General features: G+C 38.3%; 1 non-coding gene across 1 annotated transcript; it reads right to left on the bottom strand.

Annotated features, from left to right (window-relative positions):
• Positions 1-35,277: 35,277 nt before the first annotated feature.
• On the bottom strand, positions 35,278-35,384 carry LOC126023519 (U6 spliceosomal RNA). The gene has a single exon (XR_007500636.1). It is a non-coding gene; the product is annotated as a U6 spliceosomal RNA (small nuclear RNA).
• Positions 35,385-72,089: the final 36,705 nt, after the last annotated feature.

Genomic DNA, 72,089 nt, shown 5'->3' with positions numbered 1-72,089 from the left:
GATTGGCCAGATGTCTGGTCCTCTGATGCTAACTTCTATATATAGAAGTTAAATAGAAGATGTACCTAGAAGATAAATCTAGAAACATTTTCCTCTAGTATCTTCTTGTCCTAAACACTTCCTGCATTTCCCAATTCCAAAAGTATCGGTGATAAGTGGGAATTTAACTTTTGATTTTGTCAGTTCTTTTTTGACAAAACGATTGGCATTTCCTTTTGGAGGAAAAGGTTCTCTTTCTATCAAGTTCTGTGGGACTGTTAGCTAAGATAACTTGCTCATTCTTGAGCGAGAGGGGAAAGGGGATGATTCAAATGGACCTAGTCTCATTCAAGCTTTTTTCCTTGGATTTGAGTTTTGATCAGAGTGACTGCCAGAGACGGGAAACAATTGGAATTTATTTATGTTAGTGACAACCCTGATGATGGCCAACTTCTTGCTATATAAATGCTAATTGGTGTGACTTTTTGCCTCTGCTGGGCATGATTCTCTAACTTTCTGTTTGGTTTTGTGAATTCTCTCATATCTGAATATCTTCTTTGGGAAAGGTTATGACAAGAAGGTGTTCAGGGACCACCCCTGCTATATTATTTGAGGGCTACTTCTGGCACTACTTGGAGGGGGAGGTGGTTATGCAAATCCATACCTTCTATTTAAAAAGCAGGTGCACAAGAACTTTGAGCTAGCTCTCCAGCTCCCAAATAGGTTTCTGATGCTAACAACTGAGAATTTTCATGAGCACAATGGACAGTCTTTTTTAGTCTAATCACCTCTTCCCACCAAAACTAATCTCAAGGGCACGTCAGTAGACATTCATTATTCATAATGTGCCAAGCAGTACACCAGGCCTTTCTTCTAAACGCTCTAATATGACATTTAGAGCAGTATCATAAGACATGGATAATTATTTAGGGTAGTAAAATGTGTTATGTAAAATTTACTGTTCTAGCCATTTTTACTGTTTTGCACTATGGGGTTAATTTTGCTTTGCCACCATCTCTAGAACTATTTTCCACATTTCAAAACTGACCCCAAGAAGCAAGAACTTTTTATTCCTTCATAGCCTAGCTCCTTAAAACTGCTATTTTACTTTCTGTCGGTATGACTTCAAAGAATCTAAGCATCCCATTTAAGGGTGATCATTCACCATTTTTCTTTTTTTGTGACTGTTTTATTTCACTTAACATTATGTTTTCAAGCTTCATTGATGTCATCGCAACTGTCAGAATGTCTTAACTTTTTAAGGTTGCATAAACCTTAAAACCTTTTGTTGTTGGTAGTGTGTGTGTGTGCGTATGTGTGTGTAAATTTTCAGCTTATTTACTCACCCATAAAAGGATGCTTATATATTTTTCACTTAGTCACTGTGAACAATAATATCTCTTAAAGATCCTTATTTTGATTATGTTTTGCTTTGCGGTGCTTTTGGGGTTCTGTTACAACTGTTCTCAGAAGTTACTCCTAGTTCTATGCTTGGAAGTAGCTTTTAGTGTTGCCAGAGGACCTTGAGTGCCAAGATTGAATCTACAAAGCATGCACTCAGCCTATGAGCTATCTTCTCTGCCCATGCTTTTGTGAATATATATTTGAAAATAGAATCGATGGGTTATATAATAATCTTTAAATTTTCTTTTAAAGGAGTTTAGGGGCTGGAGAGATAGTAGAAAGGGTAGGGTGCTTGCCTTGCCCATGTATAATCCCCAGTATATAATCTCTGGTGAATTAGTAAAAGTAATTCTTGAGTGTAGAGCCAGAGTAATCTCTGAGCATAGTGAGGTTGGCCTAAAAAAAAAAAAAAACGCTCACAATTTTAAGAAGCTTTTATACTGTTTATAAAACACTTGTACCATTTTACATTTATGCCAGTCATATACAAAGTTCTAATTTTGTTTTTTTTTTGAGGGGGGTTTGGGATGTGGGGTGCCACACCTCGTGATGCTCAGGGATTACTCCTGGCTATGTGTTCAGAAATTGCTCCTGGCTCAGGGGTACCACACGGGACACTGGGGATCGAACCAAGGTCTGTCCTAGATTACCATGTGCAAGGGAAATGCCCTACCATTGTGCTATGGCTCTGCCCCACAATGTTCTAATTTTTTATTTACAAATAAACACATTACTGTCTTTGTGATAGTGATCATTGTATGAATAGGAATAAATGTTAGGTGTTATTTTAATTTAGGTGCAATTGCTAAATTTTCCAAGACATATATATTGTAAGTAATAGAGCTTGAATTTGAACTCTTGTCCATGTTTTTTTAGCCTGTCTCTTTTTCTTTTATTAAGCTACAATATAGATATAAGGGATCTAAAGGTATTAGATAAGGCTAAATTCATTTTTTTTAGAAAAATCTATGGCTGGAGATCTAGTACAAGGTGCTTGTACTTGCAAGTGATCAACTTGGGTTTGATCCCTGGTATCTGATGGTTCTCTGAGCACTGCCAAAAATGATTCCTGAGTGCCAGGCCAGGAGAAACTCACTGCCAAAAAACAAAAGGGGAAGAAAGAAAGAAAGAAAGAAAGAAAGAAAGAAAGAAAGAAAGAAAGAAAGAAAGAAAGAAAGAAAGAAAGAAAGAAAGAAAGAAAGAAAGAAAAAGAAAGAAAGAAAGAAAGAAAGAAAGAAAAAAGAAAGAAAGAAAGGAAGGAAGGAAGGAAGGAAGAAAGAGAGAGAAAGAAAGAGAGAGAGAAAGAAAGAGAGAGAGAAAGAGAGGGGGAGAAAGGAAGTAAAGAAGGAAGAAAGGAAAAAAGGAAGAAATGAAGGAAGACAGGTCTATTAATCATAAAAAAGAGTTGGAACCAAAAATTATGCTGTTAATAAAAAGGAAATATGCACCAGAACCATAGTAGACTCCCCGAAGATATATAGCATTATAGTGCTTCGTGACACTAGAGGTTAATCAATCAGCGTTTTCATTTTAGAGATAAAAATGAAGGCCAACGGATTTTTTTCTGTTGTCAAGTATTACTGAAATTGCTATTTACCAATAATAACGATTAGATCCAAACCAATTTAGTTCAGTTGCAAAGCAACTGTGTAAATTTATATTACTCAATAAAATCAAAGCCAAAAGGGACCTCCAGGTCTCATAATAATGTCTCCATCTGCCTCTATCACAGTGAGTTTAAACAATATCAGCAGGTTATCTTTTTTCTTTACAACCTACCAAGAAGGCAATTCTATCACTTCCTTTGTAAAGCGTTAACGTGTCTTTTACCATTCTCAATATAATGACATTTTTACATGCAAATGTGGAGCACTTTTTACATCTGTTTAAAATAATATATTCTATCTAGAGGTGTTTAGAATTGTTATTTGAAAATCGGGAGCAGCCTTAAATTATGCTGAAGCATTACTAGGCAACTGAAAGAGCTGCACTCAGTTGTAACCTTAGTTTACTTTCACAATGAGAAAGAATTAAGTCCTAAGTTTCAAAAATAAATAACCTGGGAGAAGATGGTCTGGTGAAGGAAATAATTTCAACACGGGGAAAGAGGAGTTACAAAGGGTCTGCACAATAGAGTATGAACTTGTAGAGTAATTTTTGTACGGTTTACAACTCGGTTTCTGAAGCTTTTTTTTGTTAGTTCTGAGCAAAGCGCTGGAAGAATTTAAAGACAATTGGATGTAGTGTCTGACTTCAAGGATTGTGAAAACTGGTTAGAGAGACAAATACTTCCAAAGAAGGTCAAGTGCAAACTGTTGTCTGGTCCTCAGATACACAGTTTGGGAAGGGAATTCCCCTGGTAGGGGAACCTGAGAAGGCAATTGAGCAACATTTTGAATAGTATTTGGAGGCATAGAGGAAAGTGCAGTGCAAATAGAGGCATAATGGTGAGCGAAGTCCTGCTTTCTATTTCTGTTCCTACTCCGAATGTAGAGACTTGAAAATTCCTCTTTGGAGCCCTCTTTGCCCTTTGACCCCATTCATTTTCACCTTTTATTTTAATAATAAAATATTTAAAAATATTTAAAGTGATGTGTTAAAGGTTGTAAAATTATTAATAAATTTATTATTTTTCCATCATTTTATTTCTTTTGAAATATATATAAAATTTTAAATAATACAAATATTTATATAAATGAAAAGAAAATGTATTATTTTAGAAAATATTTTATAAAATTATTATATAAAATTTAAGATAACATTATAGAAAAATTAATTTAAGAAATTGGTTCTTTTTTTTTTTTTTTTTGGTTTTTGGGCCACACCCTGTGACACTCAGGGGTTACTCCTGGCTACGTGATCAGAAATCGCTCCTGGCTTGGGGGACCATATGGGAGGCCGGGGAATCCAACCGTGGTGTGTCCAAGGCAAACACACTACTGCTTGTGCCACTGCTCCGGCTCCTAATTTAAGAAATTGTATAGACTTTTTAAGGTCAGCTCATGTCTTTACTTCTGAAAACTGTTCTTGACTACCCTGCCATGTTTTGATATGAACTACGGTACTGGCTCAAGGTATGCTTGGATGCACGGAGGTTGTGTGCATATGTATGGACTCCAGGCATTGTAGAGGCCTGGAAGAAGTCATAAGTATGTTTCTAGTAATAAGTATCCCTGGCATGTTATGTTGAGTTCTTTGTAGCATTGAATTGAACCAATGCACTTTTGAAAAGCAATGGGGTAAAAAAACATAACAACTGAGGTGAGTCTAGGACATTCCTAGTTACAGAAAAAAGGAAATCTTTAGAGACTATCAGCGCTATATTGAGGAGTCAACCTGAAGAGATTTTCACTGGTTAAATTTGGGACAATTTAGGCATTAAGAGGAAAATGGAACAAGAGGAAGAGAGAGAGTGTGACAGAGAGACAAAGGCTAACAGAGAGGAGAGAGAAGGAGGAAGAGGGAATAGGAGCTCATTACTTACTTGGTGCTGACTCTAATTTTGAGAGTTGGTATATATAAAGAGAAGGAAGTAAACATTTACTTAATCTTTTTTTTTTTAAATAAAGACTTGTAATTTTCCCTATAGTTGAAGAAAGACTTCCTCCTTAAGGAAGAGTAGGCAGTAAATGTTTCTATTTGCATAATACAAAATCGTTATAGTTAGCTACTTTTAATCTCAGAAGTTTTATCAGATTCATTATTATGTAGAATAATTTGAAAAACCTACATTTTTGCAAGCACCAGTGGGATAATTGATGCAGATAAGAACCATCAATGGAGAATTTGGTCATGTGAAAGGTTGTTGGGCCAAAAAAATCATTCCTGTGTCACAAAGTATTTCCCCTTGTATTACTTATTGTAGAAGCAAAAATACACTTTTTTTTAAAAAAAATAAATCTCAGCGATGAGATCTGACTATCAACACTATTACTAAATGATCAAGCTTAGATATAATGGTAAAATGGCCTATGTTTTTTCTGATATTATACAGTCTAGAAATTCTCAGAACAACTTATGTAACATCTATCCAACAAAAATAAATAAAGAAAGCCACCTTTAATGATTCTTTGTATACCTGGGCCATTCCTGGTGGGGTTCTGCTGGTTAGTGTGGCTTAATGGTTTGAAGTTTTGGTAAGCAGTGCTCAGGAACCACCTGGACCAAACCCAAAAGTGTTGGAGAAAACATGGAGTACCAGGAATAGTCTTAAATATGCTGGCATGTGCATTGCCACATAAACTGTCCCTCCAAATATATAAGCTGTGCTTTAGTTATACTCAGTTTTTCACTGTCAGTCCACTTGGTGCCTTTTCCCAATTTATGCTTACAGAGTTATCTCTCTGCAGAATGTATCACCCAGGTTCCCTTGTCTTTTGGTTTCTGGTTAGATTTACCAGTTAGAGAAAGGGGGACATAATAGAAGTTTAGAAAATAAGGGAGAGAGATTTGGGGTATTTATCCTTTGTCTCAACTCTCCCTGCCTAGCTGCAGTTTTAGCCAGGCATCAATATATTTTTTTTATCTGTGGTTCATATTGGAGACTTTCTTTTTCAAAAATGCATCTTCTGTAGACCCTCTTACCCTTGCACTTGCCTCCACAAGTGCTTCACCATCCCTGTACTTTGCTAATTCTGCCCACAGGTCTCTTTAACTTCTTTTAGTTTAACCTTTAGATTGTACCACCTGCTTCTCCTCAGGATTCTGACTTATTTAACTTGAATTTAAGAAGAACTTTACTTAGCAGGGTGTCTAGAAGAACAAGTTAAAATGATATATTTAGATAACAATCAGACAAATCCTGAATGTGGGCGTATTACAAGACAGCAGGCTGGTGTCATCAAAGGTGACAAAATAACCACAAAAAAATAGAAAAAGGAAGAGCAGGGACAGCTTAGTGGCTCAGCATCTGCTCAAACATGAGCTTAAGCCCATATGCTGAGCACAATCCAGGAGGATCTGCTTATAACACCTTGGGGCAGAACAGTATTAGATGCCTGGAACACTGCAACCAAGTGTGCAAGTCCAGGTCATTGCAGCAATAATAAAAAGAAAGAGGAGTGGGGAGAAAAAGGGGAAAGCCCTTTTAGATTAAAATAAGCAACAGAGACTTAATTTATTTGTATTTAAACACCCATGATTACAGAGTTACTCATGATTGAGTTTCAGTCTTAGAATGTACACCACCCTTTATCCATGACCATTTCCCACCCCTGGTTTCCCTCCCACCCCACTGCCTTTCTGCCTCTGGGGCAGGCATCTTGCTCCTCTCTCTCTTCCTCTTTTTCTTTTTAGACACTGTTGTTTGCATGATTATTAATGAAAGAATACTGTGCATATTACTTTATCTATATCCAACACCAAGTTAATAACCCAAGTGATCAGTTTCAATTACCATTTTCATAGTGGTCCCTTCTCTGTCCTAACTGCACTGTTCCACTATTTATGGCAATCTCCCTACATGGACTGGTAGAGACATCATTTCTAAAATGTAATATATAAACTGGTTTGCAAAATCTAGCTAAAATTTCTGCAGGAGAATAGTAGGAAAAATTTTATTATTGGCTGAATTTAGATTACATTTGAGAATTATCATTAAGATGCTTAGCTGTGGGGGCCAAAGAGATAGCATGGAGGTTGGGTGTTTGCCTTGCATGCAGAAGGATGGTGGTTTGAAACCGCCATCCCATATGGTCCCCTGAGCCTGCCAGGAGTGATTTCTGAGTGTAGAGCCAGAAGAAACCACTGAGCAATGCCGGGTGTGACCCAAAAACCAAAAAAAAAAAAAAAAAAAAAGATTCTTAGCTGTGATAAAGGTATTCTGGTTTTAGGCAAACGTTATTTTTAAACAATTGCATTCTAAAAATATATACTATAAAGTGTTATATTAGCTGCAACTTTCTTTAAAATGCAAATTTCTTTAAAATATTTACTATAGTAAATATTTAGATAGATAATATGGAAGATATTGATAAAGTCTAAATGATGATGGGACCACAGTGTAGACTACAATGTAGACTATTTTTTTTATATGTTTGAAAACTTTATGATAAAGTAGTAAGTCATCTTAACAAAAACAAAATTTATGATCACCTATTGGGGGATGGATGATTTCCCCTTTTCCCAAATATATTTTTTCCAACTTACCTGTTAATGCTACTTTTTCTTTTCTTGCTGATGCCTTTCCAATTTGATTGTCAGCTCTTTGATGTTAAATACTAAATTATGTACCTATTTTTATATCCCTCAGAGACTTGTATAAAAGTTTAAGCCTAACTTTTTTGATTAAGATAAGTATAATCAGACAAAAGTTTTATATTCTTATTTTCATTAAAGGAAGGGAAAAGGTGTGAGAAGTTGGGCGGCATGCAGAGAATATAAATTGGGATACTTGAAATGATCAGAGAGCAGACTGGTGGTTGCTTCCTGGTGGCTTTTACCTTTTGGTGAAAATGTACAGTCCACGTTCTGCAACTTAGATATGCTTGTGGAGGCTTAACTCAAAAAGAGATTTAGGTAATCCAAACACGGAGTCTAGTCAAGCTTGAGAGAAAACCAGTTAAGTTAAAATAGGTATTTTAACCTATTTTGAGTGAGGTTAATTTTGAGTGAACTGCTCTCTCAGCTCTAAAATTAACATTCATTTAACCAACACAGAAATTAATGTAATTTTCATCTTTTTTAAAACTTTATTTATTGATTGATTGATTAGTTTTTTTGGTCACATCCAGCAGCTCTTAGGGGTTACTCCTGGTTCTGCACTCAGAAATCGCCCCTGGCTGGGGGACCATATGGGATGCCAGGAATCAAACCAGGTCCGTCCTGGGTCGACCACATGCAAGGAAAACACCCCACCACCGTGCTATCTCTCCGGCCCCCTGTAATTCTCATCTTAGCTAATATCAACCCCTTAAAATTCAAAAAATATCAAGATACTGATTTACTAAGTTGTTCATAATATCGTTTTTTTCCACTATCAGTGTGATGTTCCCTTCACCAGTGTCCCTAATTTTCCACCAAACAACATAGACTGCCTCCATATGGGCACAAACAAATTTACTTCCTACTGCTTATTATAACACAAAGGCAAATGGAAGTATCAAAACTTAGATAAAGAAGGGTCAGTTTTAAATAATTGTTATATCTCTCCAAGGTGTTTCTAAGGTCAGCTTTTAAGGATTTACCGGGCTGCATTTGGTACAAGTTAGCCTTCTGTGTGACTGTTTCAGCTCACTGAGCTAAGTATATTACTAGGAAACTTTCTCATCAGATTTCTTATGACACTACTGGGCTGACATTACTATAAAATGCTGAGGTATGGCCCAGCCACAGTCTATAGATCTGACACAAATTTGGTAGCTTGGCAGTTGGATAAAATTAAGTAGCAAGGCTGGGTCATTTTTGTAAGAGGGTGTAAAGTGGTGCTGAGCTTCTGTGATTTATGCAGAAAGAGGAATCTGCTCCCACCTATTCTGAGAATGACACAAAGGTATCAGCCTGACTGTACTTCCTGGGAAGTATAGGAGGCTATTCTTTTCTTTTGGATCTTGGTAAAAAGAACAAGGTCACTTTTCTGCTGGGAAGATGGAGGGTGTGGGCAAAAGCTGCTGGGTATTCTGGTGTCAGGGTCTACAGGGGGTTCAGCCCACCCTCATTTTGTAAATAGTCACTGAGTTTTGAGCCCTTGTAGTCTGGTCGCACTTGAGAAGGTTCAACTACTCATATTATTTGAGTCCAGTCTTGAAGCTGAACTGTTTCTGTTAGAAGGTGTGGGATGTAGTACTGAACTGCTGTGATTCAAGCAGAAAGGGGTGTCTGCCTCACCCATCCTGAGCATTCCACAGAGGATCAGCCCAGACTTGGAAATATTGGTAGCCCATATTTTCTTTTTCCCCTACCCCTTTTAAATGTGAATTTCTGAGTAGAAAAAGCATTATCTGGGTGGGAAGACAGCACGATTTTAACGTGTTTGATAGTGTTTGAGAGAAGCCAGGCCTCAAAACTAAGAAAAATAGCCTCTCTGTAATTTCCTTTTTTGTCTTTTATAGTTTAAGTGAGAAAATCTTGCAAAAATCTCAGCTATCATAACTGACATGCTTCATAAATCTGCTAAAATCTCTTATGATGAGCCAGGGGAGAGGGATAAGCTCTCAATCAATTGAGTATGCAAGTATGTATATGCATTTCACAAAGCTTCTTGTTTGTCCACACTCACTTTTTTGGGGATTGGTTTATTGGATCACACCTAGGAATACTTTAGGACTATTCCTAGCTTGGTACTCAGGAGACAGGAGACATGCGGTGCCAGGGAAAGAATCCAGACCTTCAGCATACACACTGGCTCTTGAGCAGTGTTCCAGGCTTGCACTTCGTTTCTAAGATAACATTAAATTTCCAATATCAGGTGCTCAATATATGCTTTCAGAGAGTGCCCATGACTCGATCCATTTGCTAAGTGTTGGTTAAAATATGGGCATATGATAAAATCTAGCCAAGCAGCTAGAATATTTTCTGAGGCTTCCAGAAGTTCTTTGCTCTTCAAAAAATCAACTATAGCAACAACAAAGAAACAAAGCTGTATTAGAAAAATAATCCCTTTCTATTTCTAGACTTTATTGTATGGCGTATGTCATGCAGGGTTAACACAGTTGCACTAACTAAAATGTCTTGGGCTGTGGATGTGGCTCAGGGAAGTACCTGCTTTGCATGTATAATCCTGGATTTAATCACTGGCACTGAAACAACAACAACAACAACAACAACAACAAAAATCATTAAAAAACCAAACTCCAGGGCCCAGAGAGATAGCACAGCGGCGTTTGCCTTGCAAGCAGCCGATCCAGGACCATAGGTGGTTGGTTCGAATCCCGGTGTCCAATGTGGTCCCCCGTGCCTGCCAGGAGCTATTTCTGAGCAGACAGCCAGGAGTAACCCCTGAGCACCGCCGGGTGTGGCCCAAAAACCAAACCAAACCAAAACAAAACAAAAAAAAACCCAAAAACAAAAACAAAAAAACCAAACCCCAAAGTCTTTATTGATAGCATTTGTCTACTTCCATTTTATTGTCAAATGTTCACCAAAGATGGAAGATTTCATGCTACCTATAGCAGAAGATTAGCAAGTGGCTTTTAGGAATGGTGGCAGCTAAGTCTAATCTGCTACTGCCTGGTGTGTGGAAGGAATCAGCTGCATGGCGGAAGGCAGAGTATAAAAGGACTCTAGGACTTAAATGATATGTTGAGCATCAGATTTAACTACACTTGGAATCCTTCCATCTTGGTATTTTCATTATTCACATAAGGCCATCACTACTTGTTTCTGAAAGCTGGTTGTGTTGGGTTTGTGTATGCTGAACCTGGGCTGGATTAACCACTGTGGATATCTATGGGGTCTAGTGTGTGTGTGTGTGGGGGGGGGGTACAGAGTAGGGCAAAACTGAGCACTGAATTATTTGTGGATCTATTGTGCCAGCATCCAGTTGATGGCCAGGAAGAGGGGACACTGGGGGGAGGCTGTATGGAGGTCAGGGTGGGACCATCCGGGTTGAGTCAGGACTGACTGGTTGCAGAGAGGAACAGGATGGTGGCTGAAGGCCAGCTGTGTTGTCAATGCCCTTGCCAAGGAGGCTAAAGTTCTGGGCCAAGTTCCAGCAAGAGCAGGCGCCGGAGCTTGATTCAGGAAGCCAAGCAGAAGCTGAGGCCTGAAAAGGCTGCCACTAGGTGCTATTTAGAATAGTGCTGTAGGGAATGAGAAAAGAGAAGCTTGGGAGGAAGGGAGGAGCAAGCCCAGAGAGAGGCAGCAGCTTGATTTCTAGACTAGGCATTCATCCATGGGTGGGAAAGTATCAGAATTGGATCAGAAGTCACTCAGACTCTCACCAGCTGAAGATTTCATGAATCAGACCAAGAAATGCAGAAGGAACAAGTATCTTCTCTAAAGCTGATCAGCACATTTTCTTGGCGATATTAAAGAAATGCTGCTTCCAATATTTTCTAGATCTTGAAAAGGGTGTCTCTCTTCCCGCTCCAGACTGACTCTGTTTTTACAATCTCTGCGGTCTTAAAATTCACCACTAAGACGGGTACTAGGCCTTCTGATGTGCCCCATTCTCCCTGGAGGGCAGCCATCTGCTCTACTACCTGCAATGCACACAATTTCATGTAAAACGTTATCAAGTACATTTATACCCTTACCTACAGTATTGCATGTTGTTCATTTACTGATTTATTACTGATTTCACATACCGACCCATGGAGTTATCCTTTAGCAAAGCCACATTTATGGCAGAACCACTTTGGAAGAATTTTTATTTTTATTAAAATTTTGTTTTATTTTATTTTTTTCAACAGTAGGTGCAACACAGAGGCTACTCCTGATTCTGGAGTCTGGGTGACTTCTGGAGATGCTTGGGCATATAGACCTGTGGCAAACATATGAATTATGTGGTTCTGAGAAATGGACTGGTGTCAGCCATATGCAAAACAAGTGCCTTAATCCCCGATACCTAATCACTGTATAATATCTTTTCAGCCCCACAGGAAGGACTTTTATAATAGAATTGTCTGGAGGAACTAGGTTCAAAAAAGAATAAAAACTGATGTGTCAGCAATATTCTCTAAAGGTTCTCAGAACTATAATGTCTTCTCTAGTTTAGCTGGAAAGTCAAAGGGCAGGAAACTTGACTTCCTTTGCCCTATGCTATTATTACTGGAAGTGATGGCCAGTGATGCCCGTTTTATTCCATGGGGGTGAGTTCTCTATCATTATGTGGGTAATTTAATATGGAAATCAGCTGGAAGAGGAAGTTTTTAAGAATGAAGTTCTCCCAAGTTCCCACTCTTTTCCTACCTGACCAATAAAGTTTGGCATATTTAATAAAAGTACAATTAATTAATAAGTGAAATGACAAGGAGATAACTAAACAGAAGGTTTTCCTGTAGGCAAAACTCTTATTATGTGCGCTCAACAAACAATTCTGAAATAGAGAAAATACTTGTATTTCTCTTAATATTTTCTTTATTTTTATGTAAAATGTTCTTTAAAATTATCTACCTATTCCATAGGGTTAGGAGCAACTTTTTCTTTCTCTTTTTCACAAACTTTATACCCCTTTTGTACTTTATGTGAATGCCCTATAAATTCCAATAAATAAATGAAAAATTTAAAATTGAGGAAAGTCATGCCACCTGAGATAGCATAAATCTACCTAGGCATCCTCAATTTTTCTTTACACTTTTCATTATTGACTTTACTGCCTGTTCTTCCTCTATGTATACATTTTCCTTGCTCCTTCAGATAACACATTCTTTATGCTTCTGACCTTAGTTTCTGTATTTCTTTTGCAGCTATCAAGTAACAAGTCTTTAAACTGGATGTCACTCAGTAGATATGTTTTGTAGATTTGATGCAATCACATTAATTCTTGTTCAATCCCTTTTTCCAGAGAGAATAAATTTAAGTTTGGGAGTTAAGAAGGAAGATAGTTATCTCTTTATTGAATAACCATGAATTACAAAGTTACTCATGATTAAGTCTTAGGTGTATAATGTTCCTATTCCAATCCTTTCACCAGTGTTCATTTCCCTCCTCCAATGTCCCCAGCTTCCTTCCTGCCCCATGGGCTGCTTCTCTGGCAGGCACTTTTTCACTTCCCCACTATCTTGGTGTTCCCTTTCCAGCTATCCCATTCAACTCTACTCCAGTTATCTTTGCAGTGAATCAGGTAACAGATAGAGCAGGGATCAACAATTTATATTATGCTTGCTAACACTGTTGTTTTAAGACTTGAAATTTAGGTGACTATATTCCTGGAAGAATAAGAAGAGCCTCATTAAAAATTTGATTGTAGGACTTGGGACTTGGGCTCAAATTCTTGCTGCTTATATGCTTTTAGATTTTATTTAAATTTTATTTTTCATTTTAGGGTCACACCCTGACTCATATTCCTGACTCTGAGCTCAGGGATCACTCCTGACAAGATTAGGAGATCATACGGGATACTGTTGATCAAACCTGAATCAACTGTATACAAGGCAAGTAGCTTACCTGCTGTACTATCTATCTCTCCAGCCCTTAGGTTCTATTTTTATTCTAACATTTTTCCTCTGAAAAATAAATTTTTATAATAGTTAATGTGGTTAAGATTGCTGATGGTCCACTAACATTTATTCTTGTTCTCTTTTGTGCTGATATAACAATTGGCTACTAACACATTTCCAAATTTTCCAGCTGTTGGAAGTGGTCATGTGATTAATTCTATGTAAATGGAAATGTGTGACACAACAGCTTTGTGATAGAAGATTCTTTTGTGCTCATTTACCCTTCCTCTAAGATGGAACAAGAGTATACCAACTTTGACTGTGGAGACTAGACCAGTGCTGAGTAGGGCTAGGGTGAGTGTGGGTCTCTAAAAGAACACATAGGGTAGAGTTGCCTGCCCTCCTCGAACACCTATGCACTGTTACATGAGAGGGAAACTACTACGTTATAGGTGGGTTTCCTTGTTATGGTAATTTGACTTTATCCTGACCAAAACAGTTAAAACTCTTTATGTTGCGAGTCATAGAACAATCAACATAAATATTTGGCATTTTTTAACTTCCACATAGCAGAAAATTTAAGAAGTAGAGAGATTTTTTGTTTATTAGTTTAATTCAGTGTCAAGAGATGATTTCTAGAAAGAAATCAGTTGATCTTGTGTAGCCAAATATGATACTATGTCTGGTTGCTCTCAATGATTATTGCAATTCTAGGCAAACTTCTTATTGACTTGATTTTGGTCATATAATTTTCCTGAACCTGCTTGTCCCATCTCTAGCAGTAGGGCAGATCAGCAATATTAGAACATACTGATTACATGGGGAGGTGTGGGCACCATAAGTGAAAATAGAATAGTTATTTTGATAAGAGAAACTGAGTGTTGAGAAGGTATCCTGTATACTACAAAGATTCAAAACTGTTTTAAATATTAATTGAAAATAAAAAAGGCCCAGAACTGTACTTGGCACTTAATTGAGGATTTATTCTTCTGTCCTAGATCTAGTTTGTTAGCTGCACCGCAAAATGATAGCTGTATATATTGACTTCCATTTTTGGTATCCCATAGTGTGTATTTGCAGGACCAGAAAAAATAGAATTGTGATATGCACGAAATAATGACTTCTCAGTGTCAAGATTCCTGACACAGAGCATATTGCTGGGAGTAGACCAATATGCTGCCACCACCACCTCGCAGTCAGAAAATGAATAGCAGATTGACACCACCTTTCAAAGTCTTCTCTCTATTTTGGGTCAGAAATTCTCACTGGTTTGCAACTTATTAAGACCTGAATTTGGGATTCCAGAAGGAGTTGGCTGCCTAGTAACTTATTTTGCCTGGGCGGCTACAGGTGAGATAGTGATTGACAATGGTGTTTGGGTTTTTCATTGTTGCTGGATTTCTGCCTCTATTCATTTGTTTGAGGGTGTAAAAGAGAGGATGAAAAGATTTGGGGCTTTAAGTGTGAGACTGTTTTATTATCACTTACTTCGTAAGCTTATGGAAGTAACTTATTTCTTTACGTTTCAGTTTCCTCCTCTAATATAATAGGGTCTGTGCTCCTGCAACCATTCAAGAATGTTGTGTTTCAAAAAATAGAATTTATTTCAGAGAACTTTGATAGATATTTTATTTATTTATTTCACTTCCCAAGTTGAGAGCGAATAGACTAAGTGGAAAATATTTTGTTGATAGTGAAATGGATGTAGGTACTACTAAAAATATGGATTGATTGTTTATATGTGTTGGTTACTGGTATTTTTTTGTTTGTTTTGTTTTTTCGGGCCACACCTGTTTGATGCTCAGGGGTTACTCATGGCTAAGCGCTCAGAAATTGCCCCTGGCTTGGTGGGACCCTATGGGATGTGGGGGGTGGGGGGAATCAAACCGCGGTCCTTCCTTGGCTAGCGCTTGCAAGGCAGACACCTTACCTCTAGCACCACCTCGCCGGCCCCCATATTTACTATTTTAACCCTTTGGAAAACTGTGGTAAACATTATGCCCATATTACAGGTGAGGAGACTTTGTCCGAGAGTGTTTAAGTAATACTACCAAAGCTGTACAGTTAAGTAGTGACAGGTCAGGATTTAAAAGACAAGTCTCTTGACCTTGGTGGCAGGTGAGACCTTTGGCTGAGGCCACCTGGGATGCAGATCCAGGTGTTCCAACTAATAAGACAAGAGAACCTTTATTTAGGAATTTAAAGCTCTTTCTTTGCCTACTAGTCCATTGGACAAACATTTCCTGAGCACCTTTGTGTAACTTTGATTTGGAAGAAAACAATGAATAAATATAGTTTTTGAAGGGCTCAGGTAACAGTGCATCAGAGTTCATCAGACATCTATTTATCCTCGGTATCAATCCTGTTAGAAAAAAAATTGCTCCTATTGCTTGGCCAATCTGAAAGTTTTGAACATTATTGTTTTGTAGAAATGATCCACTTATCCTGCTTCCTGCCAGTGAATGGTAAAAGTCCATAATAACTGCAGATCATGTAACTCAAAGACTTTTGTTTAAAAGATAACTAACTGCACAATGGTTTTTGAAAGGTTCTTAATTGTCAATTGCTCTGGGGATTATCTTATTGTCTGGCAGTGGGTATGAAGACAGTGGGGGTTTTAAGAGGCCATTCAGTAAAGTGTTAGTTAGAAACACCTATTTTTTTTAAATTTTTATTTATTTTTTTAATAATATTTTTTATTTAAACACCTTGGTTACAAACATGATTGTGGTTGAAGTTCAGTCATATAAGAGGACATCCCCCATCACCAGTGCAACATTCCAATCACCAAAGTCCCAAGTCTCCCTCCTCCCCACCCCGCCCCACCTGTACTCTTTTTTTTTTTAATAAATTATCTTTATTTAAACACCGTGATTACAAATATAATTGTAGTTGTATGATTACAGTCATGTAAAGAACACCCCCCTTCACCAGTGCAGGATTCCCACCACCAATTTCCCAGATCTACCTACTCCCCACCCCACCCACACCTGTACTTGAGACAGGCTTTCTTTTTCCCTCATTTATTCACATTGTTATGATAGTTTTCAGTGTAGTTATTTCTCTAACTGCACTCATCACTCTATGTGGTGAGCTTCATGTCATGAGCCATACCTACATGGGAAGATGGAGGGAAATAAGGGTTGGGACTGAGGCAGTAAAATATTAGAAATGAGATTTGTAGGGCAGTATCAAGGTCACAATACAAGACAATGTTATGGATATATAAAATATATGCATACAATACTATCAATAGGAAAACAAGGAGAAAAAAAATTCCAGTGACTGTCCCAACATAAACCAGTGCTAGAATGGCCCGCCCTCCTCCCAAAGCGCATTCCCATTAGTGTAGGGAGAGGTAGGGGGGAAGCCTAAGGACCACTAAGAGTCCACCTGAACCCACTTCTGGCCATCTGAGCTGGCACCCAGGGAAGGCCTGGAGTCAGGGGGAAAAGACAAGGACGCTGGGAACCTGCCAAGCCTCCCAGCACTCCCCAGGCCAGGGAGAAGGGCTCCGGTATTTTTATAAATTTTTTCTCTGAATGACTATTAACGTCTAAAGGTCGGGAGAAAAAAAATTCTATGATAAACTCAGAGGCCTTAGAGCTAGAAGATGGCGAGTTACAGAGCTCTATAGAGAACTATAAAGAAGTGGCTTCTACGTGAAGGGGCTTTCTTTGATTTTGGAGATTCTGAATGAACAGGAGATAAACCGGCAAGGAATAGTTCAAAGAGCTACTGAAATGTGTTTTGTATCTTAATTTAAAGAACCCATTTCTTTTGTGCCAGGCATACTGAAGTAAACATCCTGTTCTGGAAAATTCTACCATTTTCATCAATAATATCTGATAAAATAAAATTTTTTAATTGAATCACCGTGATAGTTACAAAACTGTCCATGACGGAGTTTCGGTCATACAATTCCCAACACCTGACCCTTCACTAGTGCACATTTCCTGCTGCTTCTGACAGATTTTTCTTTTTCTTTCTTCCTTCCTTCCTTCCTTCCTTCCTTCCTTCCTTCCTTCCTTCCTTCTCCTTCCTTCCTTCCGTCCTTCCTTCCTTCTTACTTCTTCCTTCTTCCTTCCTTCCTTCCCTTCCTTCCTTCCTTCCTTACTACTTCCTTCCTTCCTTCCTTCCTCCAACCTTTCTTCTTTCTTTCTTTCTTTCTTTCTTTATTTCTTTCTTTCTTTCTTTCTTTCTTTGTTTCTTTTTTTCTTTCTTTCATTCTTTCTTTCTCTCTCTCTCTCCCCCTTCCTTCCTTCCTTCCTTCCTTCCTTCCTTCCTTCCTTCCTTCCTTCCTTCCTTCCTTCCTTTTTTTCTTTCTTCCTCCTTCCTTTATCCTTCCTTTCTTTTCTTTTTCTTTCCTTCTTTCTTCCTTTTCTTTTTTCTTTCTTTCTCTTTCTCCCTCTCAGTTTTGTTTTCTTTTTTCTTTTCTTTTAGACACTTGTTTGAAATATTTTTACCGAACTACTATTACTTTACCATCTTTCATCACCCACTTTTTGTCCAGAATGATAATTTCCAACTGTCACTGTTATAGTGGTTTCTTCTTTGCCTTAACTGCACTCCCCCACTATTTGTGGGCAACCTTACTATGATAGATCAATCCTCCTGAACCTCATTTCTATGATCTTTGAGAAGTATTACCAGGCTATCTTTCTTTTACATCCCACATATGGGTTGAATTATTTTTGTCTATCCTGGCCATTTCACTCAGCATAATACTCTCTATATCCATCCATGCAAATTTCATGTTTCATATTTTATTCATATTTTATATTTAATTTTTCCAAACATCTGCATTGTATTCCATTTTATAAATGTATCACAGTTTCTTTATCTATTCATATGTTTTCTGGCACTTGGGTTGTTTCCACTTTCTGGTTATTGTGATTAATGCTGCAATGAACACAGGAGTGCAGATTCTTGTTATATATTGTGTTTTTTGGACTCTAGGGTGTGAATACCAGAGTGATAGCACAGTGGTTGGGCATTTGCCTTGCACATGGACAACCTGGGATGAACCCAGGTTCAGTTCCCAGCATCCATTTGGTTCGTCGAGCTTGTCAGGAACGATTTCTGAGTGTAGGACCCTAGGGTATATTTCCAGAAGTGGTATTTCTGGGTCACTTGGGAGTTCAATTTCTAGGTTTTTGAGGAATGTCCATATTGCTTTCCAAAAGAAAAGGTTGGACCAGTTGACATTCCCATCAGCAGTGAATGTGGGCCCCTTTATCTCCGCATCCAGGCCAGCACAGGTTATACTATTTATTTTTTAGCGTGTGTCAATTTTTGTGGTGTGCGATGACATTGCAGTGTTGTTTTGATTTCCACCTCCCTGATGATTAATGATGTGGAACATTTTTTTCATGTGACTTTTAGCCATCTGTACTTTTTCTTTGAGGAAGTTTCTGTTTATCTTTTCTCCCATTTTTTATGGGGTTAGGCAATATTTTTTATTATTAAGTTCTACCAGTGCCTTATATATTGTAGCTATTAACTCCTTATTAGATGGGCATTGGGTGAAATTTCCCAATCATGGTCACTAATTCTTTTGAGTTGCACTGGCTTCTTAATTTAATGTAGTTTATATTTGTTTATATTTATAATAATGTAGTATATCTTTGCTTATATTTATTTCTACTTGATTAGTCAGTGATAGTTTATTCTTAAAGATGCCTTTAGCTTGAATAACATGGAGAATTCTGCCCATATTTTTATCTATGTACCTTATGATTTCAGGTTCTAATATCAAGGTCTTTAATTCATTTTTACATTACTTCTTTGCATAGTGTTAACAAGAGGTTTGGATTTCTTTTTTTTTTTTTGCATGTAGTGATTATGTTTCCCAGCACCACATGAAGAGGTTTTCCTTGTTCCAATTCATATTTCTTGCTCTTTTATCAAAGATTACTTGATTATGTACATTGATCTAAAGGTTTGTCTTTATTTAAATACTATGCTGTTTTCCTTATTGCTTATTTTCCTTATTGCTGCTTCAGTTTGAGGTTGGGAAAATTGATGCATCCTACCTTCTTCTTCCCAAGTTATTCATGGAAGTTTCTTTTTTTCACATGAGTTTAAAGAGTGTTTAATCCATTTCTTTGACATATGTCATGGATATCCTTATAAATCTTTGTAATGCTTTGGGGGAGTACATTTTAATAATGTTGATCTTCTCAACCCATTTTTTCTTTTCTATGTGGACTCCCTTAATATCTTTTTCTTGCCGAATTGCTATGGCAAGTACTTCTAGTACTATATTGAATAGAAGCAGTGAGAATGGGCAACCTTGTCTTGTGCCAGATTTTCGAAGAAAAACTTTTAGCTTTTTCTCATTGAGTATGGGCATGCGTATATGGTTTTGACTATGTTGAAGAAAATTCCTTCATTTCCCATATTGTTGAGAGTTTTGTCATGAATGGATATGGCTCTTTTTTTTTTTTTTTTTTTTTTGGTTTTTGGTTTTTGGTTTTTGGGCCACACCCGGCAGTGCTCAGGGGTTACTCCTGGCTGTCTGCTCAGAAATAGCTCCTGGCAGGCACGGGGGACCATATGGGACACCGGGATTCGAACCAACCACCTTTGGTCTTGGATCGGCTGCTTGCAAGGCAAACGCCGCTGTGCTATCTCTCCGGGCCCATGGATATGGATCTTGTCAAATGTCTTCTCTGCATTTATTGACATGATCATATAATTTATTTTTTTTATTTATATGGTATATTATGTTGGCTAACATGCCTATGTTAAAACATCCTTGTATCCCTGGGAAGAATCTTACTTGGTCATGGCGTATCATCCTTTTGATGAATTATTGGATTCTATTTGCTAGTATTTTGTTGAAAATTGTACATCTGTGCTCACCAAGGATATTAGCCTGCAATTCTCCTTTTTTTGTGGTGTTTCTGTCTGCTTTTGTTATTCGGATGATGTTAACTTGATAAAAACTGTTTAGAAGTGTTTATGTTTCTTCAATTTTCTGAGAGAAATCAAAATGAATTGGTAATAGGTACTCTTTAAAGGGCTGAAAGAATTTATTAGTGAATTCGTATGGGCCCCAGGCTGTTTTCTTGGGGGGGGGGATTTTTCATTGCCATTTCATTTTTCTCAATAGTGGTATGTCTTTTTTTTATTTTTTTTAATTTTTTTTTAATTTTTATTTTTAATTATGAGAACAAGGGTGCAAAGAAAGAGGACAAGGTAAAGTTACAGTGGAAGGACAATCACCCATAACATAATTCTCAGAAGTTCCCTTGCTGATATCTTAACTTTGAAATTTCAGCCAAAGAACATTAAGATAAATAAGACAGAATCCATGTACAATTACTTTGTCCCTCAAGTCCCCAGATTGTAACACATTATAATATTTCTTAACAGTACACAAGGCAATCTAAAGCCATAAAACTTACGTAACTCCTTAAACATTACAGGCATAGTATTTTCTTACATTTCCATATACATGCATATTAGCTTAAATTAACCTCAAATTTTAAGTGAGTTCTTTTTAAGGATTAGAGTCAAAGGAGCACAGTAAGAATGGTGTTAGAGTGGCAATTGTTGTTTGCATAGGCCCACCAAAATATGAGGGACATGGAAAGAAATAACCTTGGCCTAAGTACAAAGAGACCAGACCCCTGAAGTTTCCTGGCACAAGACCAAGTCTAGGCTCCAGGCAAGCTAGATCGTCCAATCCAATACATTGTCTGTAGTGCCAACACACTTTTATTTTTCACACAGTCTCTGTTGTTGGTATCATGTTTCTGTATTAAAGATCCTGGAATCTGCATATCTTACATTGAAGTCAGGAGGTGGAGCATCCTCTCCTTTCACCTCACAATCAAAGGGCAATGCAGGGAGCCCTGTCCTGTAAGCAGGTCGTTGTTGTTGTTAAGTCTTCTCAGTGTTAAGGGAAGTCTCTTTTGAGCAGGTCGAAGTCTGAGCAGTGTAGGTCTTCCGTGGTAGAGGATTGCTTCCAGGTGATGTTATAAACCAGCCTGGATGTTTCGTGGATGGCTTTCCTGGTTCAGGGGAGAATGGAATATGCCCTTTCTTCTGAGGTCTGTGCCAGGTCGTTATGTCAATGTTCAGGGTGTAAGGTCCCTTTGCACTACAAGATTTGTGTGATCCAATCTCTATTAGATAGGATCTTATTTGTATTTATACTATTTTCCCATTTTAATGTGCCTATGCAAATAAGAATCAATGCCACATGGTGTTATTGGCGCATATGGGGGCCATAAGAACAATTACAATGATTCCCATGACATGGTTCAATCATAAGCATTAAACTGGGGGACTCTTCCACCAAAATTCTTTGTTAAACAGCTCAAAAAGAGAAGATAAAAAGTGGTTAGAAGCATCACTGTATAAGACAACATTTAGTAAGAATTATAGCTGTCAGAGAAAAAACACAAAATATTCTAAAGAAATACGTGTCCATTTTATGTATCTTGAAACAGTTTGGGGTTGTCACACACAATGCACAGCTTTGGACTGTGATTACGATTGTACACTACTGAAGTTAAAAAGAGTAAACTAGGTTAGTGATGTTTGAGAGGGGGTTAGAGAGTTAAGGAGTAAAAAAGAGTTTTGTAGGGGTGTGGGAAAGGGGAGAATACAAAATAAACATTCTTTATACGGAAAACATAACATAAGAATAAGGAATATTCTGAATACATGAAGTACATGAGGTATGCGCGGGGGCGTGAGCCCCCATGCGGTTCTGTAGTTTTTGGATGCCTAGGGAGGAATTTCTCACCACCTCCCCCCAGGGCCCGATTAACCAGGCGTGGCCCTGAAGACCCGCCTGGTGTGGGGGGAATCTTGTTCCCCTGGACTAAGTGGTCAGCCCAGGGGTCCTATGGCTTGCTGTCCTGCCCAGAGCCCCCAACATACCAGGCAAACACACCAAGAAATCTTGGCATTCGGAGTGTTCTGGGCCCAGCCGAGCCTCTGTAGGTTTTGGATGCCTAGGGAGGAATTTCTCACCCCTCCCCCCAGGGCCCGATTAACCAGGCGTGGCCCTGAAGACCATGAAGTCATGCTCGCCTGGACTAAGTGTTCAGCCCAGGGTTCCTATGGCTAGCTGTCCTGCCCAGAGCCCCCAACATACCAGGCAAACACACCAAGAAATCCTGGCATTCGGAGTGTTCTGGGCCCAGCCGAGCCTCTGTAGGTTTTGAGTGGTATGTCTTTTCAATATGCAATGAAGTTTATTTTTAGAGTGTGAGTGTAATCTTGTGAAATACCTACTGAATAAGTATTTTTTCAGGGCCTACTATGTTCTGGAAGTATATTAGATACTGTGGCTGTCCCAACGATAACCACCATCCCCTAATGTCTTTGTATCAAAAGAGCTTTAGTTTTAGTGGGTAGAGACGAAGCTAAAACAATTAGCATATATACTATATATACTTAGAATATATGTAAGCATATATACTTACATATATGTAATCTAGAATATCAGTACTTTGAAGAAAGGAATAAGATAAAGAGACTAGATCTTACTTCTGGATAACATCTAATCTCATAAGTTACATTCCTTTAACACTGTCTAATTCTGTCTGCTAGTGGTAAGTCACTAAGACTAGCTCACATGAACTTAGTATGGTAGATTATGGAAGAGTGTGACTATCTAGAAGTGGGAATCACAATGTCAACCTTAACTAAAGACCTCTCTCAAGAAATGGCATTTGATTAGGAAGCTAAAGGAAGTGTGGAATTCAGCATATGGTTCTCCAGAAGAAGAAAAAAACTAACAAAGGAAGAAGAAAATTCTAGCTGAAATAAAAACTCTAGGCTGAAATGAAACAGTACAATACAAGATCAGAACTGGTAACTCTGGATCTGGAAAATAGTTTCATGGATGCATTTTCGGGAATTTAGATTTTCATTTGAAATAGGAAGATTTTTTTTGCTGTTGTTGGTTGTGTGCCTAGAATTGAACTCAATACCTCACATACGCAAGGCAACTTAGTTTCTACCACAGAGCTAAATCTATGACACCGGTTTCCAGAGTTTGATCAAAGGAGTGGGATGGCTTGTTTTAGGAGACTCACTCCAGTTGCTGGTAGAAATAGAATCAGTCATTAGCAATGAGACTACTGAACTACTCCAACCGAGTCAAGAGCATGGAAGCAGATTGAAGTGGTTGAATTTCAGATATATTTATCAGTAAAGCTGATGGAGTTTACTGATGTGTTTGGATATGGTATGTGAAAACAGAGTGTGTGATGACCGCATGACCAAAGAACATAGTTACCCTTTATTAAGTTGGAACTATTTATTAAGATGGAGGTGCGGGCCGGAGAGATAGCATGGAGGTAAGGCGTTTGCCTTTCATGCAGAAGGTCATCGGTTCGAATCCCGGCGTCCCATATGGTCCCCCGTGCCTGCCAGGAGCAATTTCTGAGCATGGAGCCAGGAGTAACCCCTAAGCACTGCCGGGTGTGACCCAAAAACCACAACAAAAAAAAAATTCGAAAAAAGAAAAAAAGATGGAGGTGCACATCATTTTGGAGTCACCATTGCCCATATACCCTGTGTGAACGACATTTTTCCTTTACTATATGGGCCCGCTTCCTCTCCCTAAAGAAAAAACGTTTGGTTTTGGGGTACACTGAAAGTTATCTGTTGCTTCTCCTGGTGTTCATAGGTCCCTTTGGGTGGTGCTCTGAGGACCATGTGGTGCTGGGAACTGAGGTTCTTGCATATAAAACATGAACTCCATTCCTTTGTGCTGTCTCCCAGTATTACATCTCCTTTCATGAATGAGTTACTTTTCCTTATCTCTTTAATCTTATATATCTTAAAAATATTTCACTTTGGAAAGGAGAGAAAGAAAAATACAGGTAGCACAAACAAACTAATTAAAAGAGGAAGTAGAGTTCAGGAGCTTTATACAATTTTATATACATTAATTAGATATCCAAGGGGAAATGCTGAATTGACCATTGAATATATTATTCCGGGGTTTAGAAAAGCAGAATTGATTCTAGCCACAAAGTTGAGTACCTCAGCATCAAGAGGACATTTAAAGCCATGAACTGGATGAAAATATAGAAGACATAAGTGTAGCCTGAGAAATGGAAAAGCCTATAGATGGAAAATCCAGGAAACTCTAGTATAAACATTATGCAAATAAGATCCACCAAGGAGAAAATGCAACTGAGAATCAAGGAACACGAAGAAAGATCGATGCCAAAAGACCAGGTGAAGTGAGTGATAATTGTGTTACCATTCGACAATAAGAAAAGCAAGACGAGGACTGAGACTTTGTCATAGACTGGGAGCAGAGAGGTCACTGGGGATCTTGATGAGAATCATCTTGGCAGAAAGGGAAAATGAAAAGTGAGCACATGGAGAACTGGAGAACTGGGGCTCTTTCAAGAAACTGATGACTATTTACATAGGATTTACTGAACCACCTATACAGTTCACCTACAATGTTTTATTAAAAGCATACACTTGAAGGAGAGGGCCACCCAGAATCTCAGGGGATGACATTTTGTGATCTTCATGTTCAGCATGTCCCACTGGTGATTTTGAAACACATTAAAATCTGACAACTTATGACCTTTAGTCTGCACTGTAGCTTATGTTTAGTAATGCTCTGAGCTTAGAATATTAACGAAATGTGAACATGCTCTGTATGATGGTTTATCCAGGAGGCCTTCCGATATTTCCCTTTAGCCTTTTTATTTCCTGAATTTTTAAGGAAACCCGAGCGAAGAAACCTTGCAACCCGAAGAAGAGCAGTAAGTAAACAAATCTCTCTTCCTTAATGGCTCCTAGGAACCTCACCAATTTCGAAATTCTCAGAATCAGCATGTTACAGCTTCCTGAGGGCTCTGGAAACAGAAACACAACATTCATGCAGAGTCAGGAAGAATTCAATATTTCGTGGATCACTGAAGTGCTTAATTTACAGTATTAGTTAAATCTGTGTGGAGGGCTGATGGCCTCAGAGTGCTCCTTCTGAGAAAAAGGCAATACTTTGAGTGGTCTCTGGAGAGCCTTCTTTTTTTGCCCTAAAACTTTGGCCCCAGGACCAGGTAGGTGTCAAAAAGAGCAGCGCAGCATAGGAAGAACAGAACAACAGAAACATACAGTTAAGTCTTCTTATTGTGTACTCAAGAAGGTTATAAAGGATGAAAACTTCAGGAAGCAGTTTTCTTCTCCCTTCTATTTCTTATAACTGCCTTCTATAACTTATGGACTTGTATACATGTCCTCTTCTGAAATTTCTCTCTTCCCATCAAAAAATTTTACCCCTCCTTGGTCCTACCTCTTGCATGTGATGTCCAAGGCCATATTGCTAATGTTTTGATATTTAGGTTCCAGTCAGAAAAGAAGTAAAGTGAGGTCTAAGCCTGTGGATGAGGCTCCAATTCTAAACTTCGCTACAGTGAAAGCCACTAACTGATTTACTGCCTATTTTATATAAGAGACCACTGACAACTTTTCTCTTAGTGGATCACAGTGGTAATAGAAATTACTTTTTGTGTCTGTTTATATGGCCCAGACAAATTAAAATATGGGAGAGACTAAAGGAACAACACTATGAAAATGGTACTCAGAAATCTAATTGTTGGTATGTTTAAATATATTCTCCAAAATAACTGACATAGACCAAAATCATGGTTTAAATTGACAAAATTCAAATGTAAATAATTCTTAGCCCCCCCCCAATCACAGACAAAAACACACAACACATAAGTTCAGCAGCTCCTGATCAAATGCTAGTAGTTGTCCACCAAGTTAAAACTGTATCTATAAATGAAATGTAGGAAGGTATGGGCTCGAAAGGATTGCTTAAGGGCTTGCTTATGTTCTGTGAAAACAAAAGGGCAAGAGCCATTCGAATTCCAAGACTAGAATTTACAAAAGATAGACAACATCTGGGCTTCTCTAACCTGTCACCTTCAGAAGAAGAGGGTGCTTGATAGGTAGATGCCCTAAATGCTGCACCTTCTGTCTGGGAGCCAGCAACTTCAGCATACAGGAAAACAGGGGTGGAAGACAGCATCCTTCAAAAAAAATGGGACTTGTCTAGAATGAATAGCTGCAACATCTGTAATTCACATCAACTTTCTTGTCTCAATTTTTGGGACAATTCCCTTTTTCTGTAACATTTGTGCTTCTCCTGATGGGAAGATATCCATTAAGATGTATCATCTTTGAGATTGTTCTTAGGAGTGCAGGATGTTATCTATATTGGTTTATTGAGTCATTTGCAATATGAGTTGCATTTTTCCATTTCATATTGGCACCAACCTCCTCTTTAACTCAAAATGCAAATCTATGCAAAACAGTGCACAATGTCAAAGCTAAAAGTAAACAAACAGAACTGGAAGACTGGCTTCCAGCCAATGGAAAGCTTGATGATCTGGGCAGATTTCGTAATAATCACATATTCTCTCTCTCTTTTTAAAAACCTAATGTGGTCAACTTAATTCTTTTTAATCATATAGGTGGTTAAAAAAACATACAAAATTCTAACCTTTCCTTCTTTGATGGGTAGATTTGTCAAATGCTTCCCAAATGTACTTCTCTTGAAAGATGCAGCATTTCAACAGACAGTAATTGTCGTATAATTAATGCATAGCAGGTGGACCCAGCAATTTCAGTCTGAAATCTCTGCTCCTTACTCCTTAAGTGCCTTGCCCTGTCATACTCCCACCACATCTCCCATCATGCCCGAGAACCTCCCCTACACTTTTAAATAGCACAATGGACACAATTTAATTTGACTTTGAGGGCAATTCTTAAGTGAACTGCACAAGGGGGAAAACCTACATTCGTAGCTAAAATTTTGTATGTGCATATATGCAAACACACATGCTTTTTTGTCCTCTAGCATCATGTTCAAAGCTCTTTATTACCTGTTCAGTTCAAAACACCGTCTCTAACATTCTGCACCCCCATCTAACACCTGCTAGTTAATTTTATTCAATTTCGAGCTAGTTTTTAAACAAGTGCAAGCAACCCACTCAGATGATATAAAAGAAATTTTCTTTTATTCTTTCTTTCTTTTTTTTTTTTAATTCTTCAGATCCTTTTACTCATTGTAATCACGTATCTACCATATGCTTTTTAAGATAGTGGGTCTTATCCTTTTGTGAATTTCTCTTGTGTGTCAGGCAAGGTTGAGTTTCCTTTGTTTGAGACAAACAATACCAAGGGATGATATGGCATGAACATCCAAGAACAGCACTTTCTGCTTCACAGGATGGGACCCTTATTTGGGCAGAGGGAGAAACTCTGCCCCAACATCACAGCCCCTCTGCTCTTTCAAAAGTGGCCATTTGCTCCTGACACAAGTTTTACAACCTTCATGGCTGGACTACCAGATGTTTTCATTTCAACTTTATTTCTTCTTGAATGTTCTTTCCTATTTCCTCGAATCCTTGAAACAATTTTTTTTTTAAATTTAAGTTACATCTTAAGATGTCATTTTGCTCTCTTGGTAACTAGCTTTCATACTGTGAACAATTCATGCAATCACTCTAACCCTTACTTTTTTCATTTATATTGAAAGAGTACTAGAAGAAATCAGTTCTAATATTCCTTTCAGCACTGCTGTTTTTGAGTCAAAAATCTCAAGAGACAGATTTAGGCTGCTCCTGAGCTTGTCTACACTCTGGAGTGCAGTCAGAGAAATACCTGCTCAAAGCAGTTGTCATTTACTGAGCACTCATTGTATGTTGGGCACTCACTTGGTTCTTTACACACACACACACACACACACACACACACACACACACACACACACACACACACACACACACACAAAGTCCTTTTCTCCACTTAACTTTCCTTTATCAATACTGGTAGGTAATTTCTTGGAGTGGGTGTGTGGTCACGAGCAGGAACTTTAGTTCCCAGGGCCATCTTGAGACACAGCATATTTCAGAAGAAAGGTAAAAAAATCAATGGGGGTCAGGGATGGGGCTTAAATGGTAGAGCACATACTCTACATTTTCAAGCCCTGGGTTTGAAAATAACATAACATCCACAGCATTGATATGTGTGTGTTTAACAATAACAATAACAACAACAACAACAAAAAAGTGAAAGAGATTGTGGTAAATATACACAATGTAGTATAGTACCTTTCTACTCAGGTAGAATGAACTACTGCAAAAAATAAAGGAGAAATATTGTAGTTCACTACAACTTGAATAGAACGAGAGAGGGTCATGCTAAGAAAAATATTCACAAGGAGAACAAATCTCACTTGTATTTGGTATAGAGAGGAATAAAATAAGGGTTTGGATAATGGTACATGAAAATAAACCCTTTAACTCTGAGAACAGAACTGAGATGATCAAAGGAGAAGGGGAACAGGAGGCAGGGAGTGATGGAGTGAGCAACATTAATACTACTTTAAAAATTAAGGTTCACAAAGAGCTTTTGTTTATCATAATTATGTAATTATGGATATTAGCCTGACTAGAAAGTAAAACTGAGATATTTAAACAGACTATTAATTCATTTGAAAAATAACACTAGACCCCCTACAGAAAATATAATTTGTTTTTATCAAATATATTTAGTTTTCAAAACAAATTAGTGAGTAACATGCTATTGTTTGACATATTTTCTGCAACTTTTCATACCATGTGGCAGCTGGGTACTTAGATCAGCTTCTTCATTCAATCTGGTGTATGTTCTTTTCACTGCAACACGGAGCTTCACAGAGCTATGTAGTTCTAAAACAAATGAATATTTTATTTACTTATTTTTGTTTGGGGGCCATACCTGGTGGTACTTAGGACTTATTCCTGTTCTGTGCTCGAGATCACTCCTGGTGGGCTTGGGGACCATATGGGATGTAGGAATTTGAGCTGAGGTTGGCCAACTGCAAGGCAAATATCCTACCCACTGTACTATTGCTTCCATTATAGGGATGAATATTTTACTAGTATGTTTGGATTTGCAGATAATACCTCCAGTCTCATTTCTTAAAGATGACGTGTGAACAAAATTATTATAAATTTTTGAAGTGGTCATTTTACTTTTTTTTTTTAAAGAAAATGTCTACTGAATACCTCAACTTGAATAAGTTGCTCTCTAAAGTAAAAGTGTGTTTCCTGCACAAAAAAAAAATGGTTTATACAACTGTTACTGAGATAGTCACCCAGGTATTTCAGACAGCTGCACTATTTTAGCAAAAAGCAGAAGTACTTTTGATATACTTCCAGGTTATCTCAAGTGTCACTGACGACATGAAGTGTTGAGATGGAATGAAATAAATGCTTAAATGCTTCATTGTGAAAGCATTTTATGTAAGACTGGTTTTCTTCTTTTGGTGAAATTTGTGGTAATGAAAATATGTTGACCACCAGAGCTAGGTTGGTGCTTTGACTAGTTGACAGACTGCTTGAGCCAGTATTGCTCTGGCACCAACAAAATAAATTATTCACATGGTGAAAAAGACAAATCATCTATAAAGGAATATTGATATAGAAAGGGTCCCTACAACTCAACTGGCTGCACTCTGGGCAAGAAAAGAATACAAGAGAAGGGTGTCATTTACTTTCTGAGTGTCTTTTGTTGCTGCTAAAACCTTGGCTAACCTGTGCCTGCACCTGCCATTCTCCTCTCCTGTCCTGTGCTATCCAAGATGCAACACAGTAATGTCTTGGAAGACACAATCCTTCTAACTCTGGTATCTACTTCACTACATTTGGGTAAATGCTGTGAAGAGCAATGAGTCTAAGACTCTTGTTCCTTTCCCTCCCAACTCTAAGAGCTTTCTAAGGAAAAATCCTGGCATGACTCTAAAAATTCTCTCTAAATTGTTAAATAAGCCATTTAGAAATAGAATTGACCAGAAATGTCTATCTTTCTCTTTGTGGTTTTGAAAGTATCTTCCTCTTAAAGAGACTGTATTGATTACTTGTCCACTTTTCCTACACTATTTATTTTGCCTGGAATGTAATTGAAAACCTTGGAAAGAATCCCTGGCCTTCTATGCCATCCATAGGAAAAGTCTCAAGTATAGCCTTTCCTCAGCACTACCGCATGTAATTGGATCTGGAAGCTTTGAACTGAGTTTGTTGGGCTCCCTTCCAAATGCCCGAGTCTTGTTTGATATAAAAACATTACACTTGGCAACTTGTATCAAAGGTCTAATCCCTTATTATGTTATTATAATGAGGTGAAAGCATATATCTGGTAGCAAAAATATTTACCTGTGACAGAGGATAATTAATAGGATTAAGTACATTTGGTTATTTCTGAATCAAATATGCTGGAATAAGCTTTTATTTAAAGTTAAAATTCTGTTGTGCTCTTAGAAATTTTAGACAAGTAAATTATATGTTCTCAGAACCATAAATTTTGTCAGATTTCTGAGAGTCTAAATCTGTGTGTTGCTTTTCTGAAAAATCACCCACTTATTACACATAGCATTTATCAAGTTCCGACTCTGTCAAACATAGGCCTCAATGTTGAAATGGAATAATGCATAGCTACGGACAGATGTAATTCTTATACTCTTGAAGCTTATAATCTAGAAGGGAAACGAAAACAAAGAATACAACCAGCAAGGTCATTCAGACAGTAATGAGCATATGAAGTAAATATCAAGGTTTTGGGAAAATGAATTCAGAAGCTTCCAGAGGAAGAGGATTTGGTGCTGAGACCCACATGTGAAAATCAAGGTAGAAAGGCAAGTGGAGGGAAAAGCAAGTACAGAGGTTCTGAGGTTAGAACATTTGGTGGTTTGAGGAGTAACATGAGGGTGGTATTGTTTAAGAGCCGTGAGCAAGCAAAGAAGGGTACAGAATAAGATCTGCTCACACTGAGCCCTGTGAATCTCAGGCAGGCACCTGGGATATTCTCAGAACTAAGAGTAGAGAGGTTTAAAATTGGGAGTGGAAAGTCTGAAATGAGCTATGTGCAGGCGGAATTACACTGGGGTAGAATTGCAGTAGGCCTGACACATGGGCTATGGTGTTGGTTGATGGGTTATGGACATGGAGAGAAGAAATAGTTATGATGGAAGACAGAAGTGAAGCATCAAAGATGTATTCAGCGTTCAAATGAAATTATTTCCTTTTTCTCTATCTACTGTACTGATGGGGAAGGGAGGAATGAAGATGTGAAGGACTGAGGATCAAGTGCTCATTGAAGATAGATGGCAAACATGATTTTTGTTTTTGATGTTATATTAGGTGGCAGATAATTCCAAATATTACAAACCACATGATAAAACCATTTTTTTCATGAGGGTCTCTTTCAAGCAGTGCTCTCTGGACACTGAAGTCCCCACTAGTAATTCTTTGTTAACCTTCCTGGAAGTTCAGTGCTCCTGGAAGTACAATGCTCAGGCCCTAGTCATCAGTATAGTATTTGGAGGTCTTCAAAGGCCACACTTGGTTGTGCATATGGCCTCAAGCAAGGACAAGGAGATGCACTGAGCATAAAAAATGCACCCTGTATATAGTGCTGGGAATTGGATCCTGGTCTAGCACATACAATACAGTAGTCTCAAGCCATTTCTTTTCTTTCTTTGGGGTGGGGTTAGTAATAGGGGTGGGGAAGGGCTTGGATTACACTTCATGGTGCTGAGAGAATATATGTGGTGCTAGGGATTATACAAGGCCTTAACCTCTGTAACTTGTTTACTCACAACCATTTCTTAAACAAGCAAATTATTACACAAATCTGTAATAAATTGGCTGGTTTCTCATACAACAAACTTTGAGATAATAAACCTGACTGTCCTGGATGCTCCTAAATCTCTCTGAGTTCCTGGTACTTTCCCTCTTCTCTGGGCCTCTCTCACTAGTCTTTCTACTTGTAGGTATTTAGCAGGAGAGTTAGACTTCAGGCACCCAATTTCTCTACACATTTTGTCCCCCTGTAGTTTTATCCTTCTGGAGCACTATTCTTCATTTTACTATGTCTACTCTTTCCACTCAGCTCAGGAACATTTTTTAAATTCCAAGTTGAGAATAGTGAGTTTGTAAGCTTCAAATGTCACAAGTAAGATCCTCTACCTTTCTAAACGTTCCATTGTTGATTTTCAAATACAGAGACTAATATCTACCACATTGGGGTCTTGTGATTATTTAAAAAATGTAATTCACTATCTTTATTATTATCATCCCCAACTCAGCATAATCTCTAAGCCTTGTTAAACTAAAAAGGGGAAAAGACACATAAAATGTTTAGGTACTAAAAGGAAAATTTACAGCTATTATTGTTCTTGTTGTTACTGGCCTCATTTGCTCAAAAATAACCTAGGACATGGGACCGAAGGTAGGTGGCTTATTATGGCTGTCTTGCAAGCATCCGGTTACAAGTTCAATCCTGGGCACCATCACATGTGCTGAATATGGTTCTGGAAAAGATGGGGAGTCTAATAGAAATAAAATGAAGTCATTTAATACAAATAGAATTAATTAAATAGCATCTAGACTTAAAAAGACCAAAGAACTTGATGGAGGCTATATTGCCAGTGAGTAATGAACTGAGCTGAATTTAGTCAACCCGAGATGCCTCTTTGGTTGCTGTATTACAATTGTAGTCTGGTTCTGGTACCTAGTTATAGACTTTCAGTAAATTAAACACTACTTGTTTTAAGTGTGTGTGTGTGTGTGTGTGTGTGTGTGTGTGTGTGTGTGTGACATGCACATTCAAAATTATTAGCAGCTGGGTGGACAGAATGAAGGTAAGAGGGGCATTTGCAGCTAAATTTCATTTCTAGTAAAACTAACAGTAGAGAGGAGGCAAGCTTGCATGCCAATTACCGCCCTCTTGCTTGTTGTTTTAGGCATATGTTCTGGGGGCGGCCAACCCCTGTTTTACATCTGTGCTAGATTTGCAGATAAAAAGTAAATTAGTGTCTAATGGGGCCACGTAATCTTGTCCTATCATTGGGTTATATTCAATAAATTTCATTCAAATTTAATGAGAATAGTTAGTTGGAACTCAGTTTGGAAAATAGTCAACTTCAAAGAATATTTTTGTACACAGTCTTTATGCTTTTATACACATTATATAAGTGTGCGATTGTGTGTGTTTGTGTTTGTGGAGATGATGGCTATCCTGTGAAATTGATAAATATAAATCGAATACTTTTTCTCAACCTGGTGGTTCACGGCTGCTCCTGATAATTGTGTACGTTAATGATTGGTTCTGCACTTTAGGATTTTGCTCTGTAACTTAGGAGTATCTGAAATATCTTAAAGTGGGTCTCTAAACTGGTATTTTTTTTTAAAAATAAGAAACAGTTCAAATATATTAGTTTATACTCTATGAGGATCAAAATCATCATGATGTGATTGTAGCATGAAATATAGTTAATATTCGGTGGGATCATGATCTTTCTTTTTTTTTGTTTTTTTGGGCCACACCCATTTGATGCTGAGTTACTCCTGGCTAAGTGCTCAGAAATCGCCCCTGGCTTGGGGGGACCATAATATGGGATGCCAGGGGATCGAACCGCGGTCCTTCCTTGGCCAGCGCTTTCAAGGCAGACACCTTACCTCTAGCGCCACCTCGCTGGCCCCAGGGATCATGATCTTTCTAATCCTACTCTTTTGTTGTTGTTGTTGTTGTTGTTGTTGTTGTTTGTTTATGTTGGAGGTCATGCTTGGAGGTGTCCAGAGTATAATCCTAGCAGTGTTTGAGACCTTCTGTGTTTCACTTCCTGTTTGAAACCTGCAACTTGGGGCTGAATCTGCTCAGTGGCTTTTACGGCTTTGCCTGCTCTGCTCTCTCTTTCAATCCCGTATAAGTCTAGTCTTTACTTATTAATATTATAAAAACTTTAAATATATTGAGGCATTGTGACATATTTATAGCTATTCATAGTTGAGTTTTAGGCATATAACTTTATAACATCAGTCTCGCCACCAATATCAAGTTTCCTCCATCAGTGTTCCCAGGTTCTCTCTCTGACAGGCCCATTTTTACAATTTTAGTTTTGGTTGTTACAGCTTTGATCTCACACTTACAGAATTATTGGCTCTAGGGCCGAAGAGATAGCATGGAGGTAGGGCATTTGCCTTGGATGCAGAAGGATAGTGGTTCGAATCCCAGCATCCCAGGATCCCAGGAGCCTGCCAGGAGTGATACCTGAGTGTAGAGTCAGGAGTAGCCCCTGAGCGCTGCCGAGTGTGACCCCAAAGACAAACAAAAAGAATTATTGACTCTATAATTTAGATTTTACATATACCACATTTATCACACGTCTATACCACCTACGTACCTGACCTTTGATCCCTGTTACCTCCTGTCTATCTCCTTATTCCTTCATCTCTATTTTTTGCCTTTTCTTTCCTTATCATTTTTATAATCTAGGTATCCCCCTGTGAAGCCTTGCATTTTGTGTTATTCTAATAGATATCACATAATATTTGTTTTTCCGACTCAATTCACTCAACATTATATTCTCCAGTTTTATCTAAGTTGCAGTGAATTGGATGATTTCACTGTTCCTTAGTGTATATAGCACTTTCTTATCTACTCTTCTCTTATTGGATACCTAAATTAATCCAAACCCTACATATTCTATTGAGAACTGTGATGAATAATGGTGTGAATATGTTCCTCTGAATAAATGTTTTTGTGTCCTGGGGATAGACATCAAAAATTGGAATTGCTGGGCTTGGAGATTTTCACAGAAACCTCCATATAGTTTTCCATAGGGATAAAACCAGGCAACATTCCCACCAGCAGCAGTTGGGTACTGACCTGATTTACTATTCACATAAAACGGACTACTGTTCATGCCTGTTATTTGGACTATTCCCATTACCCTAAAATGGTATTTAGTGAGACAAGTAGGTATATATCTAATTTCTTTTCATTGCCAGGACTTCTTCTTCTTCTTTTTTTTAATATGGAATGCTTCTCGAGTTTGCATATCATCCTTGTGCAGGGGCCATGCTAATCTTCTCTGTATCTTTCCAATTTTAGTATGTGTGCTGCAGAAGCGAGCACTCACTGCCAGGACTTTTATGAAGGTATTCTGCCACTGAAGTACAACCCTTGGTTTTCCATCTGCCCTTAGAGTGTGTAAAGTAAATTAGTTGTGCTGATGCATTAGCATCCTTGCAGTAAAGGGTGTCCACACCATCCCTGGGCATTGGGGCTGATTTTTCTCTTGGGGTATAAAATGGGATAGGAAGGGTATATTCCTATCCAGTCAGTGCAACTGGTTTAGAGAAACTTGAATTGGCAGCTACCGGTGGGTCCCAGACTGGTATATATCAAGCAAAGCTTGTGCAGTGAGGCTTCTTGGGGTTTGCATTTTTTTAAAAATTTATTTTGGTTTTGTTTTGAGGACATTACCCAGAAATGCTCAGGGATTACTCCTGGCTCTGTACTCAAGAATAACTTGTGGCAGTGCTCAAGAGACTATATGGAATGTCAGGAATTGAAGCTGGGTTTGCCTTGTGAAAGGCAAATGCCCTACCCATTGTACACCAGACCCTATTTTTGACTTTTTAATTAAATTTAATAAATCATGGAAACATTGAAAGGTTTAAATGAATTATTAGCTTATACGTGATAAAATATATTAGGAATCTCCACATATATTATGCAACATTAGCATATAAATGGTAAAACATAGTAACTTCTATCATCTATATTTTACTACTTCTGCTTGTTTTTAGTTTGTATTAAATCAAGTGAGTCAACGCTTAGAATAAAGATCTGCATGACTTTTATTCCAAATTAAACTATAAATAAAATTGCTTGCAAATAACTTTATTTTGTATATGCTTGTTTAATATGTGTTATGTCCTGTTGGATAAATTATTTAATTTACTTTATCAGAATTCTTTCAATTATTTGGGGGACTCCTAGTAGTATTTGGGGAGCTACAAAGTATTGGAAACTGGGGTTCCTATATACAAAGCACATGCTTCAGACCTTTAATCTCTAGGTTCCTATATTAGAAGTCTTTCATTGTAAAGGAAAAAGTTCTTATTTTATCTGAGATCTCACCCAGACATTTTGGGGGGGGGTGGTCTCTGCCTCTATGGGGGAAGAGTGAGTGGCTTTTGTATTTCCTGAAACCTCACTATTGCCCTTGTAGGCATGTTCCTAGAACTCTCACCCAGGCAGGGCTGGGCAGGGCATAAGTCTGTGCTGTCACCTAGACATTTATTCCTTACATTCTTGTTGCAAGTTGTAGCCCTGGAGTTCTCACTGTTGTGGGCATATTATTTTTCAGATCACTTCCTTAAGCACTAGTGTTTTCATGAATGCCTATTAATTTACATGGATAGAACTCAAAATACCATTAGAATCAGAAACTGCAGCTGCCTTTTTAAAAAAAATGTTCATGCTTGCTTATTGGTTTTGAATGAGAAAATGGTCGAAAAGATCTACCTGCTTGCTGCTATTTTACTCTTGTAAAATTATAAAGCTTGAGACTTGTTGAGTCTTGAGCTTGTTGCGATTATAAAGCCAGAGAGATAGTACAGTGTGTAGGGGACTTGCCTGGCATACAGATACAATGGGTTCAATCCCCTAAATACCATATGGTTCCCCTAATTCTGCCAGGAATGATTCCTTGGTGCAGAGCCAGGAGTCACTTCTGAGCACTGCAAGGTGTGGTTTTGAAACAAATAAAAAAACAGCTTGAGAGATAGGCCCAGGGAGCTCAACGTTATAAGAAGGAAAGAAAGGGGGTTTGATGTATTTTTAAGTTAAGTTGTAAAGCTATGGCTTAAATTTGAATAATTTCTGTATTTGAGCTAAAGAAAATACCTCAATGAATGACACTTTTGTCTTTTTCTCTTTACTGGGGAACAGAGCTTAGAGCCAAGATTCTGTAAAATAAGATATACAATTTGGGTTCAGTTAACAGTTCTTTTTTGACATGCCTTCAAATTATTTTGATGCCATGTTTCTCTGAAGTGGAGGTAATCGGCTGGGTGGCTTTACTGTTTCTGAAATCATAATGGTCTCTCTTTTCCTTTGTCTGCCCTATCTGTCTTGATGGCAGATGTCTCTGTGGTGACCCAATTTTTCTTCCTGTTTAAACTGTACAAATGATGCTTTGAATTCAGTATCTAGCACATACAAAACTATAATTGAAAATTATTCCACCATCAGTTTTTCCTCTGCTAACCCTATTTGGATCCTTTTCATTGTTATGTTGGACTGAGGGAGGAGAAGCAGCCCTTTGAAGCTCCTCCTGTTCTTTTTACTTTGTTTTTGTTTTTGGGGGCCACACCTGGGGTACTCAGGGGTTACTCCTGGTTCTTCACTCAGAAACGTCTCCCTGCAGGCTCCAGGGACCATATTGGAAGTCGAGGACCAGGATCCAATCCAACCCAGATCAGCAGCATGTAAGGCAAACATCCTACCGCTGTGCTAGCTTTTTGAGGGATGGGGGTGGGAAGGTGGGTGGGGAGAGTGAGAGGGTGAAGAGGGTAGGGGTGTGGGGGCAACCCTCGCTTGAGCTAATTAGAACAAAATTAGGACAAAAGTAGAGTGTGATTGTCTCAGTACTCATTGGACATACTACTACTAATAAAGAATGGAGGAACTAATCTTCCAATTTTTCCTGGTTAGCTGTGCACCAGAATTTTGGCTAATTGGGCCTAAATAGAATTCTAGTTAAGTGGGGTTTGAGGAATATATTTATTTTTTTCTTTCACTTTTAGTTTTGAACTTGATTTTGATATCTGAATCTACAGCAGTTTTCTTTTAATTCTGAGATGACCAGCCATTCTGAGACAACCAACAAAAACATTATTAAGTTAGAAGCAAAGAATTATTGAGAAAACCATGGTGCTTCTTGTCTCAGAGAGTCCACATGACTGCTGCCCGGTAAAGTATAACACAAGGTTATAGAATCATTGATAGTCTTCACACCAAAAAAAAAAAAATGCAGTCTAATCCTTCTACTCTTCAGTATAGGCCTATGTTGGTGAGTAGTTTTCAAAAATTGAATGTAGGGGCTGGAGCGGTGGTAGGGTATTTGCCTTGCACGCGGTTGACCTAGGATGGTCTGCAGTTCGATTCCCCAGTGTCCCATATGGTCCCGCAAGCCAGGAGCAATTTCTGAGTGCAAAGCCAGGAGTAACCCCTGAGTGTCACCGGGTGAGGCCCAAAATCCAAAAACAAAAACAAAAACAAAAAAACAAAAAAAAAAAGATATAGAGAAAAAGAAAGACAGAGAATCTGCTTTTAAATGAAGCACCATCAATCTTCACGCTTCCTTAACTGTTGCTGAGGAAGAACAGGACAGACTCCCAGGCTAGAGCAAGCTCTTCCCAAATTACAGATTCGGGAGAAAATTAGTGTTATTTAAAACCACTAAATGTTGGGGTTGGTTTGTTACGGGTTTCTTCATCAACAGATTAGAACACACACATACATACACACATATGTATATATTTATCTATATGAAAGTTGTGTTACTTGACAGAATGCTTTAGAGAAGGTTAAAATAAATCACAAAAATTACCCTCTAAGTTAACAAAATGTGCTATTATATATTTTAGACCTCTTTAAGCTGGCCATGGTAGCCAAGTTAACTACAGTAAAGACTTCACAATTTTCCTAGGACATTGATGTTGACTTAGTTTATAAAGGTTTTCCTTATAATAGAAAGGTACTAGCAAAAAAGGTACTAGCATAAAGGTACTAGCTATGTAGAAAAGGAGAAATTTAAATTCAGGGCATGATACAGCTGTTTTTCTCATCTTTTGGCATTTGGTAACAACAGAACAATAGCAATCGTGATCTCGCCAGCAGATGAAGCTTGTCTGATCCTTCATCTTCATCAAAATCTCATTAGCGGTTGAAGTTATTTTCTTAATGAGATGCTTCTAGCATTTGATAACTTTGTTCTTTCATTGACATTTACAGCTTTTACAATAGATAAATATTTAATATCATCTTTAGTGGGTCAGATTCTTTGAAGCGAAATTCCAGTAGTACATGCTTTAAAAAAACATAACTGGTCATAACATAACTGATTCTTTTTGGAACTTTATTGAAAAGTTTTAATGTGGCTTTGATTATAAACTTATTCATCAATCTTGAACGAAGCAGCTAGCAGAACTGTTCTAGATTAGTGTTCATATCCTTCGAAACCAGCTGCAATATTAATGAAAAATCTCTTATCTCCAGGTAACATTTTTCCTAGGGCTGCAAATTCCTAATCTGCATCACAATATCATTTTTTTTTCTTTAGCAAATTTTTTGTATCCCATTACACTGAAATGTAAAACCTAAAGGAACAGAACTGTAACCTCTGGGAGCTGGTTGCACAAAGCCAAATTCATTTTTGTGTGTTTATTTACTGAATGTCCACATCCTTGAACTGTTGGCAAATTCACAGCTGGGTGGAGCAGCCAGATGTGTCATTGTACTGAAGTCATGGGTGTGGGGCAGGGCAGCAAAAGGGTCCTTGCAAAGAGATGTTACATAAGTGATATCCTAGACAGAAGCACCCTCTGGGATTTAAACATAACTGGGCTGGGAGTGGCCATCTTTCTTGGCTCTGATTTCCTGATTTACTGTCCTGAAGGGTCAGACCTATATTCTTGGGTGGGCTGAGAGTCTGTTTCCGTACACTGAGTTCCTAATAGCAACCCCACGTAATAGCTTACAGAGCCTGGGAATGGTTTTTTTTTTTTTTTTTGTCTCAAGGCAGCAGCTAGGTGCTGCATGCAAACACTGGGCTGATGTGTCAATGCGAAATCACACAAAGGAAGTTGTTTCCCCGCTGTGCTTCAGATGGAGTTGCCCCCAAGTAAAGTTTCCTCAAGTGAACAGGAAGCACCAAGTAGCAGAGAGGGCAACTGACTTCCCAGTACATCTCCAAAGCAGATTAAAACCTAAACTAGAATTAAAAAAAAAAATAAAAGTATTTAAGTCTATATGATTTAGATATTTTTAACCTAATATTTAAATTAAAATTAAAAAGATTCAAAATTATTCTCACTATTTTAATACAGCTTTATTGATTTACATTACTATAAGACTTCTTGAGAACAACTTTACACTTCTATCTGTCTCCTTACACCTACCACCAATGGTCCAATATTATTATTCTATCAAAACATTCCCTATAACTCCCTTCCCCCATTCTCTCTGTCACCATCATGTTTTATAGAGCCTGTCCTAATTTTTTAAATTTTGTTTGTTGCTTTGGTTATTAATATTTCGCACATGAATAAAATGATTTGGCAATTAAAAAAAAACAAGTTTGGATTTCCCATCCAGCTCTTCTTTCTGTCTACTCATCTTGTTTTCAGAGAACTGAGTTTTAGATGCATAGGATGGTACATTTATTCATCATCTACTTTTTTCTATTTGTTTATTTTTATAACTCATGAACAACTTGTCACTGCATGTCTACCCTGATATCAGTTATTGGGGGAGGGTTTTATGTATATCATTGTTTAAAATGCACCAGGTCCCCACGTGGCTGTGAAAAGTCCCCGCCACTGAGAAAAAACACTCAGTGGACAGTTATGTGACATTTTAAGTGAGGGAAGGAAGAAAGAAATTTAACAAAGTTCAGAACACAATATAGACACAGATTAAGAGCTGCCATCCTAGGGGGTGCCTGAGACTCAAGACATCTACTCTATCAAATGTCTTTTTTTTTTTTTTTTTTTTTTGGTTTTTGGGCCACACCCAGTGACGCTCAGGGGTTACTCCTGGCTATGCGCTCAGAAGTCGCTCCTGGCTTGGGGGACCATATGGGACGCCGGGGGATCGAACCGCGGTCCGTCTCCTAGGCTAGCGCAGGTAAGGCAGGCTCCTTACCTCGAGCGCCACCGCCCGGCCCCTATCAAATGTCTTTTGAGAACCTTTGTCAACAGGGAGAATAAGGCCTTTTTCTCCTCTGTGTATCTTACACTCCGAGTTTCTCTTTGCAGCTCCACTTATCGGTTCATTTACTGTTGTAGTTCAGAGGTCTTTCCCTTCTTCAGCAACACTTATCTTTCCCAGACTTTCCATTGACTCTAACACAGTTTCTTTTGTGAGATGGAGCAGGTCGGTGCTTCAATTAAACCCAAGTGCCCTTCTCTTTGGTTTTCTTTACTTTTGATCATTTTCTTTCACGCCCTTCAGGAAGCTATCTTGACTTGTTGAGTGATTCATTATATACTGAATATGCACATTAATTCTCATGGCAAGAATCTTGGCCTGGTTTGTACACCAGGGTACATTAGGTAACACTTTGGATTCTTCCAGTTATGCCATGTAAGCCCTTGCCTTTTTGAACAGAGCCCAGCTCTACATCTTTTCGTAAACTTATATGAGTGTGGCCAAAGAAAACTTTCATGGTTTCTAAAAAGCGTCTAGAGAACTTAAACTAGTGATCTATCCTCTGTGTCTTTGTAGTGCTTATTTTGACAACATGCTTGTGGCTTTATTTGCATTAAAACCTGGGGCTTCAATCTCAAACTCTTCTGCCACCTTTCCTACTTAATTCTTTTTCTTTTTTTTCCATTTGCCTACAGCTTTTTTTTTTTTTTTTTTTTTTAGCATTTCTCCCCTCCACTCCTACATTCCCTGTACATAATATTGACAATTATAGTTCAATAGTTCGTCTCCAATATTATGGCCTCTTCCTGAAGTCCTTTTTGCTATCAGATGCCACAAGGCCACTTTCTCACAGTGTCTACCAGTTTTAAAATGGCCTATGTGAGATTACTCCATTCTGAAGTCTGAGTTCTTTCATTCACTGCAGTAGTATTTCACAAATTAGTTAAATTGTTAGGAATATTTGTTAAACTATAAATCCCACTGAACCTTCTGCTCTGAAAGAGAGAACTAGAATATGGAAAGAAAACAAGCAGTTGGCCTGGGTTTGATCCATGGTCTGATCCAATATGATCCTCTATGAGTTTATAAGTGAGAGCCTTGATCACAGAGCCAAGAAGTGTATTCTCTGAGCACCACCAGATTTGACCTATCCCTGTTGCCCCAAAAAAGAAAAGAAAATTTAGGCAGTCCTGAAATTAAAATTTCAACATGGTTCACATCAAGACCTCTTTCTGTCTCCCTTTCTTCCATTTTCTATGGCGTTCTGTCCTCCAGGGCAAGGCTTCTAAAGGATGTCTGTGTGCAATATAGTATGCCCAGTAATAAGGGAACTGTGAAGGTTTGTTTGTATTTGCCACCTGATGTGGTGTCCTGCAGGCCACAGTCTTCATCTGTCCAACTCACCTTCTTTCTCCATGGTATGGGATTAACTTTTCTGCTCTATTATTCTCCTAAACTATATTTGATATTTTCACATTAATTTTCCTTTTCACTTGCCTTAAATGAAAATTGCCCCTGATGGGATTATCTGGTGATCCCAGGGATCCCTGATCCATTTGTTTGTGCAATACTACCTTAGGTGAGAAAGTGTCACTATTTGAAGTAACAGTTATTGTGATTTATATCTAGGACACAAAGGCTCAGCTTGTTTTTTTTCCCCGAGTGTTAGGAGAGACTTTTTTTTTTTCTTATAGGAGAAAGTGTTCCATCTCTGCATTGATGGTTTGGTTGATCTCTATAAATTGATTCCTGGCAAGGAGTAGAAAGTTTAGGAAGATCTGGGGGTGAGACACCAATCCAAATGCTTGCTCGTGTAGCAAATATATCACAGACGACACTGGGACATACGAACATAAAAGCCCTGAATGAATAGGTACTGTTAGATGCACCCAATTATTTGTGCAGGAGAAAAGATTACAGAGGTTCCTCATCTGGCTAGGAGAACAGATAAAAAAAAAAAAGTGAGTTGTTATTAATGGTGTAAAAGGCTTGGAGAAAGTTGAATACATGCATATGAAGTTGATATCGAAAGCCCTGTTCTAGGAAAGAATGTTATTCAATCCAATGCCAAGCACTATAGCAATGTAGATCTCTGTACAGATGCTATTGAGGACTGATATGAATCAGCAACGTTTCTCAAAGTTTCCTCAACCATTCTCCTCAGTAAGTATCAGGATGGAATGAAGCCCTTCCCCATTAAACTGTGAGGGAAAATGATGGAAATCTGGGAATATGAGAGAAATTGACAAATTTTATGGACATAAAGGGAAGTGAAGAAAGATGGTGGAGAAAGATGATGAAGAATTCTGAGAATAAGAAAGGCTGTGGCTAGAAACTGAATCAAACCATTAGTTTAGTGCAAAATCCTTTATTCTTCAAACCACATCGGCCTTAAACACAATTTTGCTTGTGTAAACTGCTAGGTTGCTTGCTTCTGCATTTGGAGACATAAAAGTGGAGTGGATCCTTTGTTTTGGGGCCAAGAGCTGGCAGGGCTATCTGAACTCTTGGTCCACATGAATAAATTTTCTCTTCCACCCACCTTGGCTGCAATCTTGATTCCTTGAACTTGCCCTTAACAAAATGGGGGAAATTGGTAGTTAGATTTTAATCTGGAGATTTTCTGTCTTTCCAAGAGTTGACCTCAACAGAAAAGTGCAAGTGAGACCTTATCATTTTAGTTATTTCTTTGTCTCCAGGGCCTAGAACAGTACCTGACACATAACAGATATCCAATATTTGTGACAGACTGAATGAATGGACCTTGAGTTAAATAATTAAAAGGGAAACCATCTTTCTTTTATTTGCTACTTCTGCCAAATTTACTTTAAGTCCCTGATTTATGGAAAAATTCTTCCCTCTCAGAGTCGAGACAGTGGGTGGTTCCCAGTGCATTATGGGTCAGTGTGTGGGCGAGGATTCTGTAGAGACACTTAGGCCCTGGGTTTAGCTCATCATCCCAAGGGCTCCTGGGAATTTTCAGGCAGAATACTATTAAGTCCATCTTCCTTAAGACATCTTATTTTCCCCCCTATTATGAAAATAACACATGCTTGTTAAAATGCTAGAAAAACAGAAAAGGTGGGAAAACTACCCATAATCCTTTGATCCACACTCAAGTCTTTCCTTCTCCTGGAATACTAAAACAGTTTTTAAGCCTGTCATTTCCCTTCTGCCTTTCCCCTTCCCAGTTCCTCACCCCAATCATCTCAGGGCCAAAGAAGAGATCTCTGGAAATCAGACCTTAAATCACTTCAAAGGGCTCCCTGCTGCCCTCAGTGTCTAAAGCACTCCACAGGGTTAGTTCTGCTTGTCTCTTTAGCTTCCTCTCCCTCTGAGCCCCTATCAAGTTACCATCCTGCCAAATGGAATTTCCTTCAGCTCTGGAAATTCACTGCATCTTCTGCTGCCATTGGTCTTTTTCACAGGCTGGTCTCTTTTTGTCACTCTCTCCAACTGGTGGGATGCTCTTTGGCCTCTCTTTGCCTCTGCGTTTATCTGTTTTCTTTCGAACTTCATCTTTTAGCTCTCTCATTCAGTATTGACTTACTCCTGTTCCCCAGAAATTTCCTTGATTGTCTTTCCTCCTTTCTCTACCTTCTCTGAGTGTAGAGACCTTCCCCTTGTGCTTCTTTGCCCTGGGGATTTTCCCATAATCCCGTGCATAATATTTTTGTTTGTCAGTGAGAGTAACTTATTATCTTCAATGCACAGTTGAGCGCCTGCTTCCTGTCATCCAGCTTCAGGTGAATTTAAATCAAATAATTGTTTTCCTTTCAGAAACAAGTCCTCTTAACTTTTGCTTTAACCCCCTAGTATTTATGCACATTTCTTGTTAGAGGCCATAGCATTAAAGATTTTTAATGTCATGTTTTACTTCACGAAAGAGGAAGTATTTTTTTTTTTTTTTTTTTTTTTTTTTTTTTGGTTTTTGGGTCACACCCGGTGGTGCTCAGGGGTTACTTCTGGCTGTCTGCTCAGAAATAGCTCCTGGCAGGCACGGGGGACACCGGGATTCGAACCAACCACCTTTGGTTCTGGATCGGCTGCTTGCAAGGCAAACGCCGCTGTGCTATCTCTCCGGGCCCAAGAGGAAGTATTTTTGAACATACTTGAGGACTGCATACTGTTTCATTCTGTGGATGTAATACTCTTTGTAAACCTTGAAGAGTTTTATTCAAGTGTTTTAACATGGATGAAGGAAGAAAGAAAACAAAAGTATTTGACATTTCACTAAAGGATGATGTCCAGGATCTGCTTTTGTTTTCCCATTTGACTAAAACCCATAGTTTCTAAAACCCTATTAGTTAAGTGAACCCTTCTTTTACTGATCTTTAATTGTTGGGAACTTAGGGTTATTTTTCCAGCTACAGTTATTAATAATTTTGTTATGGGCTAATAATTTAGCTGTGCATAACTTCGCATGCACATTTTTATATTTTAAATTATTTACATAAAACAAAAGTAAAAATATTCAAATCATTCAGCATTTAAAATTCTTAATTCATGTTGCCTGCTTGCCTTCAAAAAGTCTTCCTTATCAGTGTATATTGCCACTCACAATTTATGTGAGTGCTCATTCAACCTTACCAGTTGAATGAGCACTCATTAAACGACCTTAAATGACCCTTACCAGTCGTTTCCTTTTTATTTTTTCCCTTTTGATTATTATGACTTTTAAGTTTACTTGCCCTTCACAGTTGCTGTTGTTCACTTCCTTTTTTTTCTTTCCAGTGATGCTGAGAGGGCCTGGTGTGGTTGGGTGGATAGGCCTGGCAGGGGCGTGTTTCACACATGGTAGCTATGTGTTCTGGGAGCTACTTCCTATTTAAGAGTTAAAGATGTTAGAGGAAGGTGTAGCTCCCACAGGCAACAGTGCTGAGGATACAGGCATACATTTGTCCCCCTCCACTCTGTATCAAGACAGAGCCTTACTTCCATTCCTGGAGTTCAGGCTTTTCTCAGCTCTCTCTCTCTCTCTCTGAACATCTGTTTCCTCCTCTAAGGAGAGTGAGGAGCTTTAAGTTTGCTCAGTTTATTCTTTTCAAATCCTTCAGGTCAGTCCTTAAATGGAAGCCAGTCCACAGTTGTAAATCAGTTAAAAACTAGTGCTTTAGGTGGATCCAAACTAACATGTGTCCACATTTTATGCCATCAACACAACATACTAAACACACACACACACACACACACACACACACACACTTTTATAGTGTTGTGGGCATTAAGGAGAAATAATTTTTAGGGACAATAATATTTTTCTCTCTCTCCTTATCTTCCATCTTGAACCCCTTCTTTGATTTTTTTTCTTCATACTACTTTCTGTCATTGGTCAGAGTAAGAACAATATTTAGTGACTTATTAGTTTATTGTATTCTCCATCCTCCCTCAACTCAATTGTCAGCTTTGAGTCAGGGACAGCATAGATTTCTCCCAGAAGGCAGTGGAAGTGATTGAAGCTTTGCTGAGACATGACCCTTTGAAAAGGCATGTCCCGGAGATGGCTGAGTGTAACTAAGTTGGTTATGTGTGTGGAAGATAGTTGTGGTGAGGAGCTAATTCACATGCTGAGTTCTCTACAAGGATTTTCCTCACCCTGTGACCCATATTCTCTCATTTGGGTGTGGAGGACCAGATGTCTTCCAAGCCTATTGTTTGAGGCTCTATTATCAGCAACAAACATATAACTATACTCCCCTTGCTATCACACTTCCTTATTTTGATATCCAGCCTCTAGTGGTTGACCCAGATGGGAAACCTCCCTTCTGAAAGGGGTTCAGGACTGCCATTTGTAAGGTGGTAGTGGATCTGGCACAGATTTGGCAACCTGGAGAGTACAGTTTTGGTATTTTATGAACTTAGTCACAGAACTTTCCCTGGAACTCTGTTCTTTTACTCTGATACTTTGACTAGTCTACTGTCATTTTCTCACTTTTGGTGTCTTGTTAGGAATATTGCTATGAAGATTCAGGCCCTGTAAGGTCAAAAGGCACTTATTTTTTTTCTCACTTCCACCCATCACCCCCTCAATCCCTACTGTTCATCTGTCTTAGAGTGAGGCCCTCCAAATTGATTTGATAGAAATCCTAGTGCTTTCCACACTTATCTGGCAAGAAATGGGAGTGGAGTGGAGTGTTGATGTTTTCCTCATGGCCCCTGATTTACCTCATCTCTGCCATTGATTATAGTTTAGGCTCATTCCACAAGCAGTTGTCATCCTAGGTGCAAATAATGTTATATGTGCCCACTCGCTTTCAGTCTGGGTCTCTCTTTGATTCTCAGTTCTATTTTGACATAGCCTTTGTCTTCTCCCTTTGGAAAAAAACTACTTTGCTCCTTGAAGATCCTATTTCCTAGCCAAGGAACGGACCGCGGTTCGATCCCCCGGCGTCCCATATGGTCCCCCCAAGCCAGGGGCGATTTCTGAGCACATAGCCAGGAGTAACCCCTGAGCGTCAAACGGGTGTGGCCCAAAAACCAAAAAAAAAAAAAAAAAAAAAAAAGAAAAAAAGATCCTATTTCTTTTTGCTCCAAACTCTGTCTGAACCCATGGTTTCAATGCAGCTGGATAATGTGTAAGTAGTACAGAGCAAACAAAATTGTAAATGGATATTGGACAGCTGGCTGACTCAGGAAACTCTAATAGGAGCCACATTAGAGAGGGAGGAGGCTTTTTTTTGGGGGGGGGAAATAAGACTAAATAGCTTCGCATAGATCCAATTATTGTAATTGAGTTAAACTTACAATAGACCTAGATCTGCCATATCTTTAATGGAATACACATCTTACACATGACCTATAAGCAATTTACTCAATGATTATTTCTTTTATTTAGCATGACCACAGTTAGTAGCCCCAATCTAGCTTTCCTTTTCTGGCACACATATTTGGCATTGCTAGTATTCCCTGATGTTATATTACTATCATATGAGCAAATCATACTTTACAGGAATTATTATCCCTCAGAGGAAATTAGGCAAAGAGTCCAAGTAATCATTAACTAGTGGAAATATTGTACTGTGATTCTAGAGTTCTAACTCCAGTTCATTAATTTTTAAACAACATTATGCATCAATGCATAATCATTTCTCTGAGAATACCTGAAAATTTTAGGTTTTCATTTGCTAAATCATGGGGAATGACTTGAGAAAGGACAAAGACATCTTAAGGAAAATAAAATGGAGAGTTGGATTCTAGAAACAATGGTCTTATGATAGAAGACAGGAGTGAAAATCTAAAGGAATGGCTCTATATTTTCAAAGAGCTATATAGTTCCCCTATTCACACTTCACAGCTGTTTTGTCGTAAAATAAATGACAACTATAACTGGTCAGACCTTTTTAATTGAAGTAACACTGGTTAATTACATTATAGTGATTGAATTAGGAACACAGTATTGTCATTCCTCATGTGTATATGCTGTGGTATGTTTGATCTTCAAAATCTAGTTTGCTTTCACCGTCATACAATTGAATCCTTATGTCCTATTTACTCACCCTTATCCCTCTATCATATATTTTTCCTGACATCATAGCCCTGTCCTGTGTTTTTCAGTCTATGTTTTGTTTTGTTTTCTCATTTGTTTTATTTCTTTATCTTGTTCACAGGAAAGATAGTATATTATTGCATTTGTCTTTCCACATCTGGCTTATTTCACTTAGCACGATATCCTCAAAACACATCCATATTGTTCCAAATAGCAAAATTATCTTTAATGGCTAAAGAATATTATAATGTATAAAGACATCAGTTTAAAATGTGTCATGTGGTTATTTCATAATTATGTAAATGTCACAAAACATAATTATATAAATCTAGATGAAATAGTCTACTGTACAGCTATGCTATGTAGGACAGCCTATTGGGACTGCAGTGGTCTATGTGATTCCATATTGAGTTAAACATTGCTAATGAATGACTGTATATACCACACTTTCTTCATCCATTCATTTACTGTAGACATCAAGGTTGTTTTCAAATATTGTCTATTAAAATAATGTCTATTAAAAACAATGAAAAAGGAGGCCTATATGCACATGTACATAATATAGATACACCCTTCTATGTTTTTATATATGTGTATATACATGTATGTATATCTTTTCATATTAGTGGTTTAGTATTCTTCAGAAACAGAATAGCTGAATCACATGGCATTTCTTCAATTTTTGGAATCTATGCATTTCCATTGTGACTATACTAGGTTTACATTCCCCAAAATGTACCAGAGTAGCTTTTATTCTCTGTATCTTTACCAAAAACACCTCATCTTTCTTTATGTCAATGTCAGTCTTATAATAATATCAGGAAAAGAAAATTTCCTGCCCAGAGAGTGACCCTTCATCCTTGCATATTGCTCAAAGAAATATAGCATCTTACGCTATCATTTAAAAATGGGAGACAGTTGGGAGAAAAACACAAAGCATCTATACTTTGATATGTGCTTGCTGAGGGTCTGGGGAAGATCTCCATAGGTAATAAGGGGGAGGTCGAACAGTTCACGGGAAGTGTGAGAGTAGCCAGGAGGTTCTGCAGATTACAAAACAGTTCGTCTTTTCTCTAGCCTTTTCTATTTTTAAAGTGCCATGTCTATTCCTTTGGGAACAGGAGTTTTCTCCACCGATTTCCTACCATTGAATTTCCATTAATTGGCTTGCCAAGGACAGGGGCCACCCTATCTGTGATGGCAATCAGAATCGGAATTGCTGAATGGCTGAAGGATAAGCCTCTATCAGACAGATGGAGCAGCAGAGAGGAGATTTGTGCTCTCCTTTAGGGCACTCGTGCGATTGCTGCATTTTTCTTGGCCATTGAAACCTCTGTATAAACAGCCACAGAGAAGGTGACAGCAAAATGTGAAAAGATGAACATGCCAGCGGAGCAATCTGTTCTGTGCAGGATTAGAAACCCCAAATAAAAAGTTACTTCAGAATAGGTCAACGGGAGGACTAGCTCATCCCAGTTACCATGGTGACCAGCAAACATGTTTGGCTTCTAAAGCCCTGTCCCAGGCGTGGATGAGCTCTTAAGTTACGAAATGTGTGAGTGTCATAATCATGTTTCTCTGCTTCTTATTTTCAAAGTTGGTAATTACCAGGAATTACCCGCTAGTTACCACCCCTTTCTGATCATGTGCAAGGCAAATCTCAGTGCCTACATCCCCCTTTGGTATGGCCAATGCCTGGGTCCACTCCTGACCTCTCATACTCTATTGTGGTTAGTTGGATTTCCAAAATTGACACACCGGGGTGTCACAATAAGGGGGCCAGAGCTCTGCACTCTGACTTTCTCTCCCCAACTCTCCGATGGGGTTCAGTAAGACAGAAAAAAAAATAAACTTCAGATACAAAAGTGATGGAAAGAGATTTAGTGCATTTTATTCCTGTAAAGGGGAATATAATCATCTAACTTCACAGACTTTTCACAGATTGTTTATGTCAGATGACCAAAAGGTGTCCTTTAAAGTGCTGATCTTGATGGCATGAGAGCAGCTGCCTCCAACCTCAACTGTGCCTTATGACAATCATACAGTGATATCCGCTGTGCCTGCAGGATGGAGGGAGAAGAGGCCTTACAATGGGCCAGAGTGATAGCACAGCGGTAGGGCGTTTGCCTTGCATGTGGCCAATCCAGGACAGACAGTGGTTCAATTCCCGGCATCCCATCTGGTTTCTTGAGCCCACCAAAGGCAATTTCTGAGCTCAGAGCCAGGAGTAATCCTTGAGCCCTATCGGGTGTGCCCCCCCCCCCAACAAACAAAAAACAAGTGCCAGGTATTTTTACCTGTCCTTGTAGCAGCTCTCAAAGTGAAGTGGTTTTCTGCAGTTGATAGAGTTTGGTGTTGCTTTTTCAGATCTGATTTTTGGGATTTATCCTTCTCATCTTCCAGCTGACACCTGTCATGGTTTTGTTTATTCAAAACAACATTTTGATTGCTTGCTAATTAGAGGGGGAAGCATGCTTATTGTTGGAAATTTGACAAATAACAGAGAAGCAGACAGAACCAATAAGAAAAGCCCACAATCTTGTTATTCCTGAGTTAACTTATTATAAGTTATAATAACTTATAACACGTTAATAAAATTACTGACTTTTAATCTGATTTTATTTTCGTTTTTAATGAGCACTGCCTGCTGTGTGGAGACTAGCTAGTAGCAGTCAATGTAGATGTAGAGAGAGCAGTGGAGAGGCTCTAATCAAAATCTAGGGAGGTTGAAATGTTGGTAAACTGAGCTCAGGGCTGAATGGTGGAGGTGATGAGAAAAAGTTTCTGGGTTTAGCGCATATTTTGAACGTAGAGAGCAAGTGTTTGCCAGTGAATTGTATGTAACATCTGAGAGAAATAAGTCATGAAAAGGATGTTCCATTGCTGGTGAAATTTAAAGCAATGGAGAGTAAGGGGGAAAATGTTGGACTGTAACTGTAGGTTTAAGTAGGGGTTGGAGGTGAAAATTAAGAGATCAATGATGGACATGAGAAACCTGAGTAAAAAATTCCCACTGCAGCAAACTATTAGAAAGATGGCGGGTACTGCAGAGAGATTTTCATCTGGGGATCATTAGCATAGAAGAATGACAAATACTTGGAGGTGGTAGGTATAAAATATAGATGGAGAGAAAGCCCAAGATCTGGGGTACTCTGATGTATTATATATATTTAAAGGAAGGGAAGGATATAATCCAAGAGACCAAGAGAAAGCAGCAAGTGACAGGAAGAAACTAGGAGTGTGCTGGTCAGTAGCTAATGGGAGAGGTAGGTTCAAGAGGAGGAAGTATTCCATTCTCTTTGCATATAAAATATATACATATATATATCATGCATTTATATATGCACGTGCTTATAAAGAAGGACATTTTTGCATAAACGTAAGTTTTCATTTGTTGTGAATAGTTTTATATTCCCCTGGAAAAAAATCTAAAATAAAGTCCTGAATGACTCTAAAGTATTCCCTCATTACAGATGTAATCTTGGAAAGAACATCCCTGAATAGACACCTGTGTTTCTTCAGATTACATTCCTGAATTGGAATTAGTAGTGAGGCTGAGCAAATCTAAGTCTTTAGGAAGGTAGTCAAATTACCTTTCAAAAAAGATTTAAGCAAGGCTGTTCACTCCACCTGCACTTAGTGAATGAATGCAAGTATTTGGCAATCATCGGAATGTTAAAAATTGCTACCTAGATTTCCCTCCCATTTTCCAGACTTGACTAATGGAGACTGAGCATGTGTTACCAGAAGGATTCTTTGGTGCAGTTTGAGTAGGAAACAAATTGATGCCTGTACCCAGACTTACTTCATTAAGCATGAAATAAGTGAATGTAAACATCACCCAAGCCACCCCGAATGGATGAGGGGACTGGGGAGCAGGACACCTGTTTTCTAGGGTTTGGGTGGAGTAGGTCCTGGTCAGTGGTACAGGAGATTGTGTAGCTCCCGCAATGCACAGCGCCTCCTGCTCTCCCACCCTAACTTTTTGTCCTCCCAGCCTGGGAAAGGGCGTGCCCACTAGCAGGCAGTTGTTCTCTGAAGTGCAGCAGTGACAGCCCAGATGTGACAGCCCTGTGAACAGCACCCAGTTGCCCAACCAAACACCACCACAAGCCAATAGCGCCCACATGCAGTTCTTTAGCTCACTGGGTGGAGCCATTTCAGTTCTGACAGGCCTGATCTCTGGGTAGAGACCTCAAACATCCTCCACCCAGCTTCTCTGGGCCTCTGTCCAGCTGAAGCGGAAAGACCCCACGTGTTGGGAAACTGTATCAGGGCATGGTGCTTGCTGTTGGTCAGCCTTGCGAGGAAGGATTGCACCACGCTGTTAGGCTCTAGATGTGGAAACTGCAGAGACTGAGGTGAGGTGATAAGGAATCTTAAGAATGTGTGGCACAGAGAAGTCAAACAATAGGGACGGTGGCCATCTTGACTGTAATCGTTCTCAATTCATAATCATAATCATTGGAATAAGGAATCTTTAAAAATAAATACAACACAAGGGAAAGAAGGCAACATAATCCTTTGCTCTCTGATGGTACCGACACTTGTAATATTTTTGAGTAGCCAAGAAAATTCCCATGAGAGAACAAACATGTATGTGAGCAGAGGCTCCCAGTCCGAAGGAAAACACTCGCTCTTAAGAATTTAAAAGTAAAAATGGAAATTTCTTAATAAGAAACAATTCTGATGTCTTCAGTTATTTTTAAAAATTAAAAAGAATCTTTTGAGGGTGTGGTGGAGTGATAGTGTAGCTGGTAAGTTGCTTGCCTTGCATATGGCTAACCTGGATTCATTCTCAAGCATCCTATGTCCCTCTTGGCCCCAAGCACCACCAGGAGTAATTTCTGAGTGCAGAACCAGGAGTAAACCCTGTGCACCACTGTGAATGGCCCAAAAAGCAAAAAACAAAAACAAAACAAATTTAAGATATTACTGGGAACCGTTCTATGGCTAGTGAAGTGAATAAGGCAAAAGTGCATCTTCTCTTGCTTCCTCTAACCTCATACTGCTTTCCGAGAATTTAGTGGGAATTTTCCAGAACTTTGTTCAAGTAATTGCAGACATTCATATGAGCCTATAATACAGACTATACATGGCATTTTTATCAAGCTGTTCTCAAGTAGTCAGTATTCAAATTGGATAATACATGTCCAAACATATCACAAATAAATATAAAGACGAGATTATATTATACAAATCTGGTATTTAAAGTCTTATTTAAACAAAACTTTTCTTTGACTTTTGTTAGGTAAATTAGTTTGGCTTGTGCTCTATTGAAAAAAACCTGTTGTTGTTGTTGTTGTTTGTTTGTGTGTGTGTGTGTGTGTGTGTGTGTGTGTGTGTGTGTGTGTGTGTGTGGTGGTTTGGGTCATATCTAGTATATTCAAGGACTACTTCCAGATCTGTGCTCAGGGCTGTTCCAGATGATACTCAGGGGACCAATGTTAGAACTGGGGTTGGCAGCATGTGAGACAAATGCCTTAATCCCAGTATTCTCTCCACTTCTCCTCAAAACTGTTTTATTCATTTAATTATTATTTGCTGACAGTAAGTTTTGTATCAAGCACTGTTTAAAAAGCAGGGAGTAAATGGCAAAATCCCCTGCCTTCTCCAAATGAGAGTGAGACAGATCATGAACAACAATAACGTGTGGCAAACCAATTGTTGGTAGTAAGGCATGTTAGGGCTCCTTACACTTAGGAAGGCTTCAATGAAGTAGTGACCTTTGACTTGGGAGAGAGTGGATGTGTGTGGGGGACAGGGTATCATAGGAGGAAGATAAAATACATAAACCTGGAGTGAGATGGTCCCTGATGCACTCAGGATTAGTTAGGAGGCGAGGGTCAAGGCAAGGACAAGGAAAACAAGGTAAGTGATTGAATAGGACTTGATGAACCACTTGAAGGTCATTGCCAGTATGATGGTACCAAGCACAATGACACCCAAGATCTCATGTATTCCATAAACTGGACAATCCCTGAAGCATGTTTGCAGCTCAGGAGCTGAGAAGAGCAGGAAGTTAGATTCAACACAGTATCTAGTGTTCTTCTTGCCAGATGTTCTTCTTTTCCTATCTCCACACCACAAGCCAGTACTTTTCTTGAACATGGAACCGGTCCTTCCTTCCTTTTATCTTACTTTCTTCTCAGCCTATATTCCTTAAAACTTTCCTCCAATTTCACATCCTCTTCACTTAAAATAATAATTCATTCAAATGAAAGTTTAGAGCCCTTTTTTATGGGGAAGTCTGACATTCTGGGAAGAGCAAATCTTTGGAATCAAATGACCAGAACTCTGAAGTGAGATTTACTGAAGCTTTAATGCAGTTGCACCACTCTATGTTTGCTATTAGGCACTTCCTTCATCTCTCAGTCCGGAGTGAAAAGTGAGACTGGTTGAATAAATGAAAAACCCATGTGAACCACCTATCCCTGTGTACAGGTGTTGGATAGATGGTAGATTATACTCTCCCTTCACCTCTTAATTTATTCTTTTTAACATTCTACCCCTTGGCATTCTGCCTTTGAATTGTGGCATGTTTTTTTCTTGAGACTTAGGCAAGAAACTTGTAGCTTAGTCATCATATTATATATCTCTTGCTAATCTAAAGATTAGCAAGAAAAGGCATCATGGTTCATTAAATGTGGGAACCAATTAATAAGTGTTTGAGGATTGATTGACTGATTGACAGATTTCAAGTTAAAACTGAAGGACATGTTTGCTCTTTGGTGCTAAGCACAGAGCAGTGAGTTTCAAAGAGCAAATGAGCCCCAGCATCCCAGGATGAAGGTCATTACTTAGAGCCTCTGGGAGACATGTTGCTGATGGATGAGGGCGATGCTGAAACGCTCTGCCAAAGGTTGCAGACCCTGCTGGCCAGCAACTGAGCGGTCACTGAGACAGATCTGATAACCCTGCCACCATCATGTTCATTTAGCAAAGCATTTCAACAGGCCATCACTTTGGCACATGGATGGATTGATTTCGCAGCTGTTATTATGAGCTTACAGGGAAATTAGGAGTAATTAATGGGCTGAGGATCGATAGCAGTATTATATTGCAGTGGGCGATTTAATTTTCTTTCTGAATGGCAAGGGAAGTATGAAGACCTCACTTAGAATATGTGGATCAGTCATAGAAATGAACTAGTACATTTAAATAAAAATGGGAATGTTCAATCTTTGTTTACTTTTGGCAAAGGAATTGCAAAATCTTGGTAACTCAGACAGTGTAAAATGGTATAAAAATGGTTGCTCCTTGGAAGTAGTCACTATTGCCAGTATCTTGAGTGTTTTTCCAGACATAAGGTCCTATATCTATGTGTGTCCCTGAGAAGTAATTTTCAGAATCTAAGAACTTCCTGGCCATCTGCTATGTCTATTTGGTTCATCTCTGTATCTCTGATGGCTAGCTACCATGTATGTGCCAACCTACATATGGCGTGCCAACCTACATAGTCCAAAATTTATGGTCAAAATGATCTATTGATTGATAACATCTAACTTATTTAATTACTGGTTCTATTTTAGCAATGTGTAAAATGTGTAAGACATCTTTCTTGTGAACTTATAAAAGACATACTTTTGACATAGGTAGAGAAAAGAGTATATTAGTTAATTCTAATGTGTTGGTACAATAATTTAAAATCCCTGATGTAGACACTCCCTATTTCTATAACTCTTCTGACTGGGGGAATTCTTAGAAGATACCCACTATCTGAGATTAAATAAGGACTGTTTAATAAGCAAAAAGAATTTTTTAAAAGTCAGCATGCATCCAAATCAGGGTCATTATTGAAAATTGCTATTTTGGGAGGCAATCTATTTTTTAAATTGCTTCTATGAGATCTTAAGTCATATATTAGAACATGGATGCTCCAAATTCTATTGCTATTACTTTTTACTTAGTTAATAATAGATATCAGTACCAAGGTGAGTATTTTAGATGCATTCTCTTATTTAACTTTGTAATAACACTGTCAATTATAGATCTACATTTCGTAGATGAGAAAAATGAATCACAGAGTGAGTTCATCATTTGTTTATATTCATAAAGAACACATACACTTAATCAATATTTGAAGCTACATCTCACTTAGGATCAATAATGCAACTGTCTCATGATCAAACAATCTTGTGGTCATTTTATAATTGCTATATTTAGCTTTCAATGACTTAGATCTATCAGCATGTAAAAATCATCTTCAAAAAGAATGACGCTATAAAAAAGAATGATGCTTCTTTTTTAGAACTATGGCTTTTCAAAAGACATATATTAGTTAAATCAATTAAAAAATGAACTCCCAAAACATTTTGCATTGTTAATACAAATGGTCAACTTTTGTTCTAAAGTGACCATTTGTGGGTATAAAAATATTTCGGCTTTCCAAAAAAAGTCTTTCTTTGTATCAGCATATCACATTTAAAATTTTTATTTAAATAAGAAAGAATTTTGGGGTTTCCTATTAGAGTTACATAGTCAGAAAGTACAAAATTCTCTATGTCTTCATATTTCATTTCTAGGGCTTTGAAATTCAGACAGTCCTAGGCAGATCTGCAAATTATGCAAAATGTGTCTTACTACATCCTGTTCTTTCAGCACTTCCCTTTATTTCTCCATCTCCTGTCTCCTCTCCTTACTCAAAATATGCCATGGGTAAAAGTACATTGCTCCTTAGCCACATGCAGAGTTCTCACATTCAAGGTCCAAACCTGTCTTCACCTTTCCAGGGCTCCTTTTAATTTATTCCCAAACTATGCCTCCTTTTAGCTAGGAGACCCAAATTCTTATTTTTACAGAATAACCTCACAGAACTATTTATACAGATAGTTCTTACAGTGACAGGCAACTTTTAGGAGAAAAGACAGCAGAGAAAACTTGTCTCTATAGTAATTTGCTATCTAGAAAGCCCAGACAGTAGTGCTGGTATTAAGAGAAAGAGATAGTGTGTGTGTGTGTGTGTGTGTGTGTGTGTGTGTGTGTGTGTGTGTGTAAGAGAGAGAGAGAGAGAGATGTTTACCAGAGCAAAAATAATAAAATAAAAGTATTTTTATTTTGGGATAAATACTTTGTCCTTCCTCATCTTTAATTGATCCAATATGGGAAACTATTTTGTAGTTGTCAATTAATGCTAATGTTACATAAATGTATTATTGACCATTATGATGGTATTGATAACCTATTTCCACTTTGAAGTATTATGAGGGGACACTTATTCATTTTAATTGGCCTGGGGTGGGGTTGAAGCCACTCATAGGGATGGTAGGATGGGAGAATGTTACCTTCTCAAGAAGACCCTCAAGTGTGTCCATTGAATTTATGTTTCTGGAGAGGAGTGTTTATTGTTTTGGTGGTAGTTCAGCTTGATTGGGGGGGTTTGATGGGGTGAGTTGGCATGCCAGGCCAATGATCAGGGCTTACTCCTGGCTCTGATCTGAGCTCAAAGATCACTCCTGTTATGGCACAGGGGGCATAATTGGTGCCGGAAATTGAACTGGGTTAGCCACAGACATAGCATAGAACAACTTCTCCAGCCTGTCAATTTGGATATTTTTCCTATGATTTTTTTTTAATAAAAAAATTGGTTTTGGTTTTTGGGCCACACCTGGCTATGCTCAGGGGTTACTCTTGGCTCTGTATTCAGGAATCACTCCTGGCTGGCTCAGGGGACCAATCATATGGGAATACCAGGGGAGTGAATCTGGGTTGGCCATGTGCAAGGCAAGCATGTTCTTCCATCCGTGTTATGACTCCAGTCCCTAAATAAATACTCTAATAAAGTTGCCATGAGGTACATAGTTACACAGTGATTCAGAATGGAGTTTTAGTCATAAAATGTGTACCACCTGTCACCTGTGTATATTTCCCACCACCAATGTCCTCAGTTTCCTTCCCTCCCATCCACACTGTCTGCCTCTGTGGCAAACATTTCTCTCTCTCTCTCTCTCTCTCTCTCTCTCTCTCTCTCTCTCTCTCTCTTCATTTTTTTCCTTTTATACATGGTGATTTACAATATTGTTACAGACGTGGTATCATTCCTATCACTTTATCTTCTTTCAGCACCCGGTGGTTGTCCAAAGTGAACGGGTTCCAATTATCATTGTTATAATGGTCCTTTTTCTGCTCTAACTGCTCTCTTTCATTCTTTGTGGTAAGCTTCCTACGATGGACTGGCTTTCTTGGCCCTTGCTTCTATTGTCTTTGGTTAGTAATACCATACCATAGCTTGAATTAAAAAAATTGTTTTTATTTACTCATCTGTTCCTGGGTATTTGGGTTGTTTCCAGATTTTGTAAAAAGTGTTGCAATGAACACAGCAGTGCAGAAGGCTTTTCTTTATTGTGATTTTGGGCCCCTAGGGTATATTCCTAGGAGTGGTATTGCTGGGTCATATGGAAGTTCATTTTCTAAGTTTGGTTGTTTGTTTGTTTGTTTATTTCAGGAATATCCATATTGGCAATCCTTAGTATGAAGCTTACCACAAAGGGAGGGGAGTGCAGTTAGGGCATAGAAGGGACCACTATGATAATGAAAGTTGGAAATGATCATTCTGGACAAGAAATGGGTGCTGAAAGGAGATAAAGTGATATCTTCTTTAGTAACAATTTTGCAACCCACAGCGTCTAAAAGGAGGAGGAGAGAGAGAAGAAAAAATATCTGTCACAGAGGCAGACAGGGGAGAGGGCAAGAGGGAGGGCGGGAGGAAACTGATGTCATTGGCGGCATTAAATGTGCATTAATGAAGGGATGGCTATTGTACATTGTATAACTGAAAGTCAGGTCAACCACGAACCACTTTGTAATTGTGTATCTCACAGTGATTCGGTTAAAGAACATAATTATTTAAAAAAAATTGTTTTTAACAAGGAGAAACCGAAAACCCTCAATGGTCTCCCACGGCCTCTGACAGTTCCTGACTTACAGGGTGTCAGTGGTTCCCTGACTGACGCATCAACTTTTTTGACCAGGTTCAAAGTGAAATCGTATTTGGGGGTGCCACCTAGTGGCCAGAGCTTCTGGTTTGCTGCACTGCAGATGGAGTAAATCAAAACATAAATCTGTCTTCTCCGCACAATAGCCTCAGGAGAGGCCATCTAGGCCATTCTTTAGCTTTGACGTAAGCAGGCAAGTCAAGCACCCCTTCCGTGGCCCTGAGATGGAAAGGGCAGGGACGCTCAAAGCACCAGGGCAGAGAAGACGCTCATTTCCCCCGTGAACTTTGAACGTCTGTGGCCTCCTGGTCAGGGCACAGCCCTGGGTCCCCACAGGCTTTTTGGCACTGCCTGCCACAGTGCTTGGAAAAAGACAAGGCTCTTTCTGAGCCTAAATCCTGACCTAATGCTGTCCTCTCTCTGACCTCTTTTCCTCTCCCTCCCTTTTCAGCCCAAAGCCCTGCCAAAGGCTGGGCTATATATATTTCTATATTCTCTATATTTCCTGCTGCTTTAAATGTTTTTCTTGCTGTGTCGTACTTAGGCACCTAAGAATCACTCTACATCTTTTTGAAAATTGCTGTAGTTTTTTTTTTTTTTGGTAAATCTCAGTTTTTAAGTCTTGTCCTCCCAGAAACGAAAAGGATTTATGCTCAATGCAGAACACTTAGAAATTATAAAGTCTCTCTCTCTCTCTCTCTCTCTCTCTCTTTTCCTCTCTCTCGCTCTCTTTCTTGCTCTCACACACATATAAGCAATGTACACCATACATACTACTTGATGATCCAAGATAGTTATTATTAAGATTTGGTAAAAAAATTATTATATCCACTTCTTCTTTTGATTAATTTTATAATTTAGGTAGCTTGGTTTCAGTAGTGTTGACATCTAGACTCACAGTTACCTTATCGTAAGACCCTCCACCAATCTCTCAATGCCACTTCTAATCCACTCGACCATTCTCCCTCTAACCAACTCCCCTAATCCTGCATTTTCTTTTTTTCTGTAATATAATAGCAAGAATTTGTTGATATTTTATACTAATTCCTTATTTTGTTTCTATATATGTCAGAGATCACCCAGATCTCTGATTAATTTTATTTATTCCTTCAATTCTATTCAAGATGAAGCCAACCTTATGATTTCATCCTTTCTTATGGCTACATAATATTTCATTGTGGTGTTGTAGAAATTTTCATCAAGAGTCAGTAAAAAAAAACAAAAAACAAAAAACAAAAAACAACACAGTCTGAGAAGTGGGTGAATTTAATTTTATTTATGCCAGCAGTCCCAGCAGAGGTTGTGCTCCCAAGACTGGGTCTCAAACAAAGACGAGAGTCCTGTTTTCTAGAATCTCTGATTGGGGATGGGGCATTTGTAAGTATATGGTATTAGAGGAAGAAACAGAAATTTCAATGTATATTATTTTGCAAAGGAACATCTGAATACCCCAAGGGCACATTTGGAGTTTATTCTTTTTTATTATTATTTCTTTTTCTTTTTTTTATTATTATTTCTTTTTCTTTTCTTATCTTTCTTTCTTTTTTTTTTTTTGGCACACCTGTGATGCTCAAGGGTTACTTCTGGCTATGCGCTCAGAAATATCTCCTGGCTTGGGGGACCATATGGGATGCCAGGGATCGAACCGCAGTCTGTCCTAGGTTAGCTGCATGCAAGGCAAAGGCGCTACAGCTTGCGCCACCACTTCAGCCTCTGGAGTTCATTTTAGTATGATATCAAAGTTACAAAGTAAGACTATGACCTTCTCAAAAACATTCCAAATACATTCCATGTATTCGGGGTCAGCTGTCCCTTTGCAGGTTCTGCTTGCTAGTGTTAGTCTGTTAGAAATGTGGGCAGGGGTCAATTTTTCTTATTAGCATATACATACCACATTTTAATTTTAGTAAGAGAGTCTCTTAACCATTGCTTTGGAGACCTGAGGGCCCATCGTGGTTCTCATCAGCCAGCATTTAATTAAATGCACAGATCTAAAAATGCAGTACTGCATAGACTGTGGTGTCGTATTGGGCCACCCTGTCCTCCAGGCTTATACCTAGTCTCCAGGTGATTCATGGGATTGAAACTGAGTCGTGTACAGTGCACTCCTTCCACTATGCTATCTTCTGTTCACATACTACACTTTCTTTATCCATTTATCTGCTGTGGAACACTTGGGTTGTTTCACATCTCTGCTAAGCAACTGCGATGAACGTAAGTGTACATATACCTTTAAAAATAATATTTTTTGTTTTGAGGGTAGATGCCAAGAAGTGGAATAGCTGGGTAATATGGTAGCTATATTACTTTCTTCTTTGAGAAATTTCCATATTGTTTTCATAGAAGCTGGATGAGATTACATTCTACCAACAGTGAATGAAAGTTCCATTTCACCTCAGACCTGTTAGCACTGGTTATTTCCCAACTTTATGATATGATTCTCACTAATGTGACAATAGTTTTTTTGGTTTTGTGTTTTCCTGAAAATTAGTAATGATAACCATTACTTGTTCATAAACTTATTAATAACCATATGTCCTCCTTATGGGCATGTTTGTTCATTCCCTTTCCCAAATTTTTTTTTTTTTTTTTTTTTTTTTTGGTTCTTGGGCCATATCCGATGATGCTCTGGGGTTACTCCTGGCTATGCAATCAGAAATTACTCCTGGCTTGGGGACCATATGGAACACAGGGGGATCGAACCACAGTCTGTCCTAGGCTAGTGCATGCAAGGCAAACACCTACCACTTGCGCCACTGCTCTGCCCCCATTTTCCCAATTTTTATAATTTTTGTTATTGAGTTTCCTGAGTACTATTTATTTTAGATATCTTAGATAAATAAATATTGTTTATTTAGATATTAGCTATTTATTTTAGATACTTAACTTATGTATAGTGTGCAAGTATCTTATACCATCCTGTAGGGTGTTTTTAGCTTAGTCATAGTTTATTTTTGCCCTGTAAAATTTTTAAAATTTAATTTAGTTTCATTTGTTTAATTTTTTTGTTATCTTTGGATAACTATGGAATCAAGTTAAAAATATCTCTGATGTCTATGTCCTGAGACTTTTTGCTTATATTTTTCTCAACTTTGTTTATCTCAAGATTTGTAATGTATTCTGAGTTAATATCTGAATGGTCTGATTATATAAATTGGACTTCATTTTTGGCATATGACCATCTAGTTTTTCTTCTGTTGAAGAAGTTTTCCTTGCTCTAGTTCATGCATTTTGCCATATATTAAGTATCCATAAGTCTAAGGGTTTCTTTCTGGGGTCTCTATATGCCATCAGCCTGAGAGTCTGTCTTTATTTCAGTATCACACTGTTTTGATCACTATAGCTTGATAGCATAATTTGAAATTGGGAGATGTGATATTTCTCATTTATTTTCCTCAGAGGTGCCTTAAATCATTATGTATGTAATTCGTGTATTCGTATCATACATGAATATTCATGTGTAGGTATGGTTTTTAAAGAAACAATTGTGTTGAACATTGTTTATATAGTTTTTGCTGAGTAATCATAGATTGTGAACATTTTCTCATGTCAATAAATGTTTTTTATACTTAAGTGATCTAATAGTAATTATATCATAGATACACTTTAATTTATTCATTACTTTTTAATTCTAGGAAGTAATAATGGTACAGAAAACTTTTAAATTCATAGTTATCTTCAGATTACATATTACTGAGTACCAATTATTAAAGATAATTTAATAATCACATCTAATTTCCACAGAATCACCTATAAAGAAGTAACATGATGCCATTTTACAGAAGAGAAAATTCAAAGTGAGAGAATTTAAATAGGTTGTTGAAGATTATAGGATTTATAAAAGGGAAAGAAAATGTTTAGTTCTGGTTTTATAATTCCTCTGCTACTTTCTTATATTCTTTTTCTGTTTGTTTGTTTTTGTTTTTGTTTTTGTTTTAGGGTCACACCTGGCAGCTCTCAGGAGTTACTCCTGGCTCTGCACTCAGAAATCTTTCCTGGCAGACTCAGGATACTGGGGATAGAATTCAGGTCTGTCCTGGGTCATCTGCACAGAAGGCAAACACCCTACCACTGTGCTATTACTCTGCCCCACTTTCTGAGGTTCTAATAGAAGATGTGCTGTACCTTTCCTGAGCATTTTTCTCCCTTGTTCTCAAGATACAAAGAGTAGCAAGAAATCCCCAAAGAAGATTAATGTCTTAGGGCTTTAGAGTTGAGGTAGGGTTTCAATAGGACATAGATTAGAGAACATGCAGAAAGTCACGCAGGGAAGAGCTCTTAGATTTTCACAGCCTTAAGAATGATAGATTGCTCCGGGCCGGAGTGGTGGTGCAAAGAGGTAAGGCATCTGCCTTGCCGGCACTAGCCTAGGACGACTGCAGTTCGATCACCTGGTGTCCCATATGGTTCCCCAAGCCAGGAGCGCATAGACAGGAATAACACCCGAGTGTCACTGGGTCTGGCCCCCCAAAAAACAAAACAAAAACAAACAAACAAAAGAATGATGATTGCTAAAAGCTCTCTGAATTTTCCTCATTTATCTTCTCAACAAGCCTGCAATGTATACACAATGTTAACCTTATCTGAAAGTTAGAAAAGATGGTCCAAGAGCCTGTGCTGGTAAGTAGCAGAGGCAGAGGTGGGATGCAGTTGGTCTGATCCTTTCAAACAAACTCAGCACAAAACTTTGTGAAGGGACATGCCCTCCATTTTCAGAGAAGCAGTAGAAATTGAGATCCCGACTTTTCTGTTGCAGAAAACTCAGATGGTAAGTTGTTAGAATTTTTTGTTTATGTCCTTTCTATTCTATCTCTCATTCTGTCTTATCTCCTATCAGCTTAACTTGCTCCTTAGTTGTCCTATGAATTTGACAGAGATAGGATTACACGTTCCATTGAGGATGTCTTTGAAGGGGGCTATTGGACAGAAGAATTTATTGTTAAATTCAATATAAACAATGTCTTGTGATCAGTATTATTACAGGAACATATATGGGGCTTATTTAGCCGATCCAGAATGTATTGTTATTATTTCATTTTGGTCTTAATTTGAGTGAAATGAAACTGGAAAGCATTACCATGATCTTTGGGATCTTGAGGTTTCAAAGAGAAATAGTAAGTTTTCATTTTTTTTTTTTTTGGTTTTTTGGGCCACGCCCGTTTGATGCTCAGCGGTTACTCCTTGCTAAGTGCTCAGAAATTGCCCCTGGCTTGGGGGGGATCATATGGAATGCCGGGGGATAGAACTGCGGTCCTTCCTTCGCTAGTGTTTGCAAGGCAGACACCTTACCTCTAGCACCACCTCACAGGCCCCGAAATAGTAAGTTTTAAACTTTAATTATTTGTTAATCCTTTGCATTAAAATTATTGTGGCATGAATTGACACGATGCAACAGTTTTGTTCTGTTCTGTGGTTTGTTATTAACAGTATTATCTCATATTGAATAATAGTCATTGAATAATACTTGTGATACAAACTCAGCACAAAACTTTGTGAAGGGACATGCCCTCCATTTTCAGAGAAGCAGTAGAAATTGAGATCCCGAATTTTCTGTTGCAGAAAACTCAGATGGTAAGTTGTTAGAATTTTTTGTTTATGCCCTTTCTATTCTATCTCTCATTCTGCCTTATCTCCTATCAGCTTTTCCTAAGCTGTGGAGGTTAGAAGGCTGATGACTGCAGCTGGTTAAAGTTGGGAAAAATCTTTGTTAGCAAGTGGCTTTCAATTATTACATGATTAGGGTGAAACCTTAAGCACACACTATTAGAAATGAGTATTTTTCTTGGAAGAGAATATTCAGAGTAAATTCTCTTGTAATATTTTGCCTATGGTCTCTCTCTCTCTCTCTCTCTTTTTTTTTTGAGTATTAGCTTATACCCCCTTTCTCTTTCTGTTCCTTTTGAGGCACTTAATTAAAAACTCAGGAAAATAAATTATTTTCGCTTGATTTCCCACTTTTAACTGCTTTTAAAACATTTTCTCTTAACCTAGCTTCCCCCCTCCCCCGGCAGGAGGAAGCTAAGCAGCTAAGTTCACTGTCTTTTATAATCTTCATGATTCTGAGAAATTGAGAAGCCCTAAAAAACTTCAGGAGAGGCTGGCTAAGAAGGGAAGGCCTTGAGAACAAGTAACTCAATTTAAAAATTTTATACTCATATCACTTCTAACTTGAGATCAGGATCTAGTGAAAGTGGACCTGGATTGCTCACACAATTCTGGATGACCTCTTGTTTGGAGGGCCAGGGGAAGCTGACAGGCAGTACGTCAGGTGCCATTCTTCATTTTGCTCAGTGTTCTGGCGCAGGAAAGCAAAGCGTCTGAGTTGATTTCTCCCTCTGGCTTACCTCCTAGTAACCCTAAGCACCTTTCTCTCTCCCTGCTAAATGGGTTGTTTCTCATCCCAAAGGCCAAGCTGAAGGTAGAACCAAGCCATTGTTGCTTTGCTCTGGCTTAGTAATATCCCAACATTGGTAGGGAACAGGTGACTTGTTAATTCTTGTGTTTTTAAAGGCAAAAGAGAAATAAAATGAATTGAATCTGAAGTTAAACTTGGCCACGGGACAAGCCTTTTCTTGGTGGCCTCTATGGTCATGCTATGGTGGCTGTTATAATTGCCTAACCCTAACTCTAACCCTAACCCTTTTAGATTTAAGGAACAGGTGAGTGACAATGTCTTCATGATTCATAGTGGCCTATATAACTTCAGCATTGGTCATTACTTCCCTCATTTCCCTTCTACCTTTTCATGGGAACAAACCTTGCAGAACTTTGCCAGATGCTATAAAAGTACTTACATACACTCCTTCATTGTATACATTGAATGATGCTATAATTAGTGTTACAATTGTATTTTTACAGATGATGAAATGAAATTTTCACAATCACTTGGTAGCTCTAGTGTTGACCTCAGGACTCAATACATATTGAGATCTTAGTAATGTTATTAAACTAGAATTTTTTTTTACTAGCTCTAAGAAGTTAATTTCAGCAATGATAAAAACTGTGGCCTGATATCAAAGAAATATTTTCCTTAAAAGGATGGAAATACTTACTCATAATGAGCATCTCATTGGGATTTTTTTTTATGTCCTGAACCCCATTAGGGTAAGTCTTCCTTCCTTTGTTGTTGCTTGATTCTATTTTGGGGGTAGGCAAAGAAAAGTCTGGGCCACACCCTAGAGTGTTCGGGACTAAATCCTGGCTCAGTGCTTTGAGATCACTCCTGGTGATGCTTGGGGGGGCCACATATGATACCAGGGATCAAAGTGGGGTCAGTTGCATATAAGGTAAGTGCACTTACTTCTGGACTAGCACTGCTTAGTTCTAAAGTGGCTCGAAATATCCTTCCTAATTCCACTGTAATGCTCAGCTTTGCTAGGGTTTGTTTCAATTTTACCCCATATCCTATTAGACATAGCATATAAAGAAGGCTATTATGTAGGCCAATACATTAAATAAATTAGGTAAGATGGTTTCTTTACCGAAGGACTTCCTCTCACTTTTATTATGCTAATAGGCATAGGAAATCTTCTGAAGAGGGACATAAATATTTCATCAATACTAAGCAGCATTTTCTGTTCTCATTTTTATCATCTCTGAAGCTGGGTTGCTTCTAGAGAAAATGGCAACTATAATAATCTTGGGAAGGCAGTATTTGCTCAGAGAGGCCTCTGATGGGCTCCTGTAAAATTTGGTCATTGCTCTTCCTGTTGCCATCACATCTATGGAGTCTGATATATTTTTAGAACATTATAGCAATGCAGCTAAGAATAATATACCTGCTGTGTAAATATTCTTTAATATATCTTATAAAGGTCACACATTGAATTGATATTAAAATAAAAAATTACTGTATTTGTCCAAAGATACTGCACCAAAGCAGAGGGCTGTATGGATGATATAAGAAAAGCAGCTGGAGAGATAGCACCGAGGTAAGGCATTTGCCTTGCATGCAGAAGGATGGTGGTTCAAATCCCGGCATCCCATATGGTCCCCTGTGCCTGCCAGGGGTGATTTCTGAGCGTGGAGCCAGAAGTAACCCCTGAGTACTGCCAGGTGTGACCCCAAAACAAAAACAAAACAAAACAACAACAACAACAAAGCGATAAGCAAATGCTTGGTAGAACTTAAGAAAGTTTTCTAGTAATTAAGGTTAGATTTTATAATTTAGTTAGATACAAAAGAATTGACTACCACAGCCAAGAAAGCAATGCAAATGAAACCACGAGAACTTCCAAATCCTAGGAGAGTTTTGTGTCCTAGTTTAATTGATATTTTTCTTTCTCACTGGTACAGAATCAATAGCTATTGATTTAATGTAATATGTTAGAAGCACTTTTAATCTTATTTGATGCTGGATTCCAGCTTCTCTAGGAATTAGGGTTCTGTGGAATACAAATATGAAGATGTTTGGCATTATATGCTACCAATTATTAGCTAGTCATTACTTAAAGGTTCACCAGTATTGATTACTTGACTCCATAATACCACATCATGGTTTAGGACCTATCTCCATGTTGCAAACCAGGAAACAGAGGCATATGGAGATGACTGATGTGCGTAAAATCACTCAGCTTGTACATGAAAGGTAGGATTCACATTCAAGCAGATGCTATACAGAGTGTCCAAGTATGCATCCAGCAGCCGAGATGGGAAACTTTTCTAGCTACAGAGTAGGGGAATAAGAGTGTTTTTAATCTGACACACAGATATGAAAGGAATCTCATTGGGATTTTTCATGTCCTGAGCCTCATTAGGGTAAGTCTTCTTTCCCTTTGTTGCTGCTTTATTCTATTTTTGGGAATTTGACAAAGATAATTCTGGGCCAAACTCTAGAGTGCTCAGGGCTTATTCCTGAGCATTACTTCTGGCAATGCTTGGGGTGGGGGGGCATATGTGGTACCAGGGATCAAAGTGGGATTAGTTGAGTATAAGATGAATTCACTTCTAGGTGATAAAAGATGAAGAAAGTCACTTCCAGTGGAAGACTGAAGAACATCAAATTTTTTTTTTCAGTGATAAGAACTGAACCCAGGCTTCACACAGTCAAAGCAAGTGTTCCAATGCAGGGCTTCATCCCTGTCTCAGCATTAATGTTTTATTCAAAGATTTTTGGGCTGTATTCAATCGTGCTCAGGCCTTCCCTGGGTTCTGAGCTCAGGGTTCTCTTCTGGTGGGGCTCCGAAGACCATAGTAGATGCTCAGCATAACATTTGGGCTGGCTGACTGCACTCTCTCTCCAACCCCCAGAATTACAAATTTAACCTGAATAAAATACAGGGAACAAGAGGGACAAATATCAATCCCAATTAAGGTCATATATAAATGTTCATATATGTTGCTCTTTTATGGTTGAGGCTTCTAAAATTAGACCACTTTGGGGATCAGAGAGATAGTATAGGGGTTACAGAACTTGCCTTTCAGGTAGCAGACCCTGATTTGATTCCCACTACTGCATATGGTCTTTTGAGCAGCACCTGGAGTGATACCCCTGAGCCAAAAGCTAGGAGTAAGTTCTGAGCAACTTACACTGTTGTTCAACTTCCTCAACCAACCCCCACCAACCCCATACCGAAATAAGTAAAATAAAATTTTAAAGTAATAATACAATTTGAAACTATAGTAAATTTTAAAAATTAGATTACTTTGTACTAGTCCCACCCTTTGATCACTTCGTACTATTCTTTCCACCCTTTGATTTATAAGATCAATTTCAGTGAACTGGATAGACCTGCTGATAGATATGACACTCTTCAGTCCTCCAGGGAAGAGGCAGTGACAGAATTTAGACAGCGAAATGATCTTGGAAACAAAAGATGGTGTCATAGCTTGGACTTGCATTGCTCTTCACAGCCAAAAGCTCAGGTTTCACCATCAGGTGACAGAGAGGAAGATTCTGTACCTCAAGTCCTTAGGACTTTTTGAACTTTGGAATGAATCTTTTTTTTTTTTTTATGTTTGCCTTTTTGGAGATACCCCTGGCCTTATTACAGCTACAAGTGAGTACAAAAACTAGCATCTTATGTTAGCTTAAGGAAATGATACTTTTCAGGAGACAAAAAAATTGTTCTTTTTCTGTGCCACCTGAATAGGAAAGGGAGATGTGTCATAGTCCTGTCCAGTGGGACCAGTGAAAGATTGGATTACACCTTGGTTCCTGGCTGTCTTGTGGAGCAAATGCCCTGGCATTGTGAATTTCAGGAAGTCTGTAATGATTACATACACTCCAGAATTTAACTCGAGATGGACTTTTATGTGAGAAAACACATCAGCCAGATATAGATAGGGCTCTTTTTTCCATTATTCATCCAAAGTGAATAAAAGATAAGGATTCCACTTTAATGAGTGGATTTTAACTTCAAAGAAACTTGATGGCGACAGCTCTCTTTGTGGCAGTTGGCTACATGGCAGCTATCTAAATACAAACAAAGCAGATATTACAATTCTAAGGCAAAGAGAAAGCTCACCAGTGGAAAATCTACCGCATTAAAATAAGACACCCTTTTATTTAACAACTACTCCATCATGTATTATGGCACAAACCAATTGGTAATAAATTGCTGACGCTAATTTGTATATCAAGCTCTGGGCTGAAACATTAGAGATGCTCTTTGTTCTGTGAGGCTGCAAACTAGAAAATACTTGATAAGAAAGTGCTAGATAGAGTCCAGCTGTTAGCTATTATCATGTTTCTTTTGAACATACTGTACCAGGCACGTGTAGTTATACTGAGAGTATCTGAGGAGATTAAAAACCATGGTTACATTATCACGCGCCTTTCTCGGGGGACCAACTCTCACTTTTCTCTCACAATGTGTCTATCTCAAAGCTTTTCTACTTCACCTGACAAGCTGCTTTGAGAATCAGTGGTGCCTCGAGTTACTCCTCAATGTGTCACAGGATAGAAGCCAGTAAGGACCAAGGCTGAATTGATGCTGGGGCAAGCTAGCTGATAATATAAATGCATGCCTGCATGAAAGTGTGGCAGCCTAAACATCTTCATCCACTAATATTTTATTGGAGGTGGCATGGCATGTAATAACTTTGGTCTTAATTGATTGTTTATAATACTATAAAATTTTCAGTTTTCCACCCAGATGGAAATTATCCAAGAGTAGAACATATATATATATTTGTGTATATATATATATGTTCTAATATATATGTATTAGAACATATATATATTTTAATACCAATGAGGAGTTGTTATAATATTACAATTTTTCTTGATTTCTATTTTATTTTCTTAACTATTACTATAAACAATGACAGCAATTTCAAGGAACTTTATAACTAAATTTGTGAGAGCTCTGTCTGGCCACCAGGGCAGCTACTCAAAAGGACAGAATGTCCTGAGGTCCTGGCCACTATGTTTCTCTCTTTATTGAACATAAAAAGCCAAGAGACACAAATTCTTCACAAGAAAATGACAGTTTTCAACTCAATACTTTAGACACTGCAGATAAGCTACAGTCTCTCCTTCATATGCGGAAGTGGTGGGTTTCACTTTTGATTGTGGGGAGATCCCAGTTTGTGGGCTTTTGCTCTCATAGTTAGAGAAAGGCTTGTTGAGAGAGTCCAGTATCTCTGGAACTGGCCATACTATTTTTTAAAGATGAAGGACAGAGTTCAGGTCGGTGGGGATGAGCTAATATCTCTGGGGATTATGAAGCTGAATTTCAAACAAAACTCTATACAGCTCTTGATTTTTCTATACATCTGCAGAAGTGTTTGCAAGGTGAAAAAGAAAAGCACATGTTTTTTTCAGAATACAACACATAGCATATTTTCTCCTAGGGCAGGGCCTTTGTCAATTTATGTGGATGAATACTTTTTAAAAGACTGATGATGGCTGTGGTTGTGTGAGCTCTTAAAAATTCTACTGGTGTGGTTGGGGAGGAGGGAGACTTGGGATATTGGTGATGGGAATGTTGCACTGGTGAAGGGGGGTGTTCTTTACATGACTGAAACTCAACTACAATCATATTTGTAATCAAGGTGTCTAAATAAGATATCCAAAAAATTCTAGTGATGGTACTCAAAAAATGGGAATCGATTGTGTATGGGGGGATATTATTGGGATTAGATTAATTTTTTCAGGTCTCTTTTGCAACTTATTTATCAAAAAAGTTAAAAAAAATGACAAACTGCATTTAAAATACCATATATATTTGAGTATAAAATGACCTGAGTATAATCTGACCCCCTAATTTTACTCTAAAAACTGGGAAAATTTAATGACTGAGGTGAAAAATGCAGCAGCCATTGGTAAATTTCAAAAATAAAAATATATACCCAAAACAATTACAATAATTGAGGAATCAGTAGGTTCAATGTTTTTCAATATTTATTGCTAAAGAAAAACTGTAAACTAGGAACAATAGCTTTAAAACTTCAAATAAAGTGCAGAAAACCGTAGCTTAACAAGTAATCAATTAAATCACAAAAATCCTTCAAAACTGAATTCCTTCTCCTCCT

Source organism: Suncus etruscus, chromosome 11 (genome assembly GCF_024139225.1).
Source record: "Suncus etruscus isolate mSunEtr1 chromosome 11, mSunEtr1.pri.cur, whole genome shotgun sequence".
Lineage (NCBI taxonomy): Eukaryota > Metazoa > Chordata > Mammalia > Eulipotyphla > Soricidae > Suncus > Suncus etruscus.
This window is presented reverse-complemented; position numbering and strand designations above follow the sequence as displayed.